The 62820-nt window shown below is 48.0% G+C and overlaps 4 protein-coding genes and 1 pseudogene across 10 annotated transcripts; 2 read left to right on the top strand and 3 right to left on the bottom strand.

Annotated features, from left to right (window-relative positions):
• The first annotated feature begins 15221 nt into the window (after nucleotides 1-15221).
• On the top strand, nucleotides 15222-36607 carry GSK3A (glycogen synthase kinase 3 alpha). Of its 3 annotated transcripts, none has more exons than XM_084815092.1 (11): nucleotides 15222-15577; nucleotides 18073-18260; nucleotides 18348-18431; nucleotides 20142-20252; nucleotides 23562-23692; nucleotides 27112-27218; nucleotides 27755-27852; nucleotides 28437-28532; nucleotides 30201-30387; nucleotides 31693-31794; nucleotides 31981-36607. In XM_084815092.1, the coding sequence occupies exons 3-11, from the start codon at nucleotides 18366-18368 to the stop codon at nucleotides 32055-32057; spliced, it is 975 nt and encodes a 324-aa protein (XP_084671218.1). In that variant the 5' UTR covers nucleotides 15222-15577; nucleotides 18073-18260; nucleotides 18348-18365; the 3' UTR covers nucleotides 32058-36607. The 3 variants fall into 3 exon arrangements, with proteins under 3 accessions (XP_084671218.1, XP_084671217.1, XP_084671216.1); XM_084815091.1 differs by lacking the exon at nucleotides 15222-15577 and adding an exon at nucleotides 16037-16376 and having other exon boundaries at nucleotides 18076-18260; XM_084815090.1 differs by lacking the exon at nucleotides 15222-15577 and adding an exon at nucleotides 16037-16376.
• Nucleotides 28953-41374, bottom strand: LOC146337681 (zinc finger protein 574-like). Its single transcript, XM_084815087.1, has 2 exons — nucleotides 41296-41374; nucleotides 28953-40288 (listed from the first exon to the last, which is right to left on the bottom strand). The coding sequence occupies exon 2, from the start codon at nucleotides 40267-40269 to the stop codon at nucleotides 37663-37665; it is 2607 nt and encodes an 868-aa protein (XP_084671213.1). The 5' UTR covers nucleotides 40270-40288; nucleotides 41296-41374; the 3' UTR covers nucleotides 28953-37662.
• A 2525-nt stretch (nucleotides 41375-43899) lies between these two features.
• On the bottom strand, nucleotides 43900-45259 carry LOC146337680 (uncharacterized; annotated as a pseudogene).
• LOC146337679 (zinc finger protein 574-like) lies at nucleotides 44819-47742 on the bottom strand. The gene is made up of 2 exons (XM_084815094.1): nucleotides 47689-47742; nucleotides 44819-46923 (listed from the first exon to the last, which is right to left on the bottom strand). The coding sequence occupies exon 2, from the start codon at nucleotides 46902-46904 to the stop codon at nucleotides 45699-45701; it is 1206 nt and encodes a 401-aa protein (XP_084671220.1). The 5' UTR covers nucleotides 46905-46923; nucleotides 47689-47742; the 3' UTR covers nucleotides 44819-45698.
• A 700-nt stretch (nucleotides 47743-48442) lies between these two features.
• Nucleotides 48443-59037, top strand: DEDD2 (death effector domain containing 2). Of its 5 annotated transcripts, none has more exons than XR_014785051.1 (6): nucleotides 48443-48542; nucleotides 49661-50340; nucleotides 50687-50797; nucleotides 51147-53055; nucleotides 53393-57519; nucleotides 58184-59037. XR_014785051.1 is itself a non-coding variant. In XM_084815095.1 (6 exons), exons 2-5 carry the CDS (start codon nucleotides 49866-49868, stop codon nucleotides 57495-57497), a joined length of 1092 nt encoding a protein of 363 aa, XP_084671221.1. In that variant the 5' UTR covers nucleotides 48443-48542; nucleotides 49661-49865; the 3' UTR covers nucleotides 57498-57519; nucleotides 58184-59037. The 5 variants fall into 5 exon arrangements, 1 of the variants encoding a protein (XP_084671221.1); XR_014785052.1 differs by having other exon boundaries at nucleotides 51147-53467; nucleotides 54411-57519; XR_014785050.1 differs by having other exon boundaries at nucleotides 51147-53467; nucleotides 54141-57519.
• Nucleotides 59038-62820: the final 3783 nt, after the last annotated feature.

Raw genomic sequence — 62820 nt, 5'->3', positions numbered from 1 at the left:
AGATTCTCTACCAAGGAAACCTGAATTTGGCAACATGTATGCTTTTGCAGAATTTCTCTTAACTTGCATATTTATAGAAGGCTCACCCCTAACCACTACAACTTTATTTCTCCATCCTTCTAGCTTTTAAAGTTCAGCAGGGATTCATGTTTGCACACTTTCTTGGTAGCCATAAGCCATAATGAAGGTGAGATTCTGCACTCCCGCATCCAGTGCCTTTTTGGCACTTTTACCTAGTTGTGTAAGGTTACGATCCTTTACACAACAGCCTTGCTTCTGTTTCACATCCATCCATCCATGCGTGGAGTCCCTTGACCTAGATAGCTCTCCTCTTCTTTCCCCACTCAAATTCTCTAAACTTGACTGAAAATTAACTACAACTGGAGTTGCAATGCTCTTATTTTCCTTTCCTATCTTAGCATATCAAAAGTGCTTTAAGAGGAGCTCTGTGATTGCTTGCTGCTGTGTTTTTCTTTTAAACAAGTAGAAACCTGTAAGGAATCATCTTGTTGATCACATTTGTTTTCTGCATACAGCTCAAGGCAGCATTCATGGGGATAATCCTGTTTGTAAACTGTCTTGAATGGTTTGATGAAGTTAGTTTTCTGTGGTTCTCTACCAGAGGAGTGGTAGGTCCTTCAAAGATCTGAGCCCCTGGCCCGTAGACACAATATTGCATACGCATCGATATGACCTCCTTTTCCCATGTGCAGACTCTTTTAGAGTGCCCATAATTCCAACAACAACAAAATAATAGAGAGGATGACAACCTGACTTGCCATTAGTCACATCAATTTAGTGTATATGTAAATTTTGAAATTACTAGAGTTTACATTTCGCAGAAGGCAAGCTGATTAATTTCCCATCCAAGTAATCCCAAATTATTTTGTGAATTCGCACCCCTCCCATAGAACACCCAAATCAGTTCAATTCATTTGGATCCTGCTCCACAATCAATGTCGCTCCAAGTACCTCATGCTTTAATCATTACATCATTATTCCCCTAAGTTCTTTTCTAAGGAAAAAGAAATAGCTGCCCTAACATAGGTTTTCGTGCACAGCGTGTGGAGCGGCACAGCAGCTCAGTTCATTAGCCCTCTTAACTTAGCGTAAGAGTTTAAGAATGAAAGAAAAGGTGCTGCGATCACACAGCTGCTCTGAGGCCCGGCCCAAAAGATGTAGGGCTCCTTCCCCTCTGCCACCTCCGAACGACGCCCTTAGTCTGCTACCCATGAATACCATACTGACAACCCTCAGGAACACCAGGTATTCTTCCTCCACCTCCTGAGCTGCTTCCTGCTTTTCTAATACCCCATTTAAAAAAACATCAAGCCCACTTGGAATGGGCCTGGCTCTCCAGTATTCCCAGTGAGAAAGAGCAGGCCCCTTCAAAATTGTTCACAGGAGAGGCGGAGATCAGCTACTGTACTGAGGCTTGAAGGAAAGTGGTGTGGAGCACAGGGCAAGCCTTTCAGGTTAAACATTTCCATGATGTTTTCTCATTGCAGAAGCTCAGTGTGGGGAAAATCTTGAGGTGTGCACCAACTCCTGCAGTTCATTTCTAGCTTACCTTAAGATTAGTTCAATTTGGCCAATGCTTTCTGATACCTTTTCCCATTTGGAGACTTGTAGAGTGCCCATAATTCCAACAACAACAAAATAATGGAGAGGATGACAACCTGACTTGCCTTTAGTCACATCAGGATCTTGTTTGGTTTGGCTTTGAGCATAACTGTGAACATCACTAATAGTATGGCAGCAAGAATTGTGGGATAGCCAGCGGGAGAGCAAACTTATGCTTCCTTATCTCACAAACCTCAGGCAGGAAGTTGTCCTGCCTTGGCTACTATGGCTTCCATACTTGCAAACAGTGAGTAGAATCCAACATAAGTCCTACTTTGATTAGACCATTGACATGAATGGGACTTAAATGACTCATGACTAAGGAATAGTGGGGCTTGTGTTTCTGTTGGTGCTAAATACTGGCCAAACGTTTCTGCAAACTCGGACACCTAATCTGCACTATATGTGGGCCAACTTGGGTTTTGGTTGAAAACAGCATGCACATTTATTTCTGACAATTTTAAAAACAATTGGCTGGCAGGTTTGTTTGTTTTTAACGGTCTTTGGAAACATTTGGACCAGGTTTGCTGATGGAGTGAAGTCTTGATGTACACATTCAGTGGAAATAGAGAGATGACTGTTTGTGTGTGATACATTATGGCCTAGATGACGCTACATCATTAAAATCTCAAACTGTACTTGTAACTTCATCTGGTGCACCTTTTGGTCTAAGTCCATACAGCCCTGGACAGGGTAGACAAACTAACCACCAATGGAGGTTAATATTTTGCTAGGTTTCTTCCTTTCCTCCCTCTCCATTGCTCCATTCTCTCTGTATGTTGTAGAGCTTTTGAGAAACATCTGCTTCAAGCCTGAGTTCCGTGTACACTGCAACTTTGTGGAATGCAACATTGGCTGCAGAACTCAACTTTCTGACAATCTCAGCTTTTTTATGGTTGGAAGGACATGTCTGAAAATGTGAGGCTAATAATTCTGGAAGTCTTGGAAGCCAGGAGGAGTTGGGGAGTGGGGGGAGCTGAATAAGATCAGGACCCAGCACAACAACTGCTTTTCTCCATGATGGATAAAAATCAGAGTAAATTATGCAAGCTTGTATACCATACACTGGTTACAAAATTTGGATTGCTTGACACAGGATTATTTGTTTATTTATGCAAAATGCACCCAGCCTGTTTTAGTTCCACTCCAGAACCTACCATGCATGATTATGCTTGTTTTGGGCTGATGTCTCTTTTTTTAAGCTTCAGGGAAATGCTCGTGGAAGTATGATACATAATTTATTTTGCTCCATCTCTTTTAGAGGGTGGGTTTGGAGGAGATATTGGGACCCTAACATAAACCTGAGAATTGCACTCCTTCACCTCTTCATGCTGTGTTGCCATCATGACCCCTAGCATTCTGCCTTCTTGCTAGAAAGACCGGTTTGCATTAAGAGTATCTTGCATCCTGTCCTAGGGCAAGCCAAAGTTGCAGAACTGTGTTCCTCTTCTGTCCACTCCCCTTTGAAGGCTGCAAAAATGTTCAAGCAAGCACCCTGGTTGGAAAACGAATAGAGGAGCTGAGTTTTAGCACCTCAAGAACAGCGCAACCTAGTCACCAAGCTGAGACCACCACGATTTCTCTAGCATTTTCAGTGTCCAGAACTATTAGAGCTTTGTTCCCTCCTTGTTCCTCCTCCCAAGAAAGTTAAGAGCTCTCTCTGCCACTTGGGTCAGTTTATACAGTTAGTAGAACCAAATGTTTTATCTTGGCTTGGAATGTGCCCTTTTAGACTGAGAAGGGTTGTGTGTGAATGGTGTTTTCCCTTAAAAGTATCTGGAAAATCAAAAGACTTCTGGTGTTCTGAAAGGTGAAGACAAAAGAACCAACTTGCATATCTTGGGAGGGGGAGCCAAAATGTGGGGGCCCATCTTATTTATTTAGTCTGCTTTTAAAAAGGCAAAAGAATGACTAAAAAAAAGCACACTTAAAATGTATCTTCCTTCACTTTAAATGCTTTCTGAAAAGACAGGTCTTTGTTATTCTTTGGAAGACAGTTGAGGAAAGAGTTCAACCAGCGTCTTGAACTCAAGAGGACTCTGCTCCTTCTAGCTGCCAACTGTACCACGGAGGCTGGTGGCTCCGATGTCAGTGGGGTGGAGAAACCGCTCCAGGTTGCAGTCAGAACTCTAAAGGAGCCATCCAAGGTGCTCCTTTAGAGTTCTGACTGCAACCTGGAGCGGATTCTCCACCCCATTGACATCGGAGCCACCAGCCTCCACTGCAACTGTAATCGTAGAAGGGGCAGCACAAGCAAGATCATATGGGGGCAGCATGACAAGGGCTGTGTGGATTATATCTGTACTTTAAAAGAGGAAATTCTGCACACAGGCTATCCAATTTCTGCAAACTAAACATATTTTCAAATAAACTTGAATGTGAAGGATTCTAAAGCTTCACCCCCCACCCATTGCTGCTCATCTGCTTTTGCAGTCTTGAGGTATTAGTAGGCATTATCAAGCATATTTTTGCAGCCATGAGGACTAGAAACGTATGTCTGCTCTCATATCCCTACCTGTGACCATTCCTCCAGCTCCTCAGTCATCCTTCGAAGGACTCTTTTCTCCCTTACTGCCCCTTATGCCTGGAACTTCTCCTGCAATACCTCTGCAATGTCTTCTCTGTAACTACTTCCTTCAAATCCCTCCTCAAAAATTCATGTTTCTCACAAAGCTTTTGGCATAATCCCTTAGTCCTCCTCCCCTAAATTTGTGTAATTTTCTCTAACTGAATATATATGCTCCCCCTGGCCACCCTACTCCAGCCATCTTCCTTCCCTTCCCCCATTGCCACTTTTGTGTTGGATTTCAGAAAGTAATCTCCTTGGAGCAGGGACCTGTGCCCCCCCCACATTACTCTTTTAAAAGCTCTTAAACTTGTGGGTGCTATATAAATGATAATACAAACAATGATTTATATGACTTATATTAACCCCAAAAGGCAGCAGGCTGAGAGTCTAGGAGCAGGTCTCAAGTTTTTGCCAACATTTGTACTGTCACAAAGGCCCTCTGAAAGTCCCTTGGGACTTTTTCTGTTCTACTCGTAAGTGGAAGGAAACATGGGTCAGATGTGGGTGCCAGAATATCTTGTCTTTCCTGCTGTTCTTGTCATGCCTAACAGAAAGAGGAAATCTGCCAACCCAGACGAAATCAAAACTCCACGATTCCAGGAACGGCAGACTTCCTAAGTGCATTCCGGAAACTGCAGGCACTGTGGGAGTCATCATTTGGTGGTTTGAAGCTTTACGAATTTGGCCCCTGAAATTGGGGCTGTTTGCCATGCCCCATACTGTTCTCAAGCAGATAATATCTCCCTCCAAGTGGATAGTAACAGAACCTGCAGCGTCTGCCAGAAGAAGAAGAAAATAACACTTCTCTGCACTTCTAACGCGCCTCTCATAGCACACTGCAGCTCAACTGCCTGGCTTGCACTGACTGAAAAGCAGAGAGGGTTTTGTTCTTCTTGGTTCAAGTCATATTATAGTTGTCCTATCACGTGGTGGTAGCTGTACAAAATGAACCTCACCACCTGCAGTGTGTGAAGTAGCAAACTCTGCTGTTCCTGTGGCGTCAGTGTTCATGCCTGCACATGTGTACATATAGTGACATGATACATTTATATTCTCTCTCTCATGTATATGCAGTCTCTCTCACTTTCTAGGGTTTGGGGAAGGAGAGAGGGAGGGAGGAAAGGCAGGCTGAGACCTGAAAAATGGCATCTTGCACTAACCAAATGTTTAAAAGGCAAGCACAGAGCGGGCTGCCAAGGACGAGTGTCTGAAAATCAGAACCCTCCCTGGTAGAGATTGGAATACGTTTATGTCTCTTTCCCTCAGAGTGGTGTACATGGCTTCTTCCCCCACCCCATTTATCCTTAGAACAACCCTGTGAGGGGGGTTAGGTTGAGAGAGTGACTGGCTCAAAGCCACCCGGCAAGGGTATGTGTTTGCCTTTTTTATCTTCAAGTCCTCATGTCCGTTTTCAGAGGTATATCCAAAAGAACGCACCCTTTGAATCTATTCTCAAAATATCCTTGTTGGGTTTCTGCAAATATCTTAAGTTGGGCCTAGCCCGGGAGCACCTGAGGGCAAAGGGGCTCTCTTTGGGCTGAGGGCACCACCTACCCTGGACAGATGCCCCAGGTGGGCTTTCCAGAAGGTGGGTGGCAGGCAAAGCCGATCCAGCAGCCATCCCTTCAGAGGTGAACATGCGGGGAGTGGTGTGGGGTGGCTCTTTCTGCCTTTGCTATTTTGGGAAGCGGGGCCTGAGCCAAAAGACTGGTGCGTCTCTTAGCAACGGGGATGCCACCCTCAGGAGCAATGGGAAGGTGAGAGAGGGCCTGTTGTTGGGGGCGGGACGCGGGCGGGCTGGTGGACGCTTTGGTACAGGCCTGTTGCTGCCCACACAAGCCTTGTCTGCCCCTGCTTGGTCCTCCTGCCTTTGCCACCCTAGGCCCTTGGCACGCAGCACTGTTGATGTGGGCCTGCAGGTGCCTCTGTGTGTGTGTGTGCGCGCGCGCGCGCACGGAGCAGTGCCGTCATCCCTAATTGAATTAATCTCGCCCGCTCCCAGTGGGAGGCTCTTTGCTTCTTACCCTTGGCTTACTAAATAATTCATTAACCTCCTCTCAATCTCTCTCGCTCCCCCCGCCCTCCAACCACTTTAAGCCTTTGGGTTTTACGTTCCTATACTGGGAAGCCAGCAAGGGGTGTGCGGGGGGGGGGGAGAAATTCCCCTTCAGTATTTGTGTATGCAGAGCTTGGTGGCTCTGGGCCCAGCAACCAGGCTTGCTTGTGGCCCGGAGCCTCTTATGGCCGTGCACGGATCCACTGGGCCCATGTGTCAATGGGATTTAATGAGGGCTGAACTGTGAGGGTCAGATCGTGCCAAGGGGCCACCTCTTCCAGTATCCTGCCTCCAGCGATGGTGGACCCGTGGGCAGTAAGATCCCTGCTGGGTCAGACCAAAGGCCTAACTAGCCCAGCACCCTATTCACCTCCAGTGTTCTGTTTGCACGGTGGCCAACCAGATACCCATGGGAAGCTGATCAGCAGGACACAAGCGAAACAGCGCTGGTGCACATAGGCATCCTGCCTCTGATACTGAAGGTCATACATAGTCTTCATGACTGGTAGCCACTGACAGCTTTATCCTGCATCAGTTTGCCTAACCCCCTTTTAAAGCTTGTCTAAGCTGGCAGCCATCGCTATGTCTCATAGCAGTGAATTCCACAGTTCAACTCCTGCTCTGTGGGAAAAAGTGTTTCCTCTTCACTGTGCTGAATCTCCCACCATTCAGCTTTGACTGGGTATCCTCAGGATCTCATGTTATACGAGAGGGAGAAAAACACACAACCCACTTGCTCTGCACTGGCCTCCCTCAGTCTGGTGCCCTCCAGATGTGTGGAATGCAACTTCCATTATCCCCAGCCAGCATGACCAATTGCTATGCTGGCTGGGGGGGTCATGGGAGCTGTAGTCCCACCTCATCTGGAGGCCACCAGGCTGGGGAAAGCTGCTCTACACCATACATAATTGTGTACACCTTCATGTCCTTCTTTACTCTCCTTTTTTCTAAGCTAAATAGTCCCAAACATTCTGACCTTTCCTCATAGGGGAGTTACTCCAGCCCCCTTATTTTGGTTGCCCTTTGCTGCATGTTAGCCGTCGAATCCTTTTTTCTTACTCTTTTTTAATTGTCAGTGCACCTCTTTGGGGGGAAAAAAGGAAAATTCAGTGCCAGCATCGTGGAGCAGCTGCTGTTGGTGGGGTGAAGCCCTGCAACTGTGTAACATGTGGTGGCATTTATTTTTTATTTCATAGCATTTGTATCCCACCCTTTCACTGAAAAGGGCTTCCAAGGTGGCTTACAAAGATAAGAAATAAGATAGTCCCTGTAAATAGGCTTAGAATCTGAAAGACATGACACAAAAGGAAAGGGGACTGGGAGGGAGGAGGAAAAAACAGATTCAAGCACTAGATTCTTAGTTGCAAAGTTCAGCAGATCATGGACAATGATCTCCCTCTCCCTCTGATGGCGGGATGGCAGTAACGCTGCTACAAGCGGAGCAGATAGCAGGAGTCTGTGGCACATCTGAAACAGGAGCACGTGTGCCTGTGTCCTTCACCTCGCTGGCACAGTAGGCTGGATACTGTAAACTGGACTACCGGCAAAATGTACTGTACCACTTTGCTCCGAAGACTGTCTGCCACTGGTGTAGCAATGCAAGGGTAAGCAGAGCCCCTGCCAGGGGATGATCTGATTGTACAAAAACATGCCAAGTGGCTGCAGCACACTTGCAGGGAGCAGGGCTGGTGTCAAAGGCAGGCATGCTTGGGCACCTGCCAAGGGCCCACACCCCAGCAGGGGCCCATTGATAAGAGTCCCCCAGACTTGCTCCTGCTCTTCCCCATTACAACTGGCTTGTTCACTGGCCTCCCACTCTGGCCCAGACAACCGTGGCTAGGAGGTGCAGATGCTGCTTCCTCCTTGCTGACCGGTGCTCTGCCTGTCAAGCAAGCAAGTGGTAGCAAGGCAGAGCAGGAGTAGCTGGTGACTATGGCAGTGAGAAGGTGGACTCACTGAGGGAGGGAGTCCATGGAGAGTACCTTGCCCAAGGGCTGTCAAGAACCTAGAACTAGCAATGGCGGGGGGTGCCACCAGAGACGCACACCACTCAAAACGTGCAGTGCCATAAGGGATGCCAGGGCCTGCAATATTCAGACTGCGCACAGCCATGCATGAGCCAAGAATTAGGACTAAGGAGGTGCCTTGCGTGGCCCTAGCTCGCCGCTGTCTGCTTTGACTGGCGGTGTCTCTGCTAGGTCTTGGGTGATCCTTTGAACTGCAGATGATAGCAGTCGCCTTGAGAAATGGGGAGCAGAGGGGGAGGAGTGTTGTTCAAGTCACAGGAAGCACCACAGCATAAAATATAGGTGGGGATGCAATTGGCAAGACAAGGGGTGGAAGAGATTGTGCAAAAAGAAGAGGTTATAATGAAGATGAAGCCGGGGATCTGTTCAGCCAGACAGCTGGAAAGCTTTGAATATTCAGTCTAGGAACCAGCACCTAATCTATACTGAAGTATTAACTATGAGGACTAGAATCTTAAAGCTGATGGAGAAAGCTGTAGAGCAGGGGTGGGAACCTTTTTGACCAGAGGGCCAAATTGGTTCTGGGCAACACATTGTGGGGCCACATGCCAGCATGCGGCCTCAATGTGATTGACCACATTTGCGTGCACTCACGCACGCACGCACGCTTTCTCTCTCTCTCTCTCTCACACACACACAGGCTCACACTTGCACACACCCCGTCCCCCCACTGCACTAAGGCCCTTAAAACACCTGATTGCAGTGGGGAGAAGCAATTTGGGGGGCACAGTGTTGTGCGGGGGAGGGTTAAACCTTACCTCTGCAGCATGAACCCTCCAAAAATCCCCCTCATGGAGGCTTTCTAAAAGCCTCCTTGCAGGGTGGGAGGGAGGAGGGGAAGCCCCTGATCTCCTCATGAGGGGAGATAAGCCAGCAGGCCATGGGCTAGAGAGTCAGCACAAAACCTGACGTAATTGCTTGAAAGGCCAACTGGCTAATACCTGTGCACTCCCTGTCCCTGGTAGCTTTTGGGCTGCCACCCTAAGCACGTTCGCTAAGGGAATTAGTACCAACAAATGACTTACTTCTGGGTAGGGTTGCCAATTGACCAGGAAAACAAAAATGGACTGGTCAGGTTGCTTCTGTGTCTTCGTAGCAGCTTCATCTGCAGAAATCATAAGGTGAAGCTTTTCATTGCACCAGGACAAAATATGACCATTGGCTAATATCTGAAGATCAGGCTGATGCTAAAGGAAGAGGTGCAAAGGCTGGTCGAAAGTTCTTGGTAGAGATGTTTAAGATGAGGTTTTAAGTGTGGCAGAGTTCGCAGGTTAGGAGCAAAATGAAACACAAACGGTGCACAGCCCCAGTGCTTGGTATACCTGAGAATGTGTTGTTGTGTTTGTTCACCAGCACTCACCGAAGGGGGTCATATCTACACTTGGATCTCGTCTGAGGTCTCTTGGCTTTTGATCTTCCAAGGCACTGGAGGCAAAAGAACTTGTTTGTACGTGTATCATCCACCATGGTAGCAGCCCTGGGTTGAGATCTGCTCCTCCCTGTCCTGACTGCTGGGTGCCTGACCAAACTGCCTAGTTTGTGATATGTTTACATGAAAAGTAGCTTGCTTTTACAACACAATGCATAATCCCCAGAAGTACCAGGGTTGACCACTCCTGGAAGATTTGCTCCTAATTCCAGATATGCTGGGGGAGGTTATGGTTTTTCCATAATCAGGGGGAAGATATATTTTGCACATGCTCAGAGGGACACTAGTCTTTATAATTACTTCATATCTGCCAAAGATGATGGAAAAGGAAAAGGTTTCAGAGAATTCAGTCCCGGCTCAGATAAAGTCCTGTTCCAAAGAAAGACTTGTTTGGGCAAGCAATGATCTTTTAGTCTATTATTATGGACTTTTCCTGCTCTATCTTCCATTATACTAGAACTTGGGTTCACCTAATGAGGGTGATTAGCAATCACAGGTTCAGGAAAGGCAAAGGGAAGTAGTTCTTCACACAATGTAAGGGATTAAGGACAGTCAGTAATTTCGATGGTTTGGAAAAGAATGAAGACAAATCCTCAATAGAGGTCTACCAACAGCTAATGGGGACCTCCAGGTCCAGAGGCTGTAAGAACAGAGAAGCCCATCAGCTTCATGGCCTTCTAGGGCAGAAGTGGGAACCTCTGGATGTTGCTGGACTACAACTCCCATCATCCCTGGCCACCGGCCACATTGGACTGGAGCTGTTGGAGTCCAAGAACATCTGGAGGGCCTGCAGGTTCCCCAGCCATTGGAGGTAGCTGGCTCCTGCTGTCGAAAAGAGAATGCTAGACTGGAGGGAGCGAACAAGGCAATACTTAATGTTGCTTTGGTTGACTCTAGTTTGGACCCTAAACTCGCCCAGCAGGCCTTGCCCAGGAGAGATTTCCAGGTTTGTGATATGTTTACATGAAAAGTAGCTTGCTTTTACAGAGCAGTGCTTACTCTCCAAAAGGACCGGGGGCTTGATCATCCCTGAAAGCTTTGCTCCTAATTCCAGTTATGCTGTGTGCATTCTTTAATTTCAGGATGCATTTCCAAATGCACGCGTTCTTGCTGCTTTACACCTGGAATTACTCCTAGAAGTGTCTCTGTATCCCCCTTCTCCTGGTACTTGGGAGTTCCATCCAAGTGACCTGCAGCTAGAGGATCCAGCCCAGCAACAGTTCTAAGCATTTTGGGGCGTTGAATTTTACTACAGTATTTTCCCCCTTCCTTCCTCATTTCCTGAATTTAGGACTCAGCATTGGCGCTCCTCTATGCAGCCTTCCCTAACCTGGTGCCCTCTAGATTGTTGGACTACAACCCCCATCATCCCCCAACCAGCATGGCTAACGGTTGACCAGCACATCTAGAGAGCACCAGGCTGGGGAAGGCTGCTCTACCGTGCAGCATCCCAGCCCTATTTCTGGTCTCTGAAGCATGTCCCCCTTCTTTTGGCCTCCGTGTAGCTGCTCACCTGCAGGAAAAGTTTTGCTGTCTGAAAAAACGCACACACATTCCACGCGTACGTGCACACATATGGGCGTTTCTTCGCTCCTTTTACTGCTCTGGAGGTTCTTCTGGAGTGGAGGAACAAAGTGCTCCAAGCGCCCCCTACTTGGGATCTGGTTCAAGAGCACCCCACCAGCTTAATTTGGTTTATATCCCTCTCTGCTAGGGCTTATGGATCACTGCAGTGGCTTTAGTCAGCAACTGGTTTTGCCAGAGAGTAGGAGTCAGAGTGCATGGGGGGGACGGGACTTTAGGGCACCCATTTTCAATCCCCTCCCCGCCCCCATCCAGTTGTCTGTTCTGTCTGGCAGTTGTGCTACAGGCCGTGGTGCAGCTTGGACCTAAAAGACTGCCCAGAGAGCAGCAGGTGCAAAAGAAACAGCCATTTTATTCCTGTAGTCGTGATGATGCTAAAATTTAAGTCACTTTGGGCACAATCCTATTTAGATGGGAAAAAAGTCCTACAACTCCCAGCATGCACCAGCCAGCATGACTGGCTAGGGCATGCTGGGAGTTGTAGGACTTTCCCCCCCATCTAAACAGGCATAGGATTGTGCCCTTTAAAATGCAAAACTGCACATGCTCAGGAGTATATATTTTTTTTCTTTTAACTCAGAGATGGCAAACAGTTTTGCTGTTCTAACGTATCAGGAATGGGGAAGCAGTTTTAAAGCGCGGAACAGCAGTCGGAGGGATGGAAGAGAAAAGTTAGCTGTATGCTTCACAACTGAAGCATATGGGCCATTTAAAGGGCCCCTGATAAGACCAAGAAGTCTAGGGTCTAAAATTACTTAGCTGCACCGCTGTTATGGAGCTCTCTCACTGGAGATGCCAAAACTCAAACCTGGGACCTTTTGAATACAAAGCACTTTACTGCAGAGCTATGGCCCACCCTCCCACATAACGGGGGCTTGTAAAGAAATTCCCCTTGATGACTAACAGCGCAATCCTATTAATGTTTACGAAGAAGTCCCACTGAACTAAATGGGACTTCCTCCCAGGTAAGTGTGCATACTATAGAACTATAGCCTAAAAATCTCTTCTCATGGGGGTAGTGTTGGGAAATGGTACAACTACCTATTCATTTGTATTATCATTGAGTACATTTTTTTATCCCGCTCAAAAAAGCTTCAAAACTCCCCAACCCATTGTATTCCTACAACAACCCTGTGAAGTAGGTTTAAGTCCTCTTGCCCTAGGCATCACTCTTCCTACACCTCCCTCTCACTTCTGGGATGACACCTCTCTTTTACTTCTGGGATGACAACTCAGGGTATTTACCCTGAAAGAGCTGCCAGAACTTCCTGTGCACAATGGCCTGGTTGACTCGTAACACTAACCCATGGTTTATTGAAACCATGGTTTGTTGTCCTACCAAAGATTTGTCTGGCAGATGATTGAACAAACCAAGGTTTGTTTTTGCAGTCCCTGGGTTGCTTGTTTCCCTTCTCCTTTGCCTACTTCTCCTGTATCCCAAATACCTTTGTGGCACTGCAGTACTGGCATGTAAAGAGGCTGGGTTTTTTTTGTAATCACTCTTCCCGCTGCCTCTGTAGCCTGGTAAAACAACCCATGATTCTGGATTTGAACATAATGACAACCCATGGTTCAAACAACCCACAGTTCACAACCTAACAACAAACCATGGGCCAGTTCACAAGACACAACAGCCCATGGGTTAAACAGTTTGTGTGATACAACAGTCCATGGGTTGTCATGCACGAGTGGGGAAAGAGGATGCACACTGCCTCCCACATGCCTGCCCCTTCTGCTTTTAATCAGCAACCCACAAGCGGCTCCATCATGGGTTGCTGAGTATGTTATCCATACCCAAGACGCTGGGTTGCTTAGGGTCTGAACAACCCAGTGGTTAACCCAACAACAATCGATTGGTTAACCACTGGGTTGTTTATCCTCTAAACAACCCAGCAGTTCCATTTCCCATAATATGGGAAACCAATAGTATGTTGGGTTGTCGTTACATGCAAACCAGGTCAGTGTTGTTTCCTGTGATTGACTGGCCTCTTTTGGTGTAAGAGGTCTTCTGGAAGAATGACTCCACCATGAACATTCCCTGGAGCAACTTACAGTGCAATCCTATGCATGTGTACTCAGAAGTAAGTCCCACTATGTTCAATGGGGCTTACTCCTAAGCTAAATGTAGAATTGCAACCTTAAGCTCTACTTTTCTAAATGCCTTGAGGGCAGTAAGGAATACAGATATTATTCGGACGTGTCCTGACAGTAACGCTTCTATCTGTCCAGAACCAATTTGTTGACAAAAGAATAACAGCCTCCAGGGCATGGAATAAAAGTGTTTTTCATCTCTCCCCCTCTCATGTTGTTTCAAGGTGCGTGCAAATTTCAGGTGTGGCTCCCTGCATTTTTTTAAGCTAATAAATTTCTTTTGAATGATGAGAGGGTGTCAGGGGTGCCATTTGCAGTACTTGGCACTGATGTGGCGTTTCTCTGACGCATTTATTGATAATTATTTAAGAGAATTGACACACTGCCCTTGTATTGTAATCACAATACTCAAGGTGGCCAATGACAGAATTAAAACAACAATAACATTCAACAATACAACAGATTGTATTGTACAATACAATAGAAACAGATAAAAGCAAGTTAAGACAAGGGATCAGTCTGCTAAAACTCATCAGCCTGGCAGGTCAAATGCCTGCCAGAATTTTTAAAAAATGTCTTAACTAGACAGCAACAGAAGAGAAGGCTTGTGTACCTAGAAAAAAGCACGTACACAAATGCAATTGAAAGTCATGGGATCATACCCAGCCCTCTGAGGAGTACCAGTTGCTCCCACCACCTTTTGCCAACCCAGACAGGTATGTGGAAAGACTGGTGACTGAGACAATAATAGGTTTTACTAAAACTCAACATTGGGGGTGCAGGGGGAGTTCTGGGCCTCTCTCTTCAGAGGGATCCTCCTGTAAAACCAGTATGAGATGGTCACCAATGAACTGTGGCTGTTTTTCTGCTTTAGACTGTAAGCTCCTTTGGGAGCAGGAGTGTGTTTATGTTGACTATGTCACTCTGCAACTCTTCAGCACCTTCAGTGCTGCAGCCTGCATTTTACTGGCCCAACAATAAAATCACATTGTCAGGTAACCAATCCTGAGCCTTGAAGACTGTCAAATCTAGATTCTGCCAAGCCCCGTTGATGGCCCACCAAATTCTGTCTGGCTCTGCCAATTAGCTCTGTGCTGGGAGTCAGTATTTTGGAAATTAAGAAACTGCCAGTCCCGCTGGTAATGAAATGATCTGAAACTTCAAGAACAGATCTACTGAGAGCCTGTGTGTAGTAGTTGACAGAGCAGCCTTCCCCAATCTAGTGCCTTCCAGACTACAGTTCCCTCCTCCCTGATCATTTGGCCATGCTGGCTGGGACTGATGGAAGCTGTAGTCCAAGACATCTGTAGGGAACCAGGTTGGGGAAGAGAGTGTTAGATAAGGACGGGGAAGACCTTGGTGCGAATCCCCACTCAGCCATTAAATTCACTCAGCATAACCTACCTCACAGGATTGTTCTGATGATAAATATGGGCAGGTCATGTATGACACAGCCACGCTGAGCTCCACGGTGAAAAGCTGAGATAAAAGTATACAAATAAATATTGCATGGATTCATCTCTACTTTTCTCCATGGCGGTGATAGTACGGGGAGAAGCCTATTATTTATTATTATTATTAACTTTTATATACCGCCTTATTTACTAAAAAGCCATCAAGGCCCCTAGGCGGAGTCTTGGATTCTCAACAACTGGGGCTCGCAGAGTCTGTTGCTGTGATTTTTAATATCAGAATCAGCTAATCTGCTTGAATCGCACGAGACTTTTCATTCAGATTAAGAACTACATCTCCCACAAACTCCTCCGGGAACAGCGCGGCGCACGACGGGAGGCGTGTCTTCTTCCGCAGCGCGGCGCACGACGGGAGGCGCGCGTTTTCTTCGTATCGGGCCGCGTGCCGGAAACTGCCCTCTTCTCTCCGAGGGGCGGCTCCAGCAAGCCCCTTCCAAGGCGGTCGCCCGCCTCGTGAGCAACGCGTCTACCTTGCGCGTTGACGGGGCCAAAGGGTCTCACGACCCCCGGGGCTGCAGCGGCCTCGATCCGTCCCCCGCATTTCCCTCAGCCCTTCTTCTGCGTGCACGACGGGAGCTGTAGTCCACGCATTGCAGTCAGGCGCCCCATTCGAGTCACGGGGCCCGCGCTGAGCACTTCGGGAGAGCGGTGCCTTAACAGCAGCGACGCGCCTCCCGTCGTGTGTTGCGCCGCAGCCCGATGGGCCTCAGTGCGGATCCGACTGAGGTAACGGTAACGGATCCAAATGGGCACAAGGTTAAGTCTCCTCCCGCTTCCCGGCGGCCGAGAGTTCGTGAAGCTGCGCAGCCGCGATCCATGGCACCCTCCCCCTCTTTCCTTCCGGCGTTTCTTCCCCGCTGAGCATGACTGCCGCTGTATTCTCGTTCTGCGATAGGTTAGCCGTCCCCGCGCTGAGAATGCTGGGAAACGTGGTCTCTTTCCATAAGCCCCGGGCGAGGCGCTGAGCCACTACGGACTCTGTTTCCCATCCTTCCTTGCGTCAGGCTGTAGGTGTGCGTCTGGCACGCTGGGAAGTGTAGTATCCGGGCCTAGCAGAAGAGGAACGCCGCGGGATGAAGGGACTCTATGTCCCATGATGGCCTTCGGCAGGAGCCCGAAGGGCTGGTCCATGAGCCGGCGCTTCTGGGAAATGGAGTCCGCTCTTCCGTAGCAGATAAGGCGGCGGACGGTGGCTAGGACTCCATTTCCCGCCCGCTCTTGCAACAGGGCCGGGCTGGGCCGGCTCCTTAGCCGCCTCAGACAGAGCCAGCCAGCTAGCGCGGCCCCCCTTCCCTTTCACCCGGTCCCGGCCTCACCATGAGCAGCGGCAGCGCCGGCTCTTCCCGGCCCCGAACGAGTTCCTTCGCAGACCCGTCCGTCGGGGCCCCCGCCGCGGCCCCCGCCGCGCCCGGCCCGACCTCGGGGGCCGCGCCGGGGGCGAAACCCGGGGGGGCTGCCGGGCCTGGGCCGGGGGGAGGCGGGACCAGCACGTCGGTCGGAGCCTTCCCGGGGCTCAAGCTCGGCCGTGAGTAGCGGCGGGGGGAGGCGGCGGGGGAAGAGGCGGAGGGGGAAATGAATGGTGGGAGGGGGAGGAGGAAGGGAAGGGGGCGGACACAAAGAAGGAGGGGAGGGGAGGGGAGGGGGCTTGGGCGAAATCAACCCAGCGAGGAGGAAAGGGTGGCGGGGAGTCTGGAAGGGCGAAGGGGGAGCGGGGAAGAGGTTGGGAAGAGGGCAGCGGGGGGAAATACGGGGGGGTAGAGAGAGGCTGGGCGAGGGGGTCGTTTGGGGAGAAGGCGCTGGGCAGCTTGTAAGGAGATGGGAAGCTGTTGGCTGAGATGGGATGGTAGGGAGGAGTCACTGCGAGCCACACCTGCCTTCGGAGGAGCAATGTGGCGGTGACTTGGGGGCTTCTGGGGTTTGGCAGAAGGAAGGGGGCAAACGGAGAGGGACAGCAGGCTGCCTCTGGGGTTCTGCTTTTGTTCGGGGACAGGGTGAGGGAGGACTTGCTCAGGGGGACCAGGGCGGGAGAGAGATGGGTTGCTTGACACGTGAGGGGGATGGTGAAGAGAAAGCTGGGCGGGTTGGCGCAAGGGAGATCTTGCGAGGGCTTCAGGCTCTGTGCTGGCAGGCCCAGGGCTTGGAGAAAGAAGCTATTTGAGGTCAGTGGCGGGACAAGGGGTCCAGAATTACACCAGTGATGTCAGGATGAAATCATTGAAGCGGGGAGGTTAGTGAGGGTAGCCAGGAGTGTTCATTTCCATGGGGTTAGAGCAGGTTGCCTATGACCCACTGCTGCAGTTGCTGAACCTTTATTTAGCGCCTGTCTGGTGCTGAGAGGAGCAGAGTGTATAGAAGCGGCATGGTGCCTTCCCCTGAGGATTTGCAATGAAAGATGGGCTAGCCGAAGCAGGGGAAGGAGAGGTGATGATGCTTGATGAAAGAGTAGGGAGAGCTGGAGTAGAGGCTGGTTGCCTGGTAACAGACATTGCAGAATGGGCGTGGCTATGGTAGCCCAGATATGGTGGTGCAGGTGTGGGGTTGAAAGGTGGTGTGAGGCAAAGGTGTTGGGTGGAGGAAGACTGGCACCCAAGTAAAAACCAAAAAGCATGAAATTTTCAGTGCAAAAATTTGGGAACGAGGACATAAGTAATAACGCTCAGGTAAGCATTAGTACAGTCCACTTTGGGAAGAGTGGGTGTAGGCTGAAACCCTCCTAACCTCAGAATGACCTGGCTGCAAGTTCTATTATTGTAGCTGCCCCTTTTTCCCTTCCCCTTCTGACTAGCAGTTGGGGGAGGCTCAAGGATCACATCTTAAAAGGTCACATTTGATACCCGGCCCTAGAGTTGCTGTTCCTTGCTATAAAAGTGTTTTGGTAGGGCATTGCTGCAATGTAGGGAATTATCTGAGATTTTCCCCTACCAATCTGAGTTGTGTCAGGAATGGTAGATATGGGGTGTCAAGTATAGGGTGTGAGCATGCAAGCCACTGGGTTAAGTGATGAAGCAATTTGTGAGTTGATTCAGGTTGGCCCTAGATCTGTCAATTGTCTCCTATTTGGGGTTGGAAGCATTTTGAGGATGTTCATGTTAACTGTGTTTGGAGGGATTGGAAAGGGCCCAGATACATATTCAGATAGTGGAGGGCAAGCTTGCTTGGAGCAAACTGGGGCTTGCACCTGGATCTCAGATCCCTGGTCTCTAATATTTCCCTTCTAACAGGAGACAGCAGTAAGGTGACCACTGTGGTTGCCACACCCGGCCAGGGCCCTGACCGCCCCCAAGAAGTCTCATATTCCGATATCAAGGTCATTGGCAATGGGTCATTTGGGGTCGTGTACCAGGCCCGACTAGCAGATTCTGGTGAGCTAGTGGCTATCAAGAAGGTGTTGCAAGATAAACGCTTCAAGGTGAGTTGAAAGGGAAAGGGTCTGTCTTGCAGATTTTGCTGCTGGGATTCTACATCTCATCTTGATCTTTCTTTGTCTTGCCCTCAGAACCGTGAGCTGCAGATCATGCGGAAGTTGGATCACTGCAACATTGTTCGCCTGCGGTATTTCTTCTACTCAAGTGGGGAAAAGGTGAGGAAAGTGTGGAAGAAGAGAGAAAGGAGGGTGGTTTGCTCTGGGTGGTCATACAAGCAAGGGGTGGGCAGAAAGTAGATATGGATCTACCGGTAGATCTCTGGGTAATTTACAGTAGATTGGCAAGGATTTCTGACTCTCAGTGTTTTAAAAAATAGCAGTGACAAAATGAACCCCCCCCCCAACACGCACACACACACACACTCTAAATTATATTGTTGAAATGAAGAAAGCTTGGAGTAAACAGGAGAGGATTTTTGTGTGGAAGGACTGTGAACTCCCTTCTGTTCTGCTACTCAAAACCAATTATTGGGCTCAGAATTGCTTAATTCTAAGTGTATGTCTTTTGCATCAGACATAATTAAACACAAAGTAGATTTAACATACTTGAAGTCTGTCTGCACCTGATAGGCCATGGAAGAGTAGTGGTGCCCATCTTCCCCCTCACATCTGCCCCACACTTTTAAGGATCCATATGCAAGATCACTTAACCGGCCCAGGTGAATGCCCTTTAACCGCCATCATTTTCACAATCTGGGTAGATTTCCCTCCACTACACACAACTCTCTCTCTCTCTCTCTCTCTCTCTCTCCCCCCCCCCCGTATTTTGAGAATTTCAATCTCTGTTTGTGATTACAAATACAAAGCAGAGGATGTGGATTAAGTAACATGAAGTGCAGGGACGTAATCTTGTGTATGTGGGGTAAAACAGCTTGCAGTTTGTTATTTATATCTGTTCTTCCTCAAAGGAGTTCAGGATAGCTTACATGGTTCTACCCCCCACCCCACAGATTATCCACACAACAGCCTTTTGAGGCAAGTCAGGTTCAGACATAGTGAACACTGCCAAGAGGCCTTCGTGGCCAACTGGGGATTTGGACCTCAGTCTCCCAGTCATAGTCTAACTGTGATGGCACGCTAGCTCTTCTTTTGCTCCAAAAGACCCATTTGGGAAAAGCTTTTGTGAATTTGCATTACTTAGTTGTATGTAACTAAACATGATTTGCATGAAGAAGGCTGCAGTTGAATTGTCAGATGCCTTGTCCTTATTCTGCAGTATTTCTATCCAGAAAAACTTGTCAGGCCTTGAGGAATCTTCATCCCTCACTTTCAAGTAGTGAGAGTTGGGAGACATAACTGGCTATTTTTGGTGACTGTGGGCTCCTTCCTAAATCCAGGCTGTAGGGGTGAAGGCAAAGCTAATAGCAATACCAAACTGAGACTTCCCTTAATTGACCTCCTTGTTTCCAATCCTTTGGTGTTTTTGCCAAAGCCTAATTTGAGGCACAGCTCCTCAGAGCTCTGCTGCAGGATGTGTTTTCATTGCTGGAGATGAGCTGAGAAATACTTGAAGGTAGTAATAGCAGAATGCCTTTGAGCATGAATGTCTTGGCATTTACTTCTGAGGAAGCAAGAACTGGCCTCTCCACACTTGGGATTTCAGCTGTGTCTTCCAGATAGGAACCTCCTACTCAAGCCTTTCTCATACTAGAAATTAAGCATTTTTGCCATTGCATTTTTGTATTTCCATTGCTGCTAGAGTCTTTTATTATTATTTTGTATTTAAATGAAAGCTGGAATTCTAACAGGAGCCCATAGGCAGCACAGGCAACCCTTCAGGGTCCCATGTTGTCCACTGCTGTTTTATAAGGTGGAGTTGGCCTGGAGGTTTCATCTCACCCACCTCTTCTCAACAATCTGTTGCAGAAGGATGAGGTTTATCTTAATTTAGTCCTGGACTTCGTACCCGAGACAGTGTATCGTGTGGCCCGCCACTTCACCAAAGCCAAACAGATCATCCCCGTCATCTATGTTAAGGTACGTGTCCATCTACCTTGAATACTTTGGCATCCAGGAAAATGGCAGTCACTGTATCTTCCATGCTGAGGATTGAAGGAGGCGGGCAGGAGTGGCTTCCAGTGCCTTTCCAATCTGGCAGACCCAGAGCATCCCCTGATTAGAAATGGCCAGTTCTCAGATGGGTATGCCCTGTCTTTGCCAATAATGTATGCTAACCATATTCTCTTTGCTCCCAGTGCCATATGATACCATCAAGATGATGTGTGATCCATGATATAAAACAAATCTGTACTTACTAATTTTTTTTTTTCAGCTTGTGTAAGTTATGCACATTGAGCGCATTAACCCAAAGTTTCAATTGGGGCATTTTTACTATGGTTGAATCATTCTGCCTTATCTAGGTATGGAGAATAGCTGCTGTGTAAGACATTGACGCTCCATTTGTAACTGCTAGAAGTGTTGTTCAGCCACCTTTCTGGCTTCTCAGATTTCAGCGGCCTTTGCCAACATGCATGCAAGCATAGCTCTGGAGGTATAAGGATTAGAAACTTGATTTAATTTGTTTTTTAATTTGAAAGTTGAGATTCTTCTGGAAACACTTTTTTTGTCCAGAATACCATGAGGTGCACGCTGTGCAACTGCAGCTTACATGTGGCCCTGGGGTATAATGGTGCAGAATCCCTGACTGTGCTACAGACAGTCCCATTATGGAACATCTGTTCCTGCTTACAACAGAGAAGTCGTCCTGTCAAGGTCGCACTAGCCACAAAGCATCTCTTGCCGCCTATGTCTTTTGAAGGGGCAAGAACCTCCTGTACATTTTTAATGTGTGTATCTGGTAAGGCTGCTGTTTTCTGACCTGACAGGGATTTCATTACAGGTGTCAGGTTTTATAGAGCCAATTGGAATCTGTCATTTTGGAAAGATCTGATTTTGGATGATTTGGGTTGAGAGTCTTCGCTGTGTTTCATCCTTCTCCCAACTTAGTGCCCTTCAGATATGTAGTCTGACACATCTGGAGGGCACCAGCTTGGGGGAGGGTGCTGTCTTGGCTTTGGGGCATCAAACATTAATAGGTTAAAACAAAGGGATCCCTGTTGGAAAGAGCTTGTGGGGAGAAAGGAAGATGGACCAACCCCCTGCCTGTGAATTTAAATGTTGTGCTTTATTCAGTGAAGAATAAGACATCTTCTAAGGTGTTCTCATTCCTATTTGCCCTTCCCCAAATACAGCTATCTTTTCACTTGATGTTGCTTTCCTTTTTGAGTGAGTGGGGTGGATTTCCGTTGTGTTTAACTTTAAGCCTCTTGGCTAACTTTTAGACTTCTAAATATCCATTTTGCATCCATTTCAGCTTTCCTCAAAGTAGATGGCCTCCAGGTGTGTTGGACTACAACCCCCATGCTGGCGGGGAATGATGGGGCTTGTAGTCCAACACAGCTGGAGGGCACCAGATTGGAGACGGCAGCTAGCTGTCTGTGAATATAAACAAGAATCTGCCTGGTAGTGAGTTGGGCCAGTGGTTCCTCTAGCTCAGTCTGACCTACTCTGGCTGGCAACAGCTTTCCCAAGTCTTGGGCAGAGGTCTTTCCCAGCACCTACAACCTTAGATCCTTCTCGCTGGAAATGCTGGGAGGAAGCTTTCCACACACTAAGTATGGGCTTGCTCTTCCTTGGCCTCCCTTATGTTACTTGAACAGCTTTGGTCTCTATTGCGCCACGTGGCCAAGCTGCTGCTGCGCCTTGAACTGCAATATATCCACCTTCCTGGTCTGTCTCTCTCTCCCCCCCCGATCATTTGGGATTTCATAATTTTCTGTGTCCTTTTAAAACTATTCCTGCCCCATGAGTACGTTTTTGATGGTGCCCTGTTCTCCTTACTGCTGCCTGTTTCATTATGATTGGTGTTAATTTTGTTGTGATTCATTTTTTCATTTGTAAGCTGCCTTTAGTTTCTTGTCCTCGAAAGGCAGGATGTTAATGTTGAGATACATTTCTACAGTGCCATTAGCCATTATTTAGCTTTTCCATTTGTACAGAATCGTAAGGACATGAATGGCTCTGTCTGGTCAGACCAGTGATACATTTTGTCCCACATTCCGTTACCTGACAGTGGCCAAAAGGAGGCTCATCATTAGTGATGTGACAGTGATGCCCTTCCACTGTTGATCCACAGTAGCTCCTGGTCAGAGACAGGTCATGGTTGAACATGGGGACGATGATCACGGCTAGCATGGATGGCAGGTACTGGTAGACTCTGATCTCTGTGTCTTTATATAATACCATGCTCAGGACAAACAAAAGGAATTACACTTTCACGTGTCAAATAATTTATACTAAAATTTCTATCCCACTTTTCTCCTCTAATGGAGATGCCCAAAGCAGCTAACAAAACATAGCACACCTAAAGCTATTTAAACCCCTAACTAATGTATGGAATTCTATACCGGAAGATGTAGTGATTAGGCCTGTGGCCAATGATTAGCTGTTGACTGGAAATCAATATGAACCTTGGCCTTCTTAAATAGGGCATATGCACCTGTTCTCTGAGTTTTTCTTCCCCTCTTGGACTTCTCCCTCTGGCCTGCTTCTTTTCCCCTCATTCCCCTGGGACTATTCCTTCTTCCAGCCCCCGTGTCTCAGTCCTGGCCTTCTTGAGCATCTCCTTTCACCCCTCCTGGGGCCTGACTTTTCCACCCCCACCTCCCCTAAGCTCCCTGGCCTGCCTGCACTTCTAGAATCAGAGCAGCCCTACAAATATCAACAGGAAAGCCGCCTTCTTCCATTTCACAGGAAAACTCCATGGGCTGCATTGCCACAAATCCTTTGGTGTCTTCTTATCACATAGAAGGCAACTAGCTTAGATGGCTTCAAGAATGTTTGAGGCGTTTGTGGAGGCGAAGCCTACGAAGGGTGATGTGCACAGATGCCTAAATGGAACCTCAATTTTCAGAGGCAGTCTGCTTTGGAATGCTGGGGACAAACAATGGAGGAGAGAGCTATCACCTTCTTGCGTTGCTTGTCCAAGTTCCCAAAAACATGGCTGGCTGCTGTAGCAATTGGAGGGGTTGTTCTGGTACAACAAGGCCATTGTATTCTTGTTACCTTAAAGCTGCATGCTAATGGCCATCATATCATCCATGGTAATAGACTCCATAGATTGGGTTAAACATTGTGTAAAAGTGCTTTCTCCTGCTTAAACTTGCTACATTGGTACCAGTGGATGAGCCAGGCACTGTGTGTAAAACAGTGAATGCTTCTTTATGCCATTGTTTCATTTTGTTTAAGCTAAAAGCCTGTCTTCTCTCTCCTCTCCCCGCCCCCAAGGTGTACATGTACCAGCTGTTCCGCAGTCTTGCTTACATCCATTCTCAAGGTGTGTGTCATCGGGACATCAAACCGCAGAACCTGCTAGTGGACCCAGATACAGCAGTACTGAAGCTTTGTGACTTTGGCAGGTGAGGGAGGCATGAAAGGGGAGCTGTTTGCAGCACCGGCTCCTGTCCAGTGGACTTGGTTTGATGGATTTACAAGTTGCCCAGCTGATCCAAACACACGAGTAGATCTGCTTCTCTCTGCCTGATTTGAAATCTTCATCCAAATACTTGTTTGGTATTTCACATCCATATATGCCATTCTGCTTCCATTGGGCCAGTTCACACAGCACAATAGCCCATTGTGGGTTAATTTACCCATGAGGAGCTGCAGCATGTACCACCTGGCAGTATGAATACGCAAGCCCCGGCTGGGGGCTGCTGTGGCTTGTGTCATGCAAACCCAGGCAGCAGAGGTTATTGGAAGGTGAAATAACCTCTGTGGCATTGGTTCCCTACAAGCCATGGTAACCCCCGGCTGGGGCTTGCATATTCATAATGGCAGGCAACAGGTGTTGCAGCACCCCAGGGATGAATGAAGGTGGGCTCTCATGTGCTCTGAACCAGGTCACTGTGTTTCATGTCTCTCTGCCCCCTTTCAAGCTGCCATCGCAAGCCACACTCATTCATTTATTACATTTATGTACCACCCAATAGCTAAAGGTCTCTGGGCAATTCACAGCGTGATAAAACATAATATAAATACCTTTAACATACAGCATTTTAAAACAGTTTGAAACAGTTAAATATAAGAATAAAACTACCAGGACCTTTAAAAACTAACATTAAAAAGTCACATCAGCCTGGGAGTAGAGGAAGGTGTTCACCTGGCAGTGAAAAGATGACAGCGACCTGGTTTGCACAATCTAAATAATTATTTAAATAGTGGTATGATTTCCGTAATCACCACCCAGGCGTGGCTTGTTGTGTTGTCCAAACCCAGGTGGCATGGCTTGGTGGAGGGGGGAACAACCCTCCAATAATCCTACAACAGCCCATGGGGGTTATAACAGCTATAAGGCATGGTGGCTTATTTAAATCACTGTGTGTGGCGGGCATGACTTCCATAACTGCCACCCTGGTCGTGTCATCCAGACCCAGGCAGTATGGCTTGTTGGAGGGGGGAACAATCCTTCAATAACCCATGGGCTGTTGTAGACTTAAATAAGTCACTGTGGCTTACTTGGATCATGTGAACCACCGCAACGTTGGTGCCAAGCAGACCTCACTAGGGAGGGTATTCCTTTTCACCTAACAATGGGTGCTAACTTACCTTATAATGCAAGAGATCTCATACTGCTTTTGATATCTCAAGAAAGCGACGATGTTGAGGTTTTTCACTGTATGCAGACTTCCTCTAAGGAACTGAGGGCAGTATATGTACTCCCCCAATACTCTTAGCCCCAAAAGAACCCTGTAAGGTAGGTGAGGCTGAGAGATGGTGACTAGCCCAAGGTCACCCAGTGAGTTCCATGCTGTGCAGTAGTTTGAACTCTGGTCTCCCCAAGCCTAGTCTGACGTTTTAACTATTACCATATGCTGGCTCTTGATGTAATTGATTCATCAACTTAATTCATGTAATTGATGACTTAAGGCTGATTTTAACTTTAAAAACTCCATAATCAAAGGGCAACCTTACTACTAAAGTTGTGCATTACTGTATATGCAGCCAATGGAACCTAACTTTTCTGCAAGGAAAGCAAAACCTGTATAAATTAAGCTACTTCACATGATTCCTTATTTTGTAATTTATCATTTTGCATCATTTATGTTGCTTCTGCTAGTTGTGTGGGATAAGGAGTTGAACACTCGGACACTCTGGAACTCGGCTGGTGGCCGAGACTTCCCTGGGCATGAGCTGTACACCTCCATCATAGATGTGCAACCTTATGGGCTAAAAGCCCATGGGATGCATGTGTTTTAAATGAAAGCTGTGATGCTTAGGATCCTGTGGCTGATGCCACATTCTGCTCTCTCCTGGAATCATTAATGCACAGCCCTGTGTCAATAACATTTTAATCAGGGTGGGGGATCTTCTCCTAGTGTGTAAATTAGGTGATAGCTCAATGGCATGTTACTCATTCTGTCTTGGGTTGATTCTTGTCCCTGCCTATCCTGAAACCTGGGCTTCAAAACTAGGTCCTTCCTTTTTAGTTTTGAAGAATATTTATGCTCATTAAATAGGACCACCGGCCTCCACATCAGCCCAACTGTATGCTTCAGAGGTCCTCCTCTGGGTGCTCATGCCAGCTGAGGTGAGGTGGGGGCCTAGAGAGAGAGAAGAGGCCTTCTTGTGCTGGCACCCTGGTGGTTGTGGAATGCTTTCCTGGGGAAGTTTACCTGGGACCTACTTTGCTAGCTTTCTGATCCCTGGCAGCCCCCTTTTAATTCTCCCAGACCTGATAATTTCATCAAGGATTATGAATTCCAGCGGTGAGTAGGGCAAAAGGGATAGGGCCAAGATACCAGTATATTTTAGTGTTAAAGCACTAAAAAAAGATATTGTGGAGCTGGAAAAAATACAGAAAAGGGCAGCTAAAATGATCAAGGGGTTGGAGCAGCATTGCTATGAGGAAACATCTAGGACTGTTCAGCTTAGAAGAAGGTTGAATAAGGGGAGACGTGATAGAGGTGTACAAAAGTATTATGCATGGTGCAGAGAAAATGGAATGGGAGACATTTTTCTCCCTCTCTGATAATGCTAGAACCTGGGATCATCCTATTAAGCTGAATGGTGCGAGATTCAAGACAGATAAAAGGAAGGACTTTTTCACACCATGCATAGTTAAACTATGGAATTTACTACCCCAGATGTAGTGATGGCCTCCAATTTGGACGGCTTTAAAATTCATGGAGGAGAAGGCTGTCAATGGATCCTAGTCCTGATAGCTATATGCTACCTATATGAGTGGCAGTTTGCCTATGTACACTAGTTGTTGGGGAATATGAACAGGAGGGTGCTGTTGCACTCATGTCCTAGTTGTGGGTTTCTCACAAGCAGCTGGTTGGTCACTGTGTAAACAGAATACTGGACTAGATAGGTCCTTGCTCTGATCCAGCATGGCTCTTCTTATGAATTGCCAGTAATTAAGCCTTAGGAGAGGCATTTCAACCTTTAAAATTAGGGGTCTGGCGGGGGGGGGGGGGACTACACAAAAGCCAGGAAACCCCCAAACAATCTATGGTTAGGGGAAAGGGGTGAGGAGAGGGGTGAGAATTGGGACCCCAGGTCTGAGGTTCTGCACCCCAGGTCTAAGGTTCTGCACCCCGCCCTATATATATTTTATATCTCTTCTTCCGAGGAGTTCAGGGCAGCATATTCAGGTTTTCCCTTCCCTCACATTTTATCCTCACAACAACCCAGTGGGGTAGGTTAGAGAAAGAAAGGTCACTCACTGAGCTTCCAAACCTGAGCAGGTATTTGAACCCCACCCTCCCCTATCCTGGTCCGACACCACACTGGCTCTTTATAGAAACCCATACTTTGCTGTTTCCCTTTTCAGTGCAAAGCAGTTGGTGCGGGGAGAACCCAACGTTTCCTACATCTGTTCTCGCTACTACCGTGCTCCAGAGCTCATCTTTGGAGCCACTGACTACACCTCAAACATAGGTGAGAATCTACCCCCGCCCCCCATGCATCTTGTCTGTCGTCGCCCTTCAGACACCCAGATAAAGTGAATGTTGTCCCACTGTAACAAACTAATGGGATCTGGCTAGACAGGAGAACTGTTTCACACATGAATGGAAGGGGTGGCTGCTTGAAACATCGTCAGATGTATGGTACAATATGGCCTAGCTGCCCCTATGCCATAAGATCATCAGAAGCTGCCTTCTACCAAGTCAGAATATTTCTCCATCGAATTTAGTATTTTCTACATTGACTGGCAAGCAGCTCTCCAGGGATTCAGATGGGTGTGTTTTCCCATCCCTACATGCAGATGCTTGGGGATTGAACTGGGGACCTTGGCAGGCAAAGCAGGTACTCTAACTTGCTGAGCTCTTCTAATAGTGTCTACTCTACCTAGTGACTGTAACAAAGTGGAAGCTTGACATCTGGGCTCCTAGAATCCCAGCTGTAGGCCTGCGATGCTGCTCCTATCCCAGGAAGCCAGCTGCCACTGAAGTACCTTTCTGCTCCTTTCCTAGATATCTGGTCTGCTGGCTGTGTGCTGGCAGAACTGCTGCTGGGGCAGCCTATCTTTCCTGGGGATAGTGGAGTGGACCAGCTGGTGGAGATCATCAAGGTAATGAACCGATCACCTGTTTTTTTTTTTTTGCTAAGCCTCTCCAGCCCAGGAATCCAAATAGACATCCTTGTTTGGCATGGCCTGTCTCAGTGGTTTTCAAACATTCTACCTTGTAACGCTTTCTGCCTGGGTAACCTCTGTGTGTTGCCTGCCTGGGTAACCTCTGTGTGTTGCATCTGGGGTATCCACACTTGGTTCATGTGGGATGTTAGCCAGGCCTGTTGCACCTCCCCTTCATGCTGTGTCAACTCTGAATACACACAATTTAGGATAGGAGGAGAATGGTGGCGAAGATGGACAAGCAGGCTTTGGAAGCCATTGGCCTAAGTTTGCTATAGCCTAAAACTTGCTGTCGACTTATCTACCTCTTCCACGGGAAAGTATGGTAATATAAAGGACTGTTTTTATTTTCCCTGTCCTTTGAATAGGGTTTCTCCTACCCCATCGGAGTGCCAGTGGGCCATGAAGAGTGGGTTGAAGGGTCATCCCAATATGCTGTGTGACCAAGCTTCATTTCCTCCAGTCTACTTCAAGAGTAAGCCTTGGGTGTGACATTTTTTCTTTTCTCCTACCCCTTCCAGGTGCTGGGGACACCAACGCGAGAACAGATCCGAGAGATGAACCCCAACTACACGGAGTTCAAGTTCCCCCAGATCAAAGCACACCCCTGGATAAAGGTAAAAAGCATTGGGGAGTTTATGGGACAGGTGGATGGTGTGGGGGTGCAGCTTTCCACTGTATGAGATTGTGGAGGGTTCTAAGGTATTAATGAAGGAGGAGAACTTCAGGAGTTCTAGCAGTGTGTATCTTGCGGAGACTGTGGCAGAGGCAGACTTAAGTGTACGATGCTTAAAAAGTGGAAAATCTGCATCCAAGGAAAACAGAAAGTTGGGAAACCATATTATTTGTGTAAGTTTGAGTACAAACGATTGTGGGTGGTATATTTGCAGAACACTTATTTACATTTTGTATCCTGTGATTCCTCCTGAAGAGCTGAGGCTAGTAAACTTGATCTCCAGTCTCATTATGTTTGCAACAGCCTTGTGAGGTAGGTGATTAGGTCCAAGGTCACCATGTAAGCTTTGTGGCTGAGCAGGTCCTTGACCCAGATCTCCCTGGAATGAGTCCAGTACTCTAGTCTCTATGCCACACTGGCTCTTGGAATAAATCCCTCCAAGTCATTTACCAGGGGCTCTGCAATTCTATTCTTAAAAGCCCTCCAATGTGATAAACTAGGCTTGTGCAGAAAATGTGCATAAATTGTGTTTAACTTCCATCACACAACCTGAGCAGCATTTTTAGTGGGTGTTGCAGGATTTGGCATTGTATCAGTTTCTTTTTTCTGGTGAGGGGCTGACAGGGCAAAATGCAGAGGGAGCAAATGGCTCAGAGTGGGGAGAGGGACGTGGAGACAGATTCTCCTCACCAATGCCAGGCTTACACCATAGAAATAGGGAGGGATACAATGGTTTCCCCCTGTCTGTGTCATTTGTCCTTTCACCCAGATGGCAGCTTCAGTCCTGCCAGATTGGGGCTGTAGGTCACTCTAGTCTTCTCTTAGCTCTGTGTGTGGGCAGAGCCATAGGGAGTAGCTGATAACTGTGCTGGCTGCTGGAGTCCCTACTCCAGACTACTTTTTAGCCCTTAAGGTGCCACAAGACTCCTTGCTAACCAATCTACTGCAGTGTAAGCTTTTGTGGAGTAGAGCCCTCGTCACCAGATGCATGAAGTGTTATCTTCAATTGACAGTCATGTATGTCCAGAGAGAAATAATGTAAACGGGGGCAAAAGGCTATGAAATGTAGATGGTGCCTGTGCCCATCTTTAGATAAAGCTCAGGTGCATGCAAAATGAGCAGGGTGACCGTTCATGACAGCAGTCATTGGTGAAAGCACAACTTGCAAAGCTGTCTTAACACCCGTTGTGGTGAATCTTGGCATAATTTGGCTTGTGTGTCTTCATCTATTAGAAATTTGTTAGAAAAGGGGCAATAGCTCAGTGGTAGACACCTGCTTTGCATGCACAAGGTTGCAGGTTCAATGGGAAAGAATCCTGTCTGAAATCCTGCAGAGCTGCTGTCAGTCAGTGTCGAAGAACTGGGCTAGATGGACCAAGGGTCTCACTCAGTATAAGGCAGCTTTCTACGTTCCTAAATGCAGGGGTTGGATGCACAGTCACCATTGTGAACCCCAAATTTACTGGCTCACACAGCTCCTGTCAGTTAGAGAATTCCCTAATCTTCAGAGGATTTGCAGCATGGGGGCATTGGGCTGGATTTAAGAGGCAGGAAATTTTGGGCTTGTGGGTGATCTTGTGCCCTTGCCTCGGGTGTCTCCTCATGCCAGGTGTTCAAGCCTCGCACGCCACTTGAGGCCATCTCGCTGTGCAGCCGGCTGCTGGAGTACACGCCTGCCACCCGCCTCTCCCCGCTCGAGGCCTGTGCCAACAGCTTCTTTGATGAGCTGCGAGAACCCAATGCTCGGCTGCCCAACGGCCGTGACTTGCCCCCACTCTTCAACTTCAGCCCTGTGGGTAAGTTGTTGGGATCTGGACTACTTGGCATGGTGGGGGAGTGGCAGGGGTTAGGGCACGAGAGAGTTGAACTGGGTGGTCAAAATGTTAAGCAAGTCTTAAGAAAGCACAAACATGTGGTAGGGGAGGCTTGGGTGGGCATTTTACCTTCTTCCTGAATCGAACTGGGAGTCAAATGAGCACTTTTGTTGAGCCATTTTATTCTACTACTCCCCTTCCACACTTTGAAAATAATTTTGCTTATTAACCCTCCTCGGCATTTGGCGTCATTTCGAATACCTCCTTTTGGGTCAGTATTGTAAAGCCAGGACGGGGAACGTGTGCCTGTGCAGATGTCATTGGGCTGCAGCTTCCATCATCCCTCACCATTGGCTATTCTGGCTAGGGCTGATGGAAGTTGCAGTTGAAGTGGCCACACATTCGCCATCCCTGATGTAAAGCTTTCCGCCCTAGTGCATGCCACTTCAGATTCCATGGGTTCTCTACAATAAAGGGCTTGATTGTTCTGTGATGTTTGGCCTACCTTTTCTCACACACGTACACCCAAGTGAGCATGTAGGGTTTCACTAAAGGGACATTGGGGCTGGACCTCAATTAAATAGAACTGGGTAGGGAATGAAACACTGCTTCTAAGGTTCTGAAAGGCTAAATGACCCCAAGGTGGTCAGCTCTTACTTAACAACACAGTAGTTCCTTCATGTTGATCCAGCTGTGCCATCAATATACCTATCTGTCCTTATGTTTGTGCAGCAGTTAAGAGAAAGAGGTGGTAACTATTAGAGGATGGAGTGGGGTTTTCTTTACTCATGTCTGAAGGAAGCTTAGAATTAAAAGGAAACATCTATGAGTAAAATACCAAGAGTCTGCTACCGCCCCCCCCGCCCCCCCGCTTCAATGTTGGGTTCATCACAGGCATTAGATACCATCCCTGCATAGCTGTCCTGCAACAACGAATCCATAATTACACATTTTTGTGTTAGATGGTTGAATACACCTCATTTTTCTTAAAACAATGACTTAATTGGGATTGAAGTGATCCCAGTATCAGATTAGTAAAGTGGCTTTTACCTGTGAAGAGAGGTTAAGCACTCTGTGGGCCTTTGCAGTATTGCTCTTTTTAAAACCTTGATTCTAAGCTTGAAACAGAACCTCAGAAATGGAATTCTCTACTTCTACATCTTGGGAGGCTCAAGCAGCTGTTTTGGGAATCTGAGAAAATGTCTGAACCCCCCCCCCCTTCATGGAGTAGACCCCACTTTAATTGACAAGATGTGGGTGCCTCATCCTGTCCCTCTTCCCTTGCAGAGCTATCCATTCAGCCAGGGTTGAATTCAAACCTCATTCCACCACACATTCGGTCCCAGGCTGGCTCAGTGGGATCTGTGTCTGGCTCCACGTCTGCGCACAGTGAGTGCTTTCCTCCTCATGATGCTTGACTTGAGTTTTGGAGAGAGAACAGTAGAGGGAATGGGTTGTTTGTCCTTGTTTGTGCTGGGGCACTGGAGTAAGCCATTAGCTCTTTCTGACGCATTTTGGGAATAGAACATTGGGTTCAATACTCCACCTGAGTATTTCCTCTCTCTCTTTCTGTAGGTGAGGGAAGAATGGGAACTGACAGGAGCCAGGTGACGCCAGGAGATGGAGCAGGACCCATTGCCAACACATCCTGAGGGGCCGCTGGGCCGGGGGGCAGGTCCCTCCACTACCCCCTACCCTCCAGGCCACCCACATGGACTTCTCTGAACTGTGAACGGTGGGGGAAAGCAGCTGTGGCCCGGGGGACCATGTGGAGCCTGCCTCCCGTTAGCCAAGGGGAAGGCCAACTGGAGATGAGATGGCTGCTTGGGCGGGAGGAGGGGGAAGTCCCTGTCTCCCCAAATCACTCGCAATTCCCTCCCATGTTGTCCCATGATGCCTCGGCATGGGGAGAGGGCAGAAAATTCCCATGGCTTAAGGGCTCCCCTTCTTTTTCAAAAGCAGTTCAGGTTGGTGCCTCTAGGGAGGGGGAGAGACCTGAGAGCTGCCGCCATCACCCTTCCTCTTCCTCCTGCCATCCCCAAGTATGCCCCGACTCAGTTTTAAGTTCCTCTCGTTTTTAACATCCCATGGAGAAAAAAAGGTTTTATTTCCAAACTCATGTCACCTACACTCTTTGAACTCGAACCCTGTGGCCCTTCACGTACTGTCCCCTCACCAGGTGTCCTTCCCACATCCCAGACCTGTCTGCCTCTGAAACACGGATGCTGTATTTTTAAGCGGGTCAGTTTTTTATCCCAATAAACTCAATTTGTCCCATTCAGGTGGGGAATTAGGACCATTCCTCTCCTCCTGACATTTCTTCCTTCCCAAGCCTTGTCACTTGCTGGCTGTGCCTCCACCACAATCTCTTATTGGGAACAAGAAACTCCTCTCCCCTTTGCCTTGGGTTGTGAGAGGGCCATGGCCAACCATTCCTTGCTCCTCCAGTTTCCCAACAGCGATAGCACCTGAATTTCTTGTGGGAAATCCTTTTTTTCCTGCCTATATGGGCTGGTATTAGAGCTCTTCTTCCCCAACTAAGCAGGTAAATGGCAAAAGCCTGTTCTCAACTTCAGCTGTGTCTGCTCCCTGTAGCAGACCCCTCCCCAGCACCGCAAATCAGTGATGTGGACGTGGGACTCTCAAAAGGAGCATGGAGGAAGCAAGTTTTAATTCCTTGCCCACCCCCTCCTGCTGTAAATACATCTCTTCCCCATCCCTCCCTCACAACAGCTTCCTTTTACCATTCTCCCTGTAAATAGATTACCATTTTTTTCTTAATCCAACATTGCAATGGTTGCCCTAAACCCCATTTCCCTCGCCACCTTCAAATCGCTCTAGGATTGAGGGTTCCCCCTGGGGAGCCAGGGTGCAGCCTGTGGATAAATTCCCTCACCCCAATATCCATCCTCATCACTGCCCTTCTCTCCCTTCCAACATTGTGTGTTAGTTTCTTTCTTAGGTTTTTTGGCTGTGTACAGACATCCGGTTCAATAAATTATTGGCATGAACGGAAAGAATGGCATGGGGCTGCTTATTATGAATACTGGACAGAAGGTGCAGTGGGGGAGGTAGGGTCTTATTAATGTGGATGAGTTAAGGCTGATCATCATGGCCCTAGGGATGGCAGTGAGGTTAAGCCACTTGCAGAGATTTGTGGGAGTGGGATCCCTGTTGGTTAAGAGTTTGGTGCTCCCAGCTACAAGGAAGACCTCCAAAGATGATGCTGGAAACTTCTGCTTTGTTGGGCTTCGGTTCTTTCAGTGCCATTCATACAAGCACGGTTTTACTATGCAAGCTTAAAAATGCAGTTCTTAAAACATTAGTCTCTAAAACATAGGGAACAAGGACTGCATGCCACAAATATTTTTGATTTTAGAGATGTCCAAGTCGAGGATGGGGAATGCATAGCCCTCCAGATCACGATGGACTGCAACTCCCAACATCCCCAGTCAGCATAGCAAAGGATGAGGGGAGCTGCAGTCTCAATGACATCTGGAAGGCAGTATGTTCCCCCGCCGCGAGCTTGGTAAACTAGACTTCAGCTTTCTAACTTGCTCCCTTTGTCAACAGGGATTACGTGAATGATCATGAATTATCTAAATATAAAGCGATTCCAGATTGGAAAAGGCATACAAATGTCATGTAGACAGGCAAATGCAATAACCTGTCTGTGTTTTGTCCAATGTACATGTCCTGGGGAGACAGACATTGGCATATCTTGATGAACATGCTTTCATATTTGCTATGTCATGCTTGAAGAAAGCCCTTACTTGACATGTGTAAGAACCTCTGTGTATTAACCCTAAATTCTGTTAATATCTCATATCTCTTGGGAGAAGATCAGGCCTAGGCCTCAAGCTTGTGTGTTTTTCCTTCGAAGAAAGCTGAATGGTGAGATTCTGTGATGACTTGAATGTGGGATCCCCCCAAGCTTTCAGCAGTTAAAGTCTGAGGCAAGAGATACCCCCACTTCAAATAGCCATGGATGGGATTTCATGGTTTGGTTATTTGCACCTCCTGTCAGGGAAGTGGGCCTGCAAGTCCAGGCCATCTTCCAATCTCTTCCTAAGGGACAGATTGGGGTGCAGAGCAGGGGGAAGAGCATTTTGTTCACATAATGGCTGTAATTATGATGATTTGATATTTTCATCACGTCATGCCCCACCACAAAAATTTCAGTTCTGTGGAGAAAAGAATCATCAGGAAGAATACTCCTATCTGATATGATCACTGTCACTGGTTAGTAGCTGATCTGCTTTAACCTACTGTTAAGCATTGTGGCATGAGTTTAGGCCACAAGGTCTCCAAGGTGTCCTAACACAATATTTTTTGTGAATGTTTTAGAAATGCAACCCACTGTAAATGGTGCAGACTGTAGAATCTGCAACCCTAATTTCTTGGTCTTATAGAGGTGCTTGTAAGGACGTGCTCTAACAAATGTGATACAACTGCAGTTGTGAGTCAAGTACATATTTTTCTATATAATTTCTTACTGTATTACTGTACAGCCAGGGAATACTTAGTGCAGTTACGCAAAAAGCAGGCGTGGTATTTATTTTTTTTTAACAGTTGGAGGGGTGCAATTGGTTCCACACCCAGCTCTAATAGTAGTCCTGGCTTTCCTGGATTCTGTGCATAATTTTTTTTTGTGTAAGAGTAAGCTGGAGTAGGAAAAAACTGCCTCCTTTCAAAGCAATACATTTTTCACTGTGATAAAGCTAAGTTCCCAACTGTATTTTATTCGTGTGTGTGCGTGTGTTATAATGAACTTCTGCTTCAAACCAGCAGATGTCAACTTGGTAGCACAGAAAGGGCCTTCATTTATTTTCTGTCAGTTTAACTAGGGGTATCTTAGTTTAACCATTTTATACTAGTTTATAAGCACAAATCTTCATTCTACCATCTGAAGATTTCCTGGCTAACTGAAAGCTTAACTTGGATAGGCAGCCTGTTTGGAACTGAAAACCTGGCCTCTGCCTTTGGCGTAATCATGTAAAAATGTGACTAATCAGGCAGGCAGTTTGTGGCCCTCCAGATGTTTGACCTACAATTCCCATCATCCCTCACCACTGGCTATGCTGCTTAGGGCTGAGGGGAATTGTAAGCCAAAACATCTGGAGGGTCACAGGTTTACCCACTGCTGTTCTAGATGTTCTATGATAACATTTCTCTACATGCCCACTTCTGGCCTGATGACGAAGGACTTGCACCCACATGGTGAAAAGTCAACTGGTGATACACAAGGTGTACTTAAAGTAGGGAACCACACCCAATACCAGCTCCTTGCTAGAAATATTGCTCTCCTACATGGAGCTGATGAAGCAAGCATCCTGCAGGTTTTTAGACATACATGCTTAAAAATATCTGACATCGGCTTAGGGTGCAGGAGCAGAAGTGGGTTATAGCACAGCAGCAAGGAGAGGATAAGAGTGGTTTGGGCAGAGGTAGGCAACCTTTAGGGCCCATGGGCACATTTGGAAATCTGAGAAACAATGCTGGGCACAATCATAAAATGGTTGCCATGGGTGGGCATGGCTAGTAACAAATGACAAGTAACCTGCCCAGAGGCATTCATAGGAAAATAAGGTAGCAGCAGCTAGAGGCTCCCACTTCATTCTGAAGCAATCCAGTTGCCAGTAAGAAAAGTGCCCCCAGTCTAGGGGCATGCTGGTGTCCACAGGCACCATGTTGCCTGCCCTGGTCTACAGACTACAAGGTTCAGGAACAGAAAAAGCAGAAGACTGCAGCAAAGGAGACTGCAGGTGTGTGCTAGCCTGCAGTAAAATGGGACACTGGAAAGGGCAGCTATAGTGTGTATTTGTGACAATGCAATTATAAAAGCATGAACGAAACCTTCATTTGCAAAGTAGCTTTTTCACCTTTCTCCTTCCCTGCTTAACCATAGCTGGTTGAAAAGTTTTAAAGTTTCATCCTTTGGCTCCTGCTAATTTTAAAAACTCATCAACTGACATTAACCAACTGTATATAACCCCCCTGACACAAGCCAAAGAGAAGCTTGGTAAGTTGGTGCATCAGGACCAGTTTTCTACTGAAGGTATCATAGATTTGCCCTTATATTTCAGGCTTGCTTGATACTCTCAACCCTGTGTTAAGAGTTCCAGGTCAAATTCCAGAGGCAGTCTCCCATGCATGTAAGCCAAGATGCCTGATTTGCTAAAGTTAAGAACTGAGTTTTTCATGCTGTCCTGAAAAAAAATCTTCAGCTATCTTAATGTATCCCAACATAAACACAAGAAAACTGCTAACTACAAGAGCCATAGAAGATCCAGTTTGTAGGTCAGCTATTTCACAGCAGTAGTATAAGTGGCCATTCCCTGATGGACCAAATATAATCTACTCAACACAAACAAGCTTCCTGGCTGAAGTTCATGGTCACAGAAATAACAGCTTCCTTTCCCCACTTTGCTAATCTTTCTGGAAAACATCTTACAAATCCTGGATTCTCTTTCCTGCCATTTGAAGGCAAATCAAAGTATCTTGTAACCTAAAATAGCTATGTAGGCTTCCTTCCATCATTTAAAAAAAAAAAAATCTTGGACCTGCCCTTCAGCTAGAGTCACACATTCAAAACAAAACAGGAACCCTGTAGTTTTGTCTCCTGCGCTGAAGAGAGCTTTAACAAACACAGCTTCTTTCATCTCCCACAACTCTGATCAGAACAGGCTGTATCAGTGGAACACTTCCTTCTGTAAAATGATCAAAGATAGGGATATGCCCATTGTATCAAGATCTGGCAAGACGGTCTCATCATGAAAATGCTTTGCTTTCATTTCTATGTGATTAAGAGGAAATAATATGATCTATTTCCTAGGAACAGAGGAATAATTGAATAGGCAAGTTAATGGTAGGAGGGCATGTTTTAAGTATTGAGTCAGATCTAGAGCCCCACAAATAGAGACAGAACTGGAAGAAAACATAAGAGTAAAACAGGACTTTAAAAAAAATTTACAGTGTCATGGCAGAGATGGATGGTCCAATCCCATTCCACAGCACCACCCCCTGCACAAAAGAGGCATTGTCCCAAGAAATTCTCCAGAAGAGGCACATGAATTGGAGCTAGGCCCCAGTAAAAAATTGAACAGGTTGCATCTGGGCACTGTGTGATGGGCACACAGGCTCTGCTGCCAGGAGAAGCATGCAAAATGTATGCATGGAAGAAAGGAAGCTGTACTCTACCTCCTGCTAATGTGCATTCAACTCTTGAACACAGAAGAGCTAAGGGCTGTTCAGACCCTATACAAAGGCATTAACTTGGATATTGCCATCAAGAGTAGCCTGGTAGATCTCTATAGTTTCCACCAAGGGGAGAGGTTCAGCACTCTCAATGATAGCAATAGTCTCCCCCAACTCAGTGCACATGATAGTTTGGGTGGGCTGGCCAGTAGCCACAAGAGACCCAGCAGACTGCAGTGTATCCTGGCCACCAGCATGTTCTGTATGAGTCTTGCGGTGGCTTCGCAGGTTGGAGAGTGTCTTGAAGGTTTTGGGGCAGAGGGGGCAGGGGTGGGGGCGCTCGCCAGTGTGAATGCGCCTGTGCTCAGCAAGGTGCATGGACTGCACAAAGGCTTTGCCGCAGTCTGGGCAGCGGTAGGGACGCTCACCAGTGTGCAGGCGCCTGTGTTCCCGCAGATGGGTAGCCTGCCGGAAAGCCTTGCCACAGTCTGGGCAGGGGAAAGGGCGTTCACCTGTGTGGATGCGCTGGTGTAGCTGCAGCCCAGAGGCTGCCACAAATGTCTTGGCACAAACAGGGCATTTGTGAGGGCGCAGGCCGGCGTGGCGCTGTTGATGCCGACTCAACCCACTGGGGGTGGTGAAGGCTTTCCCACAGAGTGGGCAGGGGTAAGGACGCTGGCCTGAATGTACCAGCTGGTGCAGTGCCAGCTTGGCTAGTGAGCCCATGTACTTGCCACAAGACATGCAGGGGTAAGACTGTGGTGTCGCCTGCTCACGGCGCCTGGCACAGCGATGCTCCTGCAACTTGGAAGCCATCACAAAGAGAGCACCACAGTCTGGGCAGCAGTGGGGCTCATGCCCAGAATGGCTAAGCCGGTGGAGTTCCAGGAGCCGACGGCGTGGGAAGGCTTTGTCACAGTCTGGGCAAGGAAAGGGCAAACACCCTGTGTGCACAGTCCGGTGCAGGGCCAATTGGTGGGCTCGGGAAAAGGCTGCACCGCAGTCTTCACAAGAGTGGGGCCCCTCTCCATTAGGTGCCACGTGCAAGAGGCGATGCTGGCGAAGGTTGGACGACTGAGTGAAGCGCTTGTTACAAACTTGGCACTGGTAGGGGCGCTCTCCAGTGTGCGTCACATGGTGTCGTGCCAAATTTGCCTGGGAGACAAAGGTCTTGCCGCACTCCGAACACTGAAATGGCCTTTCCCCAGTGTGTGTCCGCAGGTGATTTCGCACATGCACCAGCTTCTTGAACTTTTTGCCACAAGTAGGGCACTTGTGCTTGCGCTCCAGAACATGGACTACCCGCTTGTGCCGTACCATCCGGATGTGAGTAGAAAATGCCTTTCCACACTGAGGGCACAGGAACCCAGCACTCGGCACTTCTGCTGATGTCCCTGGAGGAGAAGAGAAGGACGAGACTGAGCCATTCACAACTGACTCCCCATCATTGGTTGCTGGCTCAGGAGGTTGGCTAGCTGCATGGTCTCCTGCTCCACGAGCGGGTGGAACCCCGCTCTTGCCAGCATGTGTCCGTCGGTGGTAAAGGAACTTGGTCATGTTGCTAAACGTCTTGCCACAGTGGCAGCGATGCAGAGGGTTGGCAGTATGGCTCTTGCGGTGCATGATCAAGGTCATCTCTGTAGAAAAGCCAAGCCCACAGTCCACACACAGGTAGAGCGCTTCGCCTTTGTGGATGCGCATGTGCTGTTCGAGGGATGCTGCTTTCTTGAAGATCTTGTTGCAATTTGGACATTCATATGTACCATCCACATGTACCCGCTGGTGAGCCAACAACCGCTTGGCTGTTGTGAAACCACGCTGGCACTCACCACACAGAAACTCTTCATTGCTCCCCATGTGCTCCTGCTGGTGGCGCTGTAGGGCCTCCACTGTACCAAAAGCCTGCTTGCACTCACTACAGCAGAAGGCCTGAGCAGGTGGAGGCACTGCTGGGGGTTCCTCAGGGCACGGCAGAGGGGACACATGGGGACTGCAAGTCTCCTGTGCTGCCACCTCAGCCGATTCCCCACTCTCTTTCTCAATCTCAGTAAAGTGTTCACCCTGGTGTTCTAGCAGCTCCTCAGGTGTTAGGAAGAGACAGGCACACTCTGAGCACTCATAGGGATGCATGGGTGGAACTGGCTGGGGGGATGATCGAACCAATGGCTGCACAGGTGTTGGCGAAGCTGACTGGGAGGTCTGTGGAACCGATGATTGGGATGGAGGTGAGGGAGATGGCTGGGAAGATGGTGGATTTGACAGGTGGGAGTCAGCTGAAGCCTCTTGTTTTTGGTGTGTCTGGCGGTGTGCCAGCCACAGGCTAGTAGAAGGAAAGAGTTCATTGCACTCACTGCATTGGTAGCGGATCTGTCCAGTGGTAGTTGGTGGAGGTTGAGGGCGAGTCGGCACCTCCCTGGGGTGCACTTCCTGGTGGGCTAACAGTTCATCAGGTGACCAAAGGACACATCCACACTCCAGGCACTGGTAGCGGTTGTCTTGCTGGGGCCCTGTGTCCACAACAGTGGCAGCAGCAGTAGGTTCATGGGGCTCACCTAGATGAGTCTGCTGGTGGATCAGCACCCCCTCCAAAGTATTGTAAAGGAGCCCACACTCTGAGCACATGAACTGATGCTGGAAGAACAAAGATGGAGCCAGCTCCTCTGCCATGATGCCTGCAGGCTCAGACCTGCAAAGGGAAAGAGAAACCTAGGTGAGTTAAAGGGCTGACAGAATGTGAAAGGGGAAAACATGGGAGAAACAGAACTAACAGTTTGACCCACAGGTGTATGGCTTTTTCAGCATGAAAAGGAAGTGCAAAACATTTCTTCAAATGTGCCAAAATATGGTATGAGAATATGACAGGAGTCCAACAAAAGAACTTGTGGGTATTCTACATTAAAGAGGGGAAAGGGGGCACTTTTATTAAGATAATGAACCTAACTACCTTTGAAAGGTTGTTGGGAGGATCAAGGGGAAAACCATATATGAGAGCCAGTGTGGTGTCGTGGCTAGAGTGTTGGATTGGGAGTCGGGAGACCCGGGTTCTAGTCCCCACTCGGCCATGGAAGCTCACTGGGTGACTTTGGGCCAGTCACAGACTCTCAGCCCAACCCACCTGACAGGGTTGTTGTTGTGAGGATAAAATGGGAGAGGAGGAGGATCATGTAAGCCGCCTTGAGTTCCTTGCAAGAGGAAAAAAGGCGGGGTATAAATGCAATAAATAAATATGCCACCATGAAATCCTTGGTGAAAGGGAGTAACAAGAAAAATAAAGAATGATAAAGTAGAGAGAGGTCTGCTGTGGTAGGCGGAAGTATCTGAAGAGCAGATAAACGAGGTATGTGGGAAGGGAACAATTGGTGCCAGCCTTAAAACGCCTTCCTCAAGTTTGCACGTTTTCTTTTCGCACAACCCCCGCTCCCAATATTTATTCCCGTACTTCCAGTGCCACGGCTCCCATAGACTGAATGGGGAAGAGACGTTGCTGTGAGGTGGGGAGAAGGGACGTGTTGCTGGTCTGGGGCAGGGGGCTCTGTCCCCCACAGCTCTATAGGACATCACGGCGATGCAGCCCAAGGGGAGAAAGAGAAACGGGGAGGTGAGTGCAGGAGGAGAGGCGAGGAGGATGAAGAGGACAAGGAAGAGGCCGGTGGCGGAAGGGGCCTCGGGCGGTGGGAGGAGCGCCACACTCACCCGGCCCGCGGGCCTGCCCCGCTCCGGCCACCGCCGCTTTCTCTCCGCCTGTCTGTTTTCTCCTCACACGGGCCCGGCTGGGCCTAGGCTGCACCGCGCCCTCTCATTGCTTCCCCCACCACCCGGGGGAGCCAATCAGCTGCCTCGATACTAGGGGGGCGGTTCGGCTCTAGAGGCTCAGTGACGTCACGGCGACCCAACCCTCAGGCGCGAGGGGTAGTAACAACGGGGCGAGCGGCGACCACTCAGGACAGAGGCTCGGAGGAGGGGGCGGTTGGTGGCATTCTAGCCCCGCCCCATCACGAGGAAGGAGATATGCGCTTCTCTCTCCCGCTTGTTACGCATCGACGCTTTCTTGTTTCCCCGCTTGCGTAATCAGGGCCGTCTCCTGGACACCGCCCATACCGTTTGCGTAGACATGGTAGTTCTTTGCGTCTTTGATGGGGACGGCGACGCTCCGCGTTTCTAGCGTAAAGCAGCCGTATATTAAGACATCTTCAGTTCACGCAATTTGCGCCACGGCTGCGCCGACTGCGGGCGGAGTTGACGGGGACCGCTCCTCCACGATCCCTTATTGGGAACAAGAAACTCTCTGCCCCTTTCCTTGTGAAAGGCCAACCATTCCTTGCTCCTGCGGTTTCCCAACAGCGATAGCACCTGAATTTCTTGTGGGAAATCCCTTCTTTCCTGCCTGCATGGGCTGGTATTAGAGCTCTTCGTCCCCAAGCAAGCAGGTAAATGGCAAAAGCCTGTTCTCAACTTCAGCTGTGTCTGCTCCCCCATAGCAGACCCCTCTCCAGCACCGCAAATCAGTGATGTGGGCGAGGGACTTTCAAAGGGAGCATGGAGGAAGCAGGTTTTAATGCTATGCCCACCCCCCTCCTGCTGTAAATACATCTCTTCCCCATCCCTCCCTCACAACAGCTTCCTTTTACCATTTTGCCTGTAAATAGATTCATTTTTTTCTTAATCCAACATTGCAATGGTTGCACTGAACCCCGTTCCTTCTCCATCTTCAGATCGCTCTAGGATTGAGGGTTCCCCCTGGGGAGCCAGGGTGCAGCCTGTGGATAAATTCCCTCACCCCAATATCCATCTACATCACTGCCCTTCTCTCCCTTCCAACACTGTGTGTTAGTTTCTTTCTTAGGTTTTTTGGCTGTGTACAGACATCCGGTTCAATAAATTATTGGCATGAACGGAAAGAATGGCATGGGGCTGCTTATTATGAATACTGGACAGAAGGTGCAGTGGGGGAGGTAGGGTCTTGATAATGCAGATGAGTTAAGGTTGATCATGATGGCCCTAGGGATGGCAGTGAGGTTAAGCCACTTGCAGAGATTTGTGGGAGTGGGATCCCTGTTGGTTGAGTTTGGTGCCCCCGGCTACAGGGGAGACCTCCAACGATGACAGTGGAACCTTCTGCTTTGTTGGGCCTTGGTTCTTTCAGTGCCTTTCATACAGCTATGGTTTTCCTATGCAAACTTAGTTTTAGAGATATCTAGTTCAGGGATGGGGAATGTGTGGCACTCCAGATCACGATGGACTGCAACTCCCAACATCCCCAGCCAAAATAGCAAATGATGGGGGATGAGGAGTTGCAGCCCCAACAACACTTGGAGGGCCATACATTCCCATCACTTATCTAGGAAAACTCATCTTCAGCTTCTAAAGTTCTCCCCTTTGTCAACAGTGACTACTTGAAATATGAATTATCTAAATATAAAGCAATTCCAGATAGTAAAAGGCATACAAATGGCATGAAGACAGACACTAGCACATCTTGATGTCCACACTTTCATGTTTGCTGTTATACTTGCAGGAAGCCCTTGGCATGTTTAAGGCACTTCTTTGTATGTTTAAACCCAAATCCCAATTTCCCCTGGGAAAAGATCAGGCCTAGGCCTCATGCTTGCATGTTCTCCCTTCAGAGAAAAATGAATGGTGAGATTCTGTGATGACTTGAATGTGGGACCCCCCCAAGCTTTCAGCAGTTAAAGTCTGAGGCAAGAGATACCCCCACTTCAAATAGCCATGGATGGGATTTCATGGTTTGGTTATTTGCACCTCCTGTCAGGGAAGTGGGCCTGCAAGTCCAGGCCATCTTCCAATCTCTTCCTAAGGGACAGATTGGGGTGCAGAGCAGGGGGAAGAGCATTTTGTTCACATAATGGCTGTAATTATGATTTGATATTGTCATCACGTCATGCCCCACCACAAAAATTTCAGTTCTGTGGAGAAAAGAATCATCAGGAAGAATACTTCTATCTGATATGATCAGTCAGACTGGCTAGTAGCTGATCTGCTTTAACCTACTGTTAAGCATTGTGGCATGAGTTTAGGCCACAAGGTCTCCAAGATGTCCTAACACAATATTTTTTGTGAATGTTTTAGAAATGCAACCCACTGCAGATGGTGCAGACTGTAGAATTTGCAACCTAATTTCTTGGTGTCTTATAGAAGTGCTTGTAAGGGTGTATTCTAACCAAAGTGATACAACTGGAGTTGAATGAGCTAACTACATATTTTTCTATATAATCTTACTGTATTACTGTACACCCAGGGAACGTGTAATTACACAAAAAGCAGGCATGAAAGTTTTCTTTAAACTGGAAGGGTGTAATCTGGAAGGGTGCAATTGGTTCCACACCCAGCTATAAGTTCAAGAATGTCTTGATAGTTTGGAGTGGGGGGGGGATGCTCGCCAGTGTGAAGGTGGCAGTTCTCAGGAAGATGCAGACTGCACAAAGGCTTTGCTGCAGTCTGGGCAGCGGTAGGGGTGCTTGCCACTATGCAGGTGCCTGTGCTCCTGCAGGTGGGTAGCCTGCCGGAAAGCCTTGCCACAGTCTGGGCAGGGGAAAGGGCGTTCACCTGTGTGGATGCACTGGTGCACCTGCAGTCCATAGGCTGCCACAAACATCTTGATGCAAACAGAGTATTTGTGAGGTGCAGTCCGGCGTGGCACTGTTGATGCCGACCCAACCCACTGGAGGTGGTGATGGCTTTCCCAGAGAGCGGGCAGGAGTAAGGACGCTGGCCTGAATGCATCATCTGGTGCACGAGACATGCAAGGGTAAGACTGTGGCGGTGCCTGCTCCTAGCACCTGGCAAAAGTGATAACTCCTGCAACTGGGAAGCCATCACAAAGACAGTACCACAGTATGGGTAGCAGTGGGGCTCATGCCCAGAATGGCTATGATAGTGCAGTTCCAGGAGCCAACAGCCCAGGAAGGATCTCAGCAAGGAAAGGACAACCCCCCTGCGTGCACAGTCTGGTGCAGGGCCAATTGGTGGGCTCGGAAAAAGGCTGCACCAGTCTTGACAAGAGTAGGGCTCCTCTCCATTAGGTGCCACATGCAAGAGGTGATGCTTGGGAAGCTTGGAAGTCTGGATAAAGCACTTGTTACCAACCTGGCTCTCCGGTGTGTCATATGGTATTGCACCAACTTTGTCTGAGAGACAAAGGTTTTGTAACACTCTGAGCACTGAAATGGCCTTTCACCAGTGTGCATCTGCAGGTGGTTTTACACATCCACCAGCTTCTTGAATGTTTTTGCCATAGGTGGGGCACTTGTGATTGTGCTCCAGAACATGGACTACCTGCTTGAACCATACCATCTGGATATGGGTGGAGAATACCTTTCCACATGAAGAGCACCGAAACCCAGCACTGGCACTTCTGCTGATGACCCTGGTTCACAGCTGACTTCCCATCAATGGGTGCTGGCTCAGGAGGTTGGCTAGGTGGATGGTCTCCTGCTCCACGAGAGGGTGGAATCCATCCCTGTATCGTTCTGGAGGCCTGATCTACTCAGGACCCAGTTAAAGCAGATTTTGGACTTAATGAGATGAAACAAGACCATTTGTGTAAAAGAATAACATATAGTTTACTGAATACACAGTTGTAATATGGATGCAAATATAAGCAATAAATGCAACAGAAAGCTTACATATGGCCCTCCATTAGTGTTGCATTGGTTCCCTGGATGCAACAGAGTGTTGCCCCAAGGGCCTACAGTCTCTGGGACAGGCGGGCACCCTTCCTCCTCCCTAACTGAGAACAAAGACTAAAGTAGCCTCCTGGGTTTTATAGGTGTCTCTCCTCAGTTTCAGAAACTGACAGGTGAAACAGAAATCACTCCTCTCAAGAAAAGAGGCTAGGAAACAAATCATTCCCCTTAAGAGAAGGGGGCCCCTCTCCTTCAGTTTTTCATGGAAGAGTGGAAGTAACATCCTTATCTCAGAGAATGAGATCATGTAGCTGTAAGATCTCACCCTTTGCCTCCTCAAGTCTATGCTGTGTGCAAGAAAAAATCTATTTCCAGCACGGCCACAGTAAAATGCCCAATATACAGGGCTATCCAGGTCTCTGTGCCGAACAAATACCTATATAGGACACCATTTTAATTCACACCCGACTCCTTGCCATTCTTCTGAAACCAGATGCAATACACGCTCTTACCACCATGTGTGCGTCGGTGGTAAAGGAACTTGGTCATGTTGCTAAATGTCTTGCCACAGTGGCAGCGATGCAGAGGGTTGGCAGTATGGCTCTTGCGGTGCACAATCAAGGTCATCTCGGTAGAGAAGCCAAGCCCACAGTCCACACAGAGGTAGAGCCCTTCACCTTTGTGGATGCGCATGTGCTGTTGGAAAGATGCAGTGTTCTTGAAGATCTTGTTGCAATTTGGACATTCATATGTACCATCCACATGTACCCGCTGGTGAGCCAATAACCGCTTGGCTGTTGTGAAACCACGCTGGCACTCGTCACACAGAAACTCTTCATTGCTCCCCATGTGCTCCTGCTGGTGTCGCTGTAGGGCCTCCACTGTACCAAAAGCCTGCTTGCACTCTGTACAGCAGAAGACCTGAGCAGATGGAGGCACTGCTGGGGGTTCCTTAGGGCACGGCAGAGGGGACACATGGGGACTGCAAGTCTCCTGGGTTGCCACCTCAGAACACTCCCTGCTTTCTTTCTCAGTCTCAGTAAAATGTTCACCCTGGTGCTCTAGCAGCTCCTCAGGTGTTAGGAAGAGACAGGCACACTCTGAGCACTCATAGGGATGCGTAGGTGGAACTGGCTGGGGGGATGATCGAACCAATGGCTGCACAGGTGTTGGCGAAGCTGACTGGGAGGTCTGTGGAACCGATGATTGGGATGGAGGTGAGGGAGATGGCTGGGAAGATGGTGGATTTGACAGGTGGGAGTCAGCTGAAGCCTCTTGTTTTTGGTGTGTCTGGCAGTGTGCCAGCCACAGGCTAGTAGAAGGAAAGAGTTCATTGCACTCACTGCATTGGTAGCGGATCTGTCCAGTGGTAGTTGGTGGAGGTTGAGGGCGAGTCGGCACCTCCCTGGGGTGCACTTCCTGGTGGGCTAACAGTTCATCAGGTGACCAAAGGACACATCCACACTCCAGGCACTGGTAGCGGTTGGTCTGCTGGGGCCCTGTGTCCACAACAGTAGCAGACACTGTAGACTCATAGGGCTTCTCTCGATGACTCTGCTGGTGGATCAGCACCCCCTCCAAATTGCAGTAAAGAAGCCCACATTCTGAGCACATGAACTGATGCTGGAAAAACAAAGATGGAGCCAGCTCCTCTGCCATGATGCCTGCAGGCTCAGACCTGCAAAGGGAAAGAGAAACCTAGGTGAGTTAAAGGGCTGACAGAATGTGAAAGGGGAAAACATGGGAGAAACAGAACTAACAGTTTGACCCACAGGTGTATGGCTTTTTCAGCATGAAAAGGAAGTGCAAAACATTTCTTCAAATGTGCCAAAATATGGTATGAGAATATGACAGGAGTCCAACAGAAGAACTTGTGGGTATTCTACATTAAAGAGGGGAAAGGGGGCACTTTTATTAAGATAATGAACCTAACTACCTTTGAAAGGTTGTTGGGAGGATCAAGGGGAAAACCACATATGCCACCATGAAATCCTTGGTGAAAGGGAGTAACAAGAAAAATAAAGAATGATAAAGTAGAGAGAGGTCTGCTGTGGTAGGCGGAAGTATCTGAAGAGCAGATAAACGAGGTATGTGGGAAGGGAACAATTGGTGCCAGCCTTAAAACGCCTTCCTCAAGTTTGCACGTTTTCTTTTCGCACAACCCCCGCTCCCAATATTTATTCCCGTACTTCCAGTGCCACGGCTCCCATAGACTGAATGGGGAAGAGACGTTGCTGTGAGGTGGGGAGAAGGGACGTGTTGCTGGTCTGGGGCAGGGGGCTCTGTCCCCCACAGCTCTATAGGACATCACGGCGATGCAGCCCAAGGGGAGAAAGAGAAACGGGGAGGTGAGTGCAGGAGGAGGGGCGAGGAGGATGAAGAGGACAAGGAAGAGGCCGGTGGCGGAAGGGGCCTCGGGCGGTGGGAGGAGCGCCACACTCACCCGGCCCGCGGGCCTGCCCCGCTCCGGCCACCGCCGCTTTCTCTCCGCCTGTCTGTTTCCTCCTCACACGGGCCCGGCCGGGCCTAGGCTGCACCGCGCCCTCTCATTGCTTCCCCCACCACCCGGGGGAGCCAATCAGCTGCCTCGATACTAGGGGGGCGGTTCGGCTCTAGAGGCTCAGTGACGTCACGGCGACCCAGCCCTCAGGGCAGGGGCTCGGAGGGCGGTGAGCGGCGTTTGAGACCCGCCCAGTCGCGGGGAAGAAATAAGCGCTCCCTCCCGCAGCGCTTCCCTGTGTGCTTGTACCGCGCCGGCGCTCTCTTGTCTTTTCCGCCTTACGCAGGCAGCGCCATCTCTTGGACGCCGCTCATACCGTTTATATAGACGTTTTATTTCTTTACGTCAGGGTGAGGCGGGAAGGAATGACGCTCTGCGCGTCTAGCGTAAAGCAACCGTAATGTAACACATCTCGATTTCACGCAATTTGCGCCACGACGGCGCCGGCCGCGGGCGGGATTGACGGGGAACGCTGCCCGTATTTTTGTTGCCCTTCCCTCAAAGGAGGCCTGCCCTCGAGCGGCTCCGCCCACGCACGTGGGTCACGAGGACGCCAGCGGGCTGCCCACGTGAGCGGGGGAAGGGCAGCGCACGCGCCATGGGCGCCTATCCTTGCGAGGAGCCGGCCGGCGCGTGCGCGGGAGGGCAGCCTGCGACGCCGGGTGGGGGCCCGGGGAAAACAAACAGCCGCGGGCGCATGCGCGGCGGGGGAAGGGATCGAGGTGGGGTTAGGTCGGCGCAGGCGCGTCGAAGGTACCAGAAAGATCGAAACGGCGGTGCGGACGGGCGCGGAGCCGGTAAGGACATGTTGTGGTCGTTATTATTTTTTTTTAAAGGGAGGAGAGGTGGTAAGATAATGGAAAGTGAGCTTTGACGGCGTGGGGGTGGGGCACGTAGAAGAGAGAGAAGCGAGTTCTGTGGTGGGTGTTCGAGGGGGAGGAAGTAACGGGGAGGGGCGGCTAGAGGGGTCGCCTGCTGTGAGGCGGGGGGCGGCAGGAGAGCGCGCGATTCCGCGTGAGGCGAAGGACGTCGAGGGGGAGGGGCAGCTGTGAGGTAAGAGTGGAAAAATCCTAGAGGGGGCGGGGGTACGTGGGGCGGGGGGGGCTTGTCTGCGTGGAGGAAATGGAGCCCCCGGGGGCGGGCGTTTAGACGGGGGAAATAAGCGATATGTGGTTAATTGGGAGGGGAGGGGGAGAGAAATGGTGGGGAGGAAGAATGGCGGAAACAAACAAACAGAGGCTGTGGGAGGGAGAGAAGACTCGGCGCCCCAGAATCCTCCTCCTCCTCCTCGCCCCGCCCCCGGTGGGAGGAGCGGTTCGCGCCTGCAGGGGTGGAGCCTTGGCTGGCTGATCTGAGAGACGGCTCCGTGAGGATAGATCGAGAGGGGAGGGCTCTGCGCCGAGATGGGGTTGAGCCTCAGGCGTGGGGCTTGTCCGCACCTCAGCTGTGTTGTGCTTGCCCTTGTGACGGCTTCTGGGGGCGGGCAGGGTTGCCTTCTCGTACTGGCCGTGCTGCTGCCATCTCGTGGCGCCTGGGCGCCTTACGCCGTTCGGCGGTGGCTCCGCCATGAAACAGCATTTTGCTGTCCAAAGTGCAGCCCGACAGGGGGATTTATCTGTGTGGTTTCCCGGCCACTACCCTGTCCCTCTCTCCACTGGGAAGCAAAAACAGAATTGAACCTGGCACCCTGGAGCGGGTAGATTTTTCTCTTGGGGTGTAATCCTACTTATATTTAGACAGAAAAAAGTCCTACAACTCCTAGCGTTCGCCAGCCAGCATGTTGGGTGGTGTTGGACTTTTTTCAGTCTGAACATCCATAGGCTTGCACCCTTAAACTTGTGTAGATTTGGTGATAGGAGGACCAACAGCTGAAGCTGTTGGCATGGTCTAATGGTTCCTGTTTCTCCTTTTGCAGACACTGTGCAGCACTGTTGTGAGATCTGCCTCTAAAAGGATCCTTCCCCAAGACTTCTAACTACTTTCCATGCTTTAAGTCTTACAACATACACAACCTGCTGAAATATCTCTCTTCTCTCTCCCTCAGTATTCAGAGTACCACACATCTGTTCTGTCCCACTAGCTTATAACAGTTCAGACCCTCCTAGGATTAGTGTATCCATATGGCTGACATGAGGAGGCCACTTTTTGCCCACATCTGGGAGGAGGAAGAATGCCTAGAGTACTATGGGATGATTTCCCTGCATCGAATGTTTGAGGTGATTGGCTCTCAGCTCACAGAAAATGACATGGAAGTACTCTCTTTCCTTCTTGATGAGACACAGCCCTGGACCCACCCACTGGATCCTGCCCTTTGGGCTGTCGCAGCAGCAGAAGAGGGTGGTTCTGAGACCACCTCACCAGTGTTAGAGAGCTGGAAGAGGAAAAAACAGTGCTGGGGTAATTTGGCCAAAACTGATGGTAGTCTTGAGGTCGCTGCAGATAGGCAGCGGACCAAGAATGGTGTCCAACTGCTCCTGGACCTAGAGAGGAGAGGCAAATGTGATGAAACTAACTTCGTGCAGCTGCTGCAGCTCCTGAGAGTGCTAACAAGGCATGATCTACTGCCATATGTCACCCTGAAAAGGCAGCGTACAGGTATTGAACATAACAGTAGAGAATGTGTACTTAACTTTGAGCTTTTGACTGAACTTGGCAAAATAACAATTCTTCCTTTAATGGGTGCTTAATTCTAATTTGCAATCTAGCTCTTTCGCAGGATTGTTAACAATAAGAGGTTAGCTTTTATTGGGTGGAAGCATATGAGCACTTTAATATCTAAAGAACTGGATTTGCATGTTGCATAGTTCAGAATGTGTACATAGGTACTTCTGCAGACCTGATATCTGAGCTGATTTGACAGGTTGGCATTGTCCATTTATAGAATTGCTCTCAATTAAAGTAGTATCTGCTTTGTTTGACTTTTAACACTTTTTAATTTTAGTTTCTCCTGAGCGATACACCTATGGACCATCTGTCCTGTCATCGGACCAACAAGTGGACAATTGTCTTAATTCAGCCTCTGCAGAGCCTCGGCATGATCAGTGGGAGACAGGTGTGTGACTTGTGCAGCCTAGGGATATGGCTTCATCCCTTTTCTGAGTTCCTTTTCCTTCTAGTTGTTGTAAATACATGCCTCCTATTGTAGTTAGGAATGTTATACAGTGCCACCAGTTTTAATACAATTTTTAGATGGCTGTTTGTGCTCTGTCTTGTACTGTAGCAGATAATTTTTTTTATAGTTTTTAGCTTCTTCAGATGAAATGTGGCAGTTGTCTGTAAATTACACTGTCTGCATTTGACATCATGGAATTGGGGGATAGTAGGTATATGAGATCTGAGTTTTTAATTACCAGGGTTTTGGTGCACAAGGTAATTGTTTAGGTTCCTCTTTCCCTCTTTAGGCTCCAATTCCAGCAAAAGGAAGCGAGTAAGCAGAGGCCGGGCAAAGTCTACTCCTCCCCGCAGGCGGCAGGGAGCCAAAGCAGCTTCTGCTCCAAAGCAGGAGATCCAAACTCCCACCAAAGTGACCTGTGGTAGGTGTTTGCCAATCATGTGCTGTGTTCCTGGGGCTCCCTTGATTTGGACTACATCTTTTTATTATACCCACGAAACCACTCTAAAATGCTCAATAGCAACTTTGGTTTCTGTTAAGGGTCTGAACAGTCATTCATTCTCTCTCTGGCTGGAGCCAAAGGGGAATAGGGTTGGTTGGGGGAGGAAAAGGTATCATATATGTAGGTATAATGTAGGCTGTCTTGTTCTATGTGAGTGAACTTGAGTTTTGGCTTGCACTATTAAATGCAGTTTAAATGCAGGTGATAGGACTTGGTCCCAGTTCAGCGGGTGAATGGGAGTTTTGGCCCCCTCTTTGGGGTGAGGGTGGGAAGGCTTTAATGTACTCCTTGGTATGTTGCCTTCAATTCCCAGTGTGAACTAGTTGGTACCTATTTTCACTATTCTCCAAATGGTCAAGGTTTATTTATAATCAACAAATTTTATACCCTGCCCTTCATACAAAAGTTTCCCAGGGCCTATTCCACAAAATAAAAAGCTTTATGAATGAAGGAAAGGATGCCTTCAGATTACTAACCCCTTAGCACCAATTGCTGGGAGGGATGTGTTGGCTGTTACTTCAGTGCACCAATGTACTTGATATGCTGGTTTTGGAGAGAGACTTTTTTAGCTGCCCTGATGTTTTCTGTGATGAGTTGGAGGAGCATCAAGGCAGATAATCTGATCTAGTTCTGTTCAGCCTGTCTGCCATTTTTCTGCGTCAGTAATATTCAGATTAAAAACAGAATCAACTTCTGTTGAAACAGTGTGCCATACTCTCGGTGAAATTCCAAAGGAAAGGTTTCTGGATTCAGAATGACAAAATCTGGATGTTTTTGATGTGCTACAGATAACATTTTGTGTAATAAAGTTAATTATGAGAGAGCAGAGGTACAGTTTTTTCAGGCTTCAAGGTATCTTAAAAGGAATGATTCCTGGTCCCTCTGTGAGGAGCTCATGTGGCATAGCTTCTGCATGGAATAATGTTAAGAGGTGGTGAAGCTTGTGAATGATTGGTCCATATCCTTAAGTTGTGGCTAAAATTGTATGTTCTCATTTGGTCACATGGCTACAATATCTCATGGAAAGCCTTGTTGTCCATCCTTCCATCAAAGGCCCAGACGTAGAGTCAGGCCATATATTTAGTACTGTTGATTCAGCCTAATTTTATCTCTGACTTTCTAAACGGGTTCATTCTCGTGTCTTGGTCAATCTTACCAGCCCATTGAACTGGATTTTTCTTAAATCCGTGACTACTCTGAATTGCGGTTATCACTCATCTGAATGAATTTCATTCAGATTTCTGACTTGATTTCCAGCTCAGTATCGAGTGTCTGTCTCTAAGACCAGCATATATTATCTCCTTTCTGTAACTTGGGGCTTCTTCAAATATGCATTTCCTATATGGAGAGAGGTTCTGAGTGGAAACTGTGAAATCTGCATGTAGACTTGTATGTGACCAAACCACACACAGTTTTTACAGTTTTCTTATCTGGAAGTGCTTTGTGTTGCACATGCATAACATTTGAAGTGGCCCTTCCTGAGCAGGTGGGTGTCAAGAGCTGGTGTAGGATCCCTACATAATGTGCTATTGTCTTTGTGTCAGTGCAATGCAAATGAAACAAAAGCGAATGCACAAAAACGCTTGTCTTACCATCTGACCAATTTACAGGCAATGGGTTCTAACGAAGAAGGTTCAAAAATAATACAATGAGTGTCAAAACTGCAACTTCAAGGTGCAGCTAAGGCTTCTGCCGGGTAGGTGCAAGGATCAAACTGTAAGCTCCATTCAACACTAGTTTGTTGCCTGTATACTTTGTATTACCTTGCTTCACTGGGGCAGAACTTAAGGCTCATGTAATCCAGGCAGCTGCTTCTGAAATGAGCTCTGCTTTTTATAACACTTCCAAGTTGCACACCTAAACTTGGGAGTCGAAACACCGATCTCCCTTTCCAGTATGAAACCTCCTGGGCTTTCTCAGCCTGCAAGAACTAGGCCTTAGTTACTGAAAAAGAACATACAAACCCCAATGATCTTTTTTTGTTGCTGCTTGATTTCTGCCAATTCTTTCTCAATCCACCATTTAAATTCCAGGTTACTAAGCAAAAGTTGATGATAAAGAGACTCTGTCTCTCTTGTGCACTCTTCTCACAGAATGGTCTCGCAAAGGTAAATGAATCCATGCACCCAAATTTCCACCAGTTCTTTGTGAAAGCAAAACTGTGTTTAAATGTGTGCTGAGTTACCTATTTCTGGAAGAACCATGGGCTGCCTCACCCTGCATGCCAGCCTCTCAAACAGCCGATTCTTAAAGGCATATTGGCTATTCTGATGCTCAGTGGGGACAGGGCTGCATTGGCAGCTCCTGGGATTGTGCAAGTGTGTAGAGCCACTCCAGACTGGCACCGCGGGGGGCTTGTGCTGCAAACCTCCAGCAGGGTCTGATGGAAACAGGCTGGGATGTTCCCCTTGTGGGGCTGTCATCTCTTGATGTCTTACATGCCAATCCACTGAAGGCTTTGCTCAGCTAGCTAGGCAGGGAGCCAATAGCTCTCATATCAGGTGATCCCCTTGTGGATAAAGATACTGCTGCAGATATCAGGCCACCATAAGTGTTCTAGAATCCCTCTTGGGGCCCCTTTTAATCTCTTCTGCTTGGGGCAGAAACATGCCCTTAATTTCTTCACCTGTTTTTCAAATATTTCCATCAGTTTTCTTGGGCAGTTTTTCCCCTGGCTAGGCAACATTTATTATTGGTGGATGAGCTGCTATGAGTTAATAGCCCCAAGATCATTCACTGTTTTCATCTCAAAATCCACAGTGTTGTTTTGCTATTCCTCAGGTAGTAAATCTATCATTACGATGAATGTGACCTGGCATTGATCTGTGTGCCACCTGCTGGTCCTCAAGAATAAGGAAGAACATACATCCTATGTCCTTGCGGTGCGAGTTCCCAAGTGATATCTGGTATCTGCAGCAGTCCATATCAACCTAGAAATTAGCTTGGGTCCTTTACACCATTTTGTGTTCTTTTGCCATATTGAATCTCAGAATGATTTCTTGATGTTACCATGTGCTAAAAGTCTTGAACCATGTTTCTCTCGGTCCACAGTTGAAATCCATCCCTGGAAAAGCATAAGTATTGGCCCAGGCAAGCGGGCCAAGTACCAGACACTGGTAAAAATACCCAAACAAACTAAAAAGCAAAAACTTAAGTGTGGCCCTCATGATTATTTCAGCTGCCTCTTCAACGCTTCTCCTATGTTAGAAGCGATCCTGCATCTGGACCCTGCAGCGCTCTTGTTAAACAAGTTGTGAGGGACACAGCCTTGGACTCTGGGACTTGCTGCCTTCTACACAATGGAGGCATTTTTTCCACCGTTAAATTGTCTGTAATGGGTTTTGCTGGCCTGTAAACATTAACTTGTGTGTCAAAGCGGGGAGGGAGGGCAGAATGTAGTATATGGAGCAGAACTGAATCAGTACTGTATGCAGGTCCCAACTCTTTTATGAGAAACTGGTAATTTAATTCTTGTTGGGTCCTCTGATCTTGGTTTGTAAACAGTCATAGTGAACACATGCTAAGGGGGTTGCATGGATGATGAGGTGACAGGCCTCATTCTCTGAAACCATCCTACTTGAGTGGTAATGGATTTGCGGGCTTCTCCTTCAGTCTCGCTACTGTGATTGAAACTTGGGAAAAGACATTGGCAGAAGCCTCTGCAGAGTGGGGCTCAGTGGCATATTTTCAAGTTGTCTGTACTTCCAAACAGTAACCACAGTGGGATTATTTCACTGGGACTGGGGCCTGGAAGTGGATGGTTGGGAGGGTGCAGTGGTGCTTGTGCTGCCTCAGCAAGTGTCATTTTGCCCATATAGGTTAAGTGTCTAATTTAATGCAGCTGCTCAGGGCTTGCATTACTGCTGGCTGGGTAAGGTCACAGAACCAGTTTCTACCCTCTACAAGCCAGTTGTGCAGAAATCCCCTCCAGTCTTGCAGTTGACATACATCCTGCCTGTTTTGAAAGGAAAGCTGGGTTTGTTCCCTGTAGTCTATACTTGAAGGCATTTATCCTGTCCGGAGGGAATAACCAGCTCTAGTCACTTAAGTGTGACGTAACTGTTGTACAAGGGTTGCCAGTGTGTTAACGCCAACTCTGACAGCTGCTATCATTAAGTACTCCAGAACACTGTTGATATTGAAAAGCAGATGAGCCGTTCTGTTCTGATGAAATCATGTGCCAAACTGTGGATGCAAAAAGTCTGTATTTGAAGCTGTGTGCAGGACTAATAAAATGGAATCTCTCAGCTACTCTGCGTATAGCCAGCATATGGAGTGGGAGGCTATGGTTGGGATACAGGAGCAGTTTCCAATGGGCACAACAGCTGAGCTTTAACATGCTGCCCCATCAAGGCGAGCAAGTGTTGGTGTACAGAGTAATGGTGGGTATCTCTGCCTTGGATTGAAGGCTTCCAGTACATTGAGCATTATCTTGTGGAGATGGCGCTGCTTCTAGTAGAAACTCCTGGCTTTCTTACCTGAACTGAAATGATGCCATTTACTGGCAAATCTGCTGTGGAATTAAACCTTCAATGACAACTATCAAACACAATTTGCTGCACAGCTCTGCTGTTGCCCATCTGGAAAGAAGGGTTCTAAGTGTGCTTCTGATTGAGGACTAGCAGTTGGCTACCAAAAAGCTGCCATATGCAAGCTACCTGCCATGGGTGGGTGTGGGCTCCAGGCCGTACAAAGTTGCTGGTAAAGGGCTGTGACTGCACTTTGAGTTAATGCTTCTACAGGTGATGACCACAAGACACAGAGAAATTAAAGCTGACGGCCTTGTTGAGCGTATGTAATATACCACCTGCCTCATTTTTTAACGTATCCTACTTTGTATATGTCCATTTCTCCCTCCCTTTTGAACCTTTGAAATTTTCAGCTACAATGCTGATATTTTGGGCAATTGAACAAAACAAATCTGTCCTTCCACTTTCCATAGTTACAGCTGAACTTCACTAATTTCTCAGGACATCTACAGCATAGTAGTAAACCTGGCTTGCAGCGAGTCGGTCACCACATGGCTACAACCTAACTACCTTAAAGCTTGAGCTTTTATGTAGAAGAGTCCAGGTGGCTCTCAGCGGTTAGCTTTAGTTTAGGATCTCCTGTGTTCTCCCTCCAATTCGTGACGTTTGATAAAGCAACAGTCCAGGTTGATAAAACCTTTATTCCTGTTACCATTCATGCAGCAGTGACAACCTGAACTAACTTGAAGAGGTTAGTTCCAACATTTATTTGAAGGCCTTCAAAAATATCTTCATTGGCACAAACCATCAGGACTGGAGCATGTGGCTCTGAAATAGGTATGGAGTGAAGGGGGTGGGGAGAATACTAGTCTCATGGGTTCTCCTGATCCTGCGGATGGGATTTGAGTCAGGATGTACCTGTACTACTTAGTAGCTCTGTTACATGGTGCAGTTAGATGTGTAATATGGAGTCTGCTGGATGGGTATTAGCGAAGTTCAGCTCTAACTTCATGCTAAAGGTATATTTGAAAAGGGAGTGTGAACACCCCTTGCTGGGACTGACCATCTCAAGGGACCTGAACTTTTTGGGCAACCTGAGTGGCTTGGATCTTCAGCTTGGTTGGTCTATGTTCAGCACCTGTTCAGGGCTGTTGGACAATCCAACCCTGGAATATTGCTGCATGACTGTGTGTTTGTCTACGTGCTTTGTTTGTGACCCCCAGCTCTAATGCCTCTCTTTCTCTTCGTTCCCCCTCCCTTTCTCTCTCTCTCTGTGTTCTGTGTGTCCTGCTCAGACATCCGGCTCCGTGTTCGTGCAGAATACTGTGAGCATGAGCCTGTCTTGCGTCAGAATGTGATGTCGAACAAGCAGAACCGACTGGAACGTCAGTTTGATGTATTTGGGCAGTCCAACACCATCCTCAAGTCCCGTGATCTGGGCTCAATCATCTGTGACATCAAGTTCTCAGAGTTGTCCTACCTTGACGCCTTCTGGAGTGATTATATGAATGGCTCACTGCTAGAGGCACTGAAGGGGGTCTTCATCACAGACTCTCTCAAAGAGGCCGTGGGCCAGGAGGCTATCCGGCTACTGGTGAATGTGGATGAGGATGATTATGAGGAGGGGCGACGTTTGTTGCTGGAAAGTGTTATTCCCCAGGTCTGGTAACTCCAGCCTCTAGGAAACCTAGGTATGTTCTCTCCAGATTGACGTGTGGTAGTATGTGCGTTCATAACTACTGATTTCTTAGCAGTCTCCCCTGTTCGTTAGCCACTGTCTTTCCCCAAAGGTTCAGCAAAAGAGATTAATTTTGCAAGTAGCATTAGGGGCTTCATCTGGGTGTTCTTACTGGATGACATGAGATGCTCAGTACCTTAAATATGGGTGTTGGTTTTTTCCATAAGGAGACTAGCTCAAGGAACTGAAACTATTTTCCAGAACTAATACCCAGTGATAGTGCTGTGACATGCTTTTGTTGTAATGTTGCTTGTCCTATTTCCCAGAACATGCTGACCACAAGTCCTCCATTAACAAGATAGAGCTGGTTCATGTAGGGTCTAGAAATTCCTTCCTGTTTCCAGTTTCAGCAAGGCTGGATCCTCCAGTGGATATTTTATTTAAACAGTTTTATTTGAAATATGTAATGCAAATTAAGACAATATCATAAAGAACAAGATTTAAAAAGCAATAGAACTTTAAAAATAACTAGACCAGAGGAGAGCATAACTAGATGTCACAGCAAATGATCAGAGGCTCAAAGGCTCTCTGAAAAAGAACAGCCTTGCCTGGTGCCTGAATACAAACAGATGGTTATGGAGCTAGTACCCTGTTTAACATCCTCTGTTTTCTCACAGGGCACTTCAGTTTTACTCCCTGATTACCACGTGGCTTATCTACATCGGATATATATTTCAGAAAAAAATGACTTTTAGAAAAGGAATCTTCATCCCATCGTGGGCTGGGCTGGATCTTGGCAACGACGGGATTCTGGGGAGTCACAGTTGTGCCACAACTGCTCTTGTGGCGGAAGCACTGAAAGAGCAGCAGGGAATGGTCTTAATGGGCATTCAAGTGTAGTAGGGTTTGGATAGAGGCACCAACACAGTGCAGATTCCTTTCATTCTGAACTGAAAGGGAGATAACTTTGTCCTGCTGATGAAGTTGGAAGCCCTCTTGGCATAAGTTAGTGTATGCATCATGTTCACCAACTATTTGTGTTAATTTTTTTGCCTCCTCTCTTGCAAAGGCAGGGAGTAGACTCATTCTGCACAGTTCCAGGCACACTTTGAAGGCTGGCACTGAGGCACGTTACGTTAACCATTCTTTTCCTAAAAAAGAAACAACTTCCCCTCATATCTGATGTCGGGGGCAGGCTTCTTCCCTTTAAGATAAGAATACAACCAGGCCCCATGGTGGGGAGCTGATGACTATAAAGATGGAAACTTGAGTCACTTTTCTAAGGACACTTTTCAATTCTCTGGCTATTTGTACATAGTATAAATAATAGGGTTTAAAAAGTAAAGAAGCAGTTCAGGCAGCATCTCGATAGAGGAAACTGCTTAGCTGCAGTGGGGAGGGCCAGAGGCCAGAAACATGTAATTTAAAAAGTTGTATTTTTTTTTTTTTTACAAAAATGAAACTTTTTGACAGAATTCTTAATGTATTGTATTTGCAAATGACAATGTCAATTAAAAAAAATTTGCAACTGCCTGGATTCATGTTTAATTCTTAGCAATATGAGAGCTGTAATGGAGGCACAGAGTTTGCATCCATTCCAGAAAGGCAGTTAAGTATGGATTCATTCTTGTGCTATGTTGAAAGTATAGTTGGAATATTTTCTGATCACAAGGGTGAGTGGCCCTGATCCTTTCCTTGGTAGAACCTTTGCAACTGGTTGTTTCCTCTTATTGGAGACCACTCCAGAAGTGCCTGTCCCTCACAATTCGTTGGGTGAGAGCATCTCAATCTCTTGCCACACCCACCCACATGTGTTGGATGGGAACTGAAGACAATTACCTTTGAACAGTAGTAGGAGCCATTGGCAGGTGAGCCATTGCTGGAAGGCTTCCAGGTACACAGGCTTGCCCAATGCTTGGGAGGACCCCCAGCCAAAAAAGAGCCGCTGAGATGGCTGGTTTGACAAGGAGGCAGGGCCAATATCCTCCCATACAGCAGGATTAAATTGTCATATGCCAGGGGCCCAAGAGGCAACAGAGGGGTGACCCAGGGCAGTGGGCATTCCATTCCTTTCCCCTTGATTTGTGGAAGGTTAGTTTAGAGAGTAGTGTGGGGGTTGATGGAAGCAAGTCAGGTACAAGAGTGGGAGGTCGCCAAAATTTTCCTGTACACCCCTACTGCTTTCAGGCCAAATTGAAAAGGGGTAAAACCTCATCAGGACCTTGTAACAAGAACACAGAGGATCCAACTGTAACCCAAGGCCATTCCAGTGGTAGAGCCTACATGGCACAACACTCCCATTGCCAGTGTATATAGACAAATCCCGTTCATGCAGTTGTGCAAGCCTCCTTTGCAGAGCTGCAGGGTATAGCATTCAGATCCCAAGGGGGTAGATTCTGCTGGAGAAGGAAGAACGTGCCTTACACTTTGTGGTCTTGGCTCGCTCCTTTGTAGGAAAGAGGGAAACCTATTGGCTAACCTGGCAATAACCTATAGAGGACAGGGGAATTGTACATAGTGGAGGAAGCCCTATTGGGCTTCTGCTGGCCAGGGCAAAAGGTGTGAGTGGAGGGTGTCGCATCCCATTTTTCTTCCACCTTTCCCTATCCTTTACTGCTCCATTGGTTCCAGTTGGAGGAAAAATTTTGCCACCTCCAGGGCTGGTGTAGTTTTTCCCTTGTTGTAGTGGTTTGTCCAGGAAAGGAGGGAACTTTGGATCCAGTGGGACCAAAACTTTCCCCCCATTAGCACACACCCTCGGAACACCCTGTTTCTACCCTTCTGATTGCTGGAGCAGCCATTGTAGCTGAAATTTGTGCTGCCGTGCTGGGAGAACCTTCTCTCCACCCATGCAGTGTGAGGTCTGCACACTTTTTTCTGCTTTCCAGTGTTTTTTCCAAGTTTTCCTGCTTTCTATTGTTTACATAATGCTGCATGCAGTATGTCAGCTAGAACTACAGCTCTTAAGAGCATCCCCCAACAAAATTGTAGGTCGAGGTAGGGGGAAACCAGGGAGCTTTTTTTTTCTATATTTTGCTATTCAAGTAACCCACCTTACTTGCCTGAAACAACCAGCATAGGGTTTGTCTTATGTTACCAGTTTTTCACATTGTCAATTATAACATTTATAAGGTTGTCTTAATCTTGGTAGACACACCGCTAGCAGCCCTCACAACAGGGATGATAGTGACCAGGGCTAGCGATGAGATGCCCACAGAACCCCTGTAAAATGAAAAGGAGGGTCCGCTGTCAGGAGGCAATAATAGCCCCTTGCAATTAGGCCTCTGACTCAAAGGTTACTATGGGCCAAGGGCCCCAAATGTCATAAATATGTTCATTAGGACCTTACATTGCCTGCAGAATTAATAGCTGAAACCTCCTTCAACTCTCACAGGTTCTGGCTTGGCCTCAGCTGCAATAACTAGGTTTAATCTCTGGTCAAAACAAGAATTTGAGTGTTTACACCGTATGCAAACCTGGCTTCTTTCTCCATGAGGTTGAGCAAAATTCTGATTTAAGGCATTAAAACTAAGCTAAGAGCCCTGCCTAATGTTCAGATGCACACACTGACTCATGCTTAACTAGTAAGGTTGCATGTATCCACCGTCTTTGAGAAATGACAGAAAAAGGAGGGGGAAAGGCTGCTGTGCAACACCCAAGGTTGATGTTGGAACCCTTTGGGCTGGGCTACCTCTTTCTGATGTAACACTATACCAGCCTTCCCCAATGTTCTGCCTTTCAGATGTGTTAGACTGCAACTCCCATCATCCCCAGCCAGATGGGAGTTGCAGTCCCAACACATCTGCCAGGCATTAGGTTGTGGAAGGCTGCACTCTAGAAAAGGATTATATAGGCTGGAGGCAGACACGCAAGATGTGAGTTTTTCCTGCAGCAAAACAGCACAGAGGCACAAAGGGATTCAAGGCTGGCCAGAAGACCACAAAGAGCTGCCTAGGTGGCCTCCAGGCATCTTCCAAGCATATGGTGAGAGGATAGCCCGTTCCCCGGTCTGAGCAATGCAAGAACAGCCACAATGGATAAACCAGCTGATGGCGCCAACATTCTGGAAGGTATGGCCTCTGTCCCACCAACTTGTCGCCCCACTGACATGATCCCCCTGCAAAGCATACTGCACCCTTCCCCAACGTGGTGCCCTCCAGATGTGTTGGACCACAACTGCCACAGTCCCACAGCCAGCTATGGGAAGGTGCCATCAGCAGGTTTTTCCACTGGAGAATGCTGGCATACTGGATTCCTTAATACAGGGACCATCAGGGAGGGGAAAGTCCCACCTTTTCAGAGCATGGGGGGCATGTTCCTCCCTGCCCACAACTGCCATCATAGAATGCCCTTTGGTCCACCTCCTGGATGAAATAGATGGTTGTTGGGGAGAAGTGGGGTGGTCTGGACTGAGAGGGCGAGGAGCTCAAAAGGCAACTTTGCATTGCCCCCACCCCTGTTCCTCACCTTGGAGAGCTCTGTTAGAGTTCTGGCTGGTTCTGACAAACCCAGAACGGATTCACTGTCCCACTGACATCAGAGCCACCAGCCTCCACTGGGAGAAACTGTTTGGGTGATCCGTATGTGTGCTTGCCAAGAGGAAAGAAAACGAAACAGGCACTACCATCTGCCCCTTCTTACAAAAGAAGAGCCTAATCAGGGGTAGGCAACCTGGCACACTCTGGATGTTTTGGAAGAAAACTCTCAGCCCCAGCCAGCATAGCTAATGGTCAGGGATGATGGGACTTGTAGTCCAATACATCCAAAGGGCACTGGGCTGCCTACCACTGGCCTTTCTCCTGCAAACCTTTGAAGGGCTGTCTCATAGACATTGGAGAAATTTGTTTTCTGTTGTGCCAGAGGGTAATGCCCAAACCAATGGGTTCAAATTACAAGAAGGGGGATTATGACTAAACATTAGGATGGTGTGAGCTGCTTGACAGTGCAATAGACTGTCTTGGAAGGTAGTGGACTTTTCTTTGTTGCAGGATTTTTAGGAAAGGCTGGATGGCCACGTATCAGGGATGTGGTAGCAGTGGATTTCCTGCATTGGCAGGGGTGGAGTAGGTGACTTTTGAGGTCCCTTCCAACTCTGTTGTAGGACTTTTTTCTGTCTAAACATGCATAGGATTGCACCCTAAGACAATACAAAGAAGTTCCGTCATAACTGTGATTCCACAGCATTTTCTCCATATTTTTTCCTTTACAGTTCTCGAGGAAAATGGGAACTGAAGAGCAATCCTTCTCAACCAGAAAGCACAGCAAGTTCTCAAAGACAAAAAAACTGCCACTTGGGTAATTCTGCACAGGGCCT

The sequence above is a fragment of the Heloderma suspectum genome, chromosome 10 (genome assembly GCF_057233095.1).
Source record: "Heloderma suspectum isolate Gila_16-S chromosome 10, 16-S_ref, whole genome shotgun sequence".
Taxonomy (NCBI): Eukaryota; Metazoa; Chordata; class Lepidosauria; order Squamata; family Helodermatidae; genus Heloderma; species Heloderma suspectum.
Note: the sequence above shows the minus strand (reverse complement) of the source record. Positions and strands in the feature narration are given on the sequence as shown.

Bases quoted from the DNA above. Each gene is read 5' to 3' on its own strand.
- GSK3A (XM_084815090.1), top strand. From the start codon at position 16,169: ATGAGCAGCGGCAGCGCCGGCTCTTCCCGGCCCCGAACGAGTTCCTTC. The intron at 16,377-18,072 runs GTGAGTAGCGGC...CCCTTCTAACAG, and splicing joins CCCGGGGCTCAAGCTCGGCC to GAGACAGCAGTAAGGTGACC. The intron at 18,432-20,141 runs GTGAGGAAAGTG...AATCTGTTGCAG, and splicing joins TCTACTCAAGTGGGGAAAAG to AAGGATGAGGTTTATCTTAA.
- LOC146337681 (XM_084815087.1), bottom strand. From the start codon at position 40,269: ATGGCAGAGGAGCTGGCTCCATCTTTGTTCTTCCAGCATCAGTTCATG.
- LOC146337679 (XM_084815094.1), bottom strand. From the start codon at position 46,904: ATGGCAGAGGAGCTGGCTCCATCTTTGTTTTTCCAGCATCAGTTCATG.
- DEDD2 (XM_084815095.1), top strand. From the start codon at position 49,866: ATGGCTGACATGAGGAGGCCACTTTTTGCCCACATCTGGGAGGAGGAA. The intron at 50,341-50,686 runs GTATTGAACATA...TTTTAATTTTAG, and splicing joins CCTGAAAAGGCAGCGTACAG to TTTCTCCTGAGCGATACACC. The intron at 50,798-51,146 runs GTGTGTGACTTG...TTCCCTCTTTAG, and splicing joins GCATGATCAGTGGGAGACAG to GCTCCAATTCCAGCAAAAGG.